This window comes from Taurulus bubalis (genome assembly GCF_910589615.1).
Source record: "Taurulus bubalis genome assembly, chromosome: 16".
NCBI lineage: Eukaryota > Metazoa > Chordata > Actinopteri > Perciformes > Cottidae > Taurulus > Taurulus bubalis.
This window is the reverse complement of record NC_136604.1, coordinates 12781426-12853514: the sequence shown is the minus strand read 5'-3', so window position 1 is coordinate 12853514 and position 72089 is coordinate 12781426. Positions and strand designations below refer to the sequence as shown.

At 42.0% G+C, this 72089-nt stretch overlaps 3 protein-coding genes across 4 annotated transcripts in view; all 3 read left to right on the top strand.

The window, feature by feature from the left end:
* Positions 1 to 17739: 17739 nt before the first annotated feature.
* On the top strand, positions 17740 to 20809 carry rmp24 (ribonuclease MRP subunit p24). Its single transcript, XM_079231661.1, has 3 exons — positions 17740 to 17818; positions 19217 to 19398; positions 19622 to 20809. The coding sequence occupies exons 1-3, from the start codon at positions 17801 to 17803 to the stop codon at positions 19782 to 19784; spliced, it is 363 nt and encodes a 120-aa protein (XP_079087787.1). The 5' UTR covers positions 17740 to 17800; the 3' UTR covers positions 19785 to 20809.
* Positions 20810 to 22179: 1370 nt separating this feature from the next.
* On the top strand, positions 22180 to 29291 carry rp9 (RP9 pre-mRNA splicing factor). Its single transcript, XM_079231545.1, has 6 exons — positions 22180 to 22414; positions 22643 to 22673; positions 22746 to 22875; positions 25486 to 25577; positions 26060 to 26121; positions 28386 to 29291. Exons 1-6 carry the CDS (start codon positions 22269 to 22271, stop codon positions 28573 to 28575), a joined length of 651 nt encoding a protein of 216 aa, XP_079087671.1. The 5' UTR covers positions 22180 to 22268; the 3' UTR covers positions 28576 to 29291.
* A 37996-nt stretch (positions 29292 to 67287) lies between these two features.
* The window catches only part of elmo1 (engulfment and cell motility 1 (ced-12 homolog, C. elegans)), a gene marked incomplete at its 5' end in the record, with an annotated part of 68162 nt that continues 63360 nt past the window's right edge, over positions 67288 to 72089 (top strand). For both annotated transcript variants that reach the window (XM_079231998.1, XM_079231997.1), the window contains one exon: positions 67288 to 67365. In XM_079231998.1, the coding sequence (XP_079088124.1) occupies positions 67288 to 67365 (78 nt within the window). The remainder of the gene's footprint in view (positions 67366 to 72089) is intronic.

Below are 72089 nucleotides of genomic sequence, written 5' to 3'. Positions count from 1 at the left end.
AAATTGATTGAAGTGGACCCTTGAGTTATTATAGCTGCACAACAGAGAGGGGTCCTCACAAAGATGTACAACACAATACACACAATTTAATGTATAATCATGCACTTAAGCGTGCACACACACACACAGCATTACAGCACAATCTGCCTTTTCTCCAGAGCTTTCTCAGCACTGTTTGAGTTGGTGTTGCGTTTCAGAAGTGGTAGCGGGGCTCGATGGCTGCTGGGAGCGGCTTTTCCCTGCAGATGCTGACAGGACACTTTGGGATGTCTCTGCTCCCCCTCTGCACCCACGGGTGAAAGATGAGTCCTGCTGGCACCAGACCCTTCTCACCACAGCACAATGGAGACATGGGTGCCTACATGAATTTGAGTGGTGCATTAAGGGCTGCAGGTTCCATCATCTGTGTGACAGTGCCGAGCACGGCAAGTGTAGGGTCCCACTGGTGAAAATGATTCTAAGAAGAATATGCACAACTGTGGACTCCAAAGCAAAAGCCTCCGTTGGTTTTCTATTGTTACTGTGTTGAAATAGATGCCCTCACATAATACTGCCGGGACAGTTAAACGATTGATCTTCACAGACTTCAGGGTTTCTGTGACCTGCAGGAAAATTAGGTTAGTCTATAACTGCACAGATCAGTGGAGAAGTATTCTACAAGTCTTTGATCGTGCAACTTCATCATCTCATCAACATCATTTGTTTGTACCAATTTACCGTGAGACCTCAGAATCAGTGAATACAGTCTGCCTACCTTTCCATCATTGTCCTGGTTCCTCTTTCTTTCAGCAGCACCAGCAGTAAAAACGGGATGAGGATCTGATCGCACAATATCAACCTCTCTGTCTGTCTGTCTGTCTGTCTGTCTGTCTGTCTGTCTGTCTGTCTGTCTGTCTGTCTGTCTGTCCCTCTCTGCCAGAATCGCGAGTCAATTTAGTCCTGGTATTGAAGGAAAATCCGTACACTTAGGAGGAGCTGCACCGCTCGGCTATTTCAATCTTGTGAGGAAGAGCCTGCCTGACAGCGCCTGATAAAGTGAAGATTTACCCGCGGACAAAGTGGGGAGCAATCCCTCACACTTTAGCTTACTCCATCAGTTTATGTGCGCTCTACACTGGCCCAGTGATTTAATATCTCTTCAGTGTCTGGTGGCATCCCCTCACCCTCCATAAACGGACACACACACACACACACACACAGACACACACACACACACACACAGACACACACACACACACACACACACACACACACACACACACACACACACACACGACCTGTAAATAACATCATTTTTAGAAGACTTCAGCCTCCACACGGGCTAAATGGTATATGTAAAAAATAGTATTTGTAATCACACAATAGACTTTATATATTAATAATTAAAAAATAAACTGACTATCAAAAGAAGATTACTGTGCTGCATGTATCGTGGTCTGATTCTAATTCTAATGTTTCGGGTCATATATCCATTAGCCCGCATGCCAAAGTTCCAAAAGGAAGAACATAGGATGAAAATGATCGCTTAGCAATGGTGTCAGAAGATACTTACTCAGGTTCACGTGGGAATATGATACATTATTAAGGAATATGATAACCCCACATTGTCTGCTTTTGGCACACAAAAACATGCTGCATTTGTGATAAATAAAACCTACCGTTAAGCAGGGTGGATATTTCGGGAAAAGATGAGCGTAAAACGCACCGGTCCGCCGATCAGTCCTTGGCACGGGCATAGCGGGAGCGGCGTGTATTGTCGCTGGTGCTGAATGAAATCCCTTCTTGTGTGGAACAAAACCTCTCTGAAACTTATGCCCTGTCGTCTCCCATCTCTGTTTCGCCGGGCGGGTGTCTGACCGGGTTGCTTCATTTGATATCCGCCCCACAGTGAATGCCCATCGATGCGCACTATCCCCCCCACTGCTACTTCAAGATATAGAATTTCACATTGTAGCTCTTTTTTCTCCCAGCAGAATTACCTTTTTGGACCCGATGCAATAATTTCACTGGATCCTGCAGGAGTTTTGTTGAGCCCCGAGTCGGCATACTATGTGTGCTTGGACTCAAGACACCTGGTTTGTTAGTGCGCAGGATACAGCAATAATGATGTCAATATAGCCCACTGTCGTCTAACATTCATACTGTCCAATAAGATCTAAGGAATGATGGCATCAAAGGATATCTGTTCAATAGAACTAGGTTGCGGTAAATTATCTCAGAAATGCAGTCATGAGTTAGTGTGTGGTAAATAGCCTATTTAAAGTTGGATGATACGCCTAACATCACTGTTTGATAAATGATCAGACTAAAAATAAATTAATCAACAATTAAATCATAATCTAATAGTAATTTAGAGACAGAGCAAAAGAGGCAATCTGAGTCTGCTTCAGACTCCGTCAAAATGCCCCATTGATTAGAACCAATATGAACAATATAAATAATTCCATCTATTAAAACTGCATAGGCGAAATTGGGTACTTTTGGGCTCACCAGGCCCCCCGTATTTTGAAGAAGCACTATATATACAAATATATAATAATAATAATAAAAACAGAAAACAGTTATATGAAGTCATTAAAACATGTTGTTTAACAAAGTCACGCAAAATAGAATAGTAGAATAAAGCACCTGTGAGAGACGACAAAAAGCTACCTCTGCAGTCTGATCCACTTGGCAGGATAAAGGTTAATTAAAGTCTATTTAAGGACTAGCCAAAAAGTTAGAGAGAATGATCTGTTCAAGTAAACACCCGTCAGATAGGGAGCGATCCCTTCGCTTCGCAGTGTGCCTCTGACTTACTCAAGCAACCACAATGCACCGCGGTGAAAGCAACGTCAGAATCTTGCGACCCAACGTGGCTTTGCGGGAACCGGCGTGCAACAGCCCAGCGATAGCTTTATTTAGACTAAAACATTTAGACCTGTTCAGCATGTCCTGGCTGCTGCAGCTCCAGTAGTGTGTCTGTGTGTTTTTAACGGTCTTTCAACCTCCATTTACACCACTCAACGGTTTTCAAAAGAGGTTTTTAAACGGTGTTTCGGTGGAGTTCCAGTTTGTGTCACGAGTCGTCTGCTTAAAAATGAAGACTATCTCTGAAAGAAAACCCGTCAGCTTTCTGCTAAACGCCTCCCTGCTGTATAAAGACACGTGTCCGGAGCTCTCACGGTTCTTCCTGTAAGAAACTTTACATTACTACCTCACTTTCTTTCTCTTTCGCCTCTTTATTGTTGTAATAGCTGCGTGTCGCCGCCAGGTGGTGGAGCTCGACCAGTGTTATACGTGACGACAGCTGTAATCTGTATTTTCTTCCATTAGTTTGTCCCAGAGTGATGAGAGTTATGATACATCCACCTAAACAAAGCATACATCATACAGAAATACTTATATAAATGAAAAATCTGCATTTCCTGTGATCAGAACCGAATTATAGGCTTGTTATAGAGATAGATAGATGATATATTCTTTATTCATCCCCAGGGGGAAATTAGTTTGAAGCAGCAGCAAGCAAGTTACAGAGTAAACATACAAATATTGTTAACGGATTATAATGCCGGTTAATGATGACTTAACGAACCTTTAGCAGTGACAGAAGACATCTGTAACAGATGATGTCTCTTGCACAGTGTTTTAAAAAGACCTGTCAGTCACTTTGTAATAGCAGAGACTTTTGGAGGTGCGACTCTGCTGTGATTGCTCTCTTAACATTTAACCACAGTTCAAAGAGTTGTTAAAACAGTTGTTTTTGAATTGGCTGTGTTTCTCATCTAAACGCATTTACGGCTTGATTGTGTGTCACGCTCATATTTTCACTCCTTTTGTGAATTTGCTCACATGAGGATGTGTTCCCTCCATCTTGTTGACGGATCATCGGTGACTGGTGTACAATCACAGCTTGGTTTCTCATTGTATTTGTACCTCCAAAAGACAACTGCATATATGAGTAAGATTTGGCTATTCCTTAATTTTGTCTTTCATTATATTTCAAAGATATTATTGTTCATTTAAACAGTGAGTTGTGCCTCTTAATGTGAAGAGTTTACTTTTGCAGGAGCAAGGTGTGTCCAGTGGCTGCTCATGTGCAGTTGTAGTGAATGAGTTTGTGCAGTTTATGTGAGCTATTGAAACTGATGACTTCAATTTAACTTTGTTGTCATTCAGTCTCACGCATTTGCAGAGTGAAATAGATTTCATTGGTGAGTCTCAGCACCCTACTAACAAGCATAAAATGAGAACAACACGATGACAAAGTGCTGCCAGCAAAAGACTATCAACTTTACGAGTGGGGGAGTCGGGCAGTATGCCTGTTTGAATGAAACAGGTATACTGTCGTTCATGCCAGTTTCTAATTTGTCATCTTTTACTGTTCATTGCCTCAGTTTTGTTGCTTTTGCCAACATAGAAATGTATTTAATTTTCCTCTGATGGTGTATCCCACACAGTGGGGATTGCCTTATTTGGTTGATAGTAGCGGCAGTTAATCCGTGGTCTTTCTGTGCGTGTCGGGGTGGGTGGACTCTTGTGGCTCTTGTTTGAGTTGGGTTCCAGTATCCTCCATCTTGGTTGCACTCTCACCTGGGCCAGGAAATCTGTGGGCAAACACAGGCGACAAAAACAGAGGTTTTAATAGTGAAACTCCAAGTCAGGGTTATTTTTTACGGCAGCATGTGAGTCCATTGCTACTTTAATACACCGATGTGTTCCAAATTCCCTGCCTATGATTAACTGTGTTTATAGAGGATGTTTTGACCACTTTTAACAAGTCTGATGTTTGGTTTCATGCCAAAGTGCCTGGCAGAGAAGACATGATCAGAAGCCACAACCAAAACTCAAGTGTGATGAGTTAATTGAATACTGAATTTGATCTTCAGCCAGAGTGGTTATATGGATGGTATGTCATGAGGGAAATTAGTGTACACATAAACATAAAAAAGACTGGATAATCCTTTCTTGATCAGTTAACTGAGAGGACATTTAAATGTTTTGGTCAGCGTCCTCTCAAATAGCTGGCAGTGTGCGTTGAGGATGTTTTTAGATAATGAACCACAACTGTCTCTCTGTTCCTCTGGGGGTTTCCAGTGTCTGGTCTTTCTCTAGTTCGGCATGGTTTTGGTCATGCGTCACTGGAGTGTTTGTCGTGGGTGCCTGTCTGTGCTCATACACACTACTACACATATTTGTTGGAGATCGTGTTACTGCCTTCTGCCACCGTCTTCTCCTTCTGTCAGGCTGATGATGACGAGTGTTTGTGGTTGTTTGTGTTCGCATCAGGCTTCCAATTGTTGTTTTTTATTGTTTTTTTTGGTTTTAGATGAAATGTATCAAAGGCCTCCACAAATGATTTCAGTCGAATGCTTTTGTGTATTTGTGTGTGTCTAGGATGGTATTTGGTGTCTGTGACAGCCTGTTTTTATGTGTTTTATGTGTGAGTTGTTGTCTTTGTATGTGAACTGAAGTTCCTTTTTTATTGTGGCTCCTGTTCCCGGACTAGTGAAGCTGCTTTCCAGTAAGTTAATAATCATAGTTGTGTGTTTGGTAACCGGAGCCTGAATTACTGCTAACCTAAATATGCAACATGTCTACTGGACAAAAGCTTGTCACAGTGACTCTGCTTTTAAACAGCCTGGACTGCTCTTGTTTAGCATTAACTATCTATACATAATATAAATATATATATATATATATATATATATATATATATAATTTTTTTTTATTTATTTATTTTTTTGGTAATTTAATTTAAAAAATGGTCCTATATGAATTAACCACATGGATTCGTATACTCTTCTGTGACAATAGAAAGGACTACGTATTTTCTCATTTAATTAATTCAATGGTGCAAAACGAATCACATTTTTTGCACCAATTAGCATTTGCTTATTATTAATTTAACAAACGTAGTTATGTGTCTATAAGACTTCATCACATTATTTAATGGAAAAACGACTGCATCATCATTATTATTATATTATCTTTTTCATTACCAAATCTTATTTTTTTTTTTTTCTCAATTGCTCTGATCGATCTGTTGTAAAATGTCAGATAAAAGTGACCCAAGCTGACATCAAGCTTGTTATATCCTAAAGCCATGCTAGTGGGTCTGCACATGCTCATAATGACGATGAGAACATCACTATGTTTAGCGGGTAAATGTTTACCACGTCTAACATCTTAGTTTAGCGTGTAAGCATTCTAATATTTAGCACATAAGTACAAAGGATAAAGTCAAATTTTGGCGCCAAATTAAATGTCAGGGGATCACTAAAGTTTTTAAAATTCAGCAGGGAAAGTCATGACCTTTTTAGATATTTGTCAATCTTTCGCTGCATTTTTCCGTCCCACTTGCAACACCTTTTGAGACATCTTTGCCTGCACCCCCTTCCACACTACTTGCTTTCAACTCCCCTCTCACTGTATCTCTCGTCTGGCCCCACTCAGCGGGAGCCAGCAGACGTCTCCAACCAGACAAGTGAGCTCTAGGCTGGGAGGCATCTGCTGGCCTCTTTCTCTGTCACATCCAGCTGATTAATGGGAACCCTGCTCGTCCAAGCTCTAGAAGGATACAATATCTATAGAGTGTTGACCACACCACGAACTGAGCCCGACTGCTGTGTCTAAATACCTATGAGGTACAAGCACCGGTGAAGGTTTTTCAGAATATGCCAGCAGTTGCACTGTTGTCCCTGATGGTAGCAATAAAATGTTCATCATGTTCTTTGCCTCAGCCAGCACTTCTGTCTTTGATTACATTATTACATCGAAGCCAACACAGCCCCAACATTACCCTCCAGACTTTTGCATCTTTTAAGGGTCTCTTGATTGCATCTCCCAGTTGTGAGCAGTTCATGTGGAGGGCCCGCATCTTCAGTTTTCATCACCACAACTAAGTGTACACTTAAAAGGAGATGCATGACAAGTATGATAATTGGATTAGTGCGGTGAAAGAGGTCTTTGCGGTGTGCAGTTTCTGAGAGTTGGCTCATCAGGGAAGCAGCGGGAAAGAGGTTTATGGGCAAACAAAATTCACAAGAATCCAGCTCGTCTACACTCGAGTCTGTTCACATCCTCGTCAGAGAATTCGCTTTTTCAGTACTGCAAAACGATGAAGAATGTATCGTTTTGTGGTGTCGAGTGCACCACAATGATCATGGATTATCAGTAATGTTATTCTAAGTAACCGTAATATATTTGAAGCCTGCTAACTTTCTAAAGAGGAATTTTACGTCAGCTGAGATTTGAAGTGTTTTAGGGGAATTGTTCACTGTCTGTAAGTCATTGTTCGTCCTCTGCAGAGACACATACCACCACGGTGGCCTCAAACGACATCTCTTCATTTCCAGTATTTTCTGACAGGACTTTATATAATCTGACAATTTAATCCAGCCACTGATTATTATATAGATGGGGGGGGGATCAAGGGACAGTGACTCAGACTGTAGGATGAGTGATGGTAGATATGTTGCAAATCTCTTTCCACACGTCATCCAGCAACACGATGCACCATCTCGCATACGAGGTGGTGCAAGTGGAGAGTGTCAACAAACTGCCAGCGGGTCAATTCCAGACTAAAGCCGACCCCACTCCTCCTTTCCATAAACAGCCAGCCCCGTTGCCGCCTCTCTCTGGACAGTACATTTCCCTTCATTGATTTAAGCCCAGGGCTAATTTTAGTGGGACTTAGCAGAGGCTTAGTGAAAGTTAGTTTGCACAAATATCTCATTGTGAGTGTGCCAAAGTTTGAGGCGTCACAAAGATAGCCCTGACATGGTGTGGAATATTGCCCTATATTGTTTGGGAGAGACCCATTTGAGTTTCTGATTGCATGTTTTTTAATAGACATAAAGGCATAGGTTGTCTGTGACAGACTTAATTGTTTCTCCAACTGGTGTTTCTATCTTGTAATTGTGTTTATTTCCATGTATTTTAACAAAGTTGTTAACTGCCGGTTTCTTTCACCAACAGTTTATTTTCAAATTTGAAGGGCATTTTGAAATAAATGAATATACTACTTAGCTTTCCTACAGTATTATATGCCAACAATGTTATCTATTCAAGGGAGACTATAATTACTAAAGTATTACTTTATAGTTATCTTATACAAATGTTTTTTAACACAAAGCTCAGCTATTGATTAATTTGACTCTTATGTGTTTTAAGTATCTTTTCAAATTGCCTGAACTGGTCTCCTCTTTTTCTCCCCTAGGCAGTGGCCTGTGAAAGCTAATGGTAAGTTAAGACACCTGCACATCCTTGACAAATCTTACTTTTTAATGACAATTTTAATTTCTTACACGTTTCATGGGTGAGGCCCCAGAGCGTAATAGCAACAGAGGGCTGAATGCAGTAGTAAGTTGGACCGTGTCACCGACTTGTCAAGGTTGATAAACCTCACCAAACGGCCAGACGCACTGAGTCAGCCAGCTGTCTGCAGCAGACTGCCTGGTTGGACCAAACACACACAACCGAACACAGGTCCATGTCAGCCAAAACCTCATCAATCGGTAGTTTTGCCATGCAGTGTTCAGGCTTTTTCTCTCCTCTTCTCAGCACCAGCAAAGCAGAAATCCTCCAGGCTGCTGCAGAGCACCTCTGTGTGTCAGTACTGTTATCAGTGGCTGCAGCCTGACAATCACCGGGTCCGGCTGCGGCCCAAGCGGCGTCCATCAGCACGGGTGCAGAGTGTCCTCCGCAGGAAGGCCAGGGGAAAACGGCTCAGTCTGGTGCAGAGAAATCTGCTGCGACGCTTCCAGAAGTCCTCCTCAGTACTGGTGAGAAGACGAAACACTACAACCCCACAGACCTGCGTGTGTATTGTACTGCACTGCAGCATATTATCATTTCAGAAAACAGCAGGGGCATATGCCTTAAATGTGTCCTCAACTTCAGTGGTGGTGAACTAAGGGAAGGGGCAGCCTGGTAGTTGCTGATATTATTGTTTAGCAAAAATAATAACCCAGGGGTGATCAAAGATGTATCACATCATTATGTATTATAGCATAACAAGCTGCTGCATTGGCCCTTAATGTATTGCCTCCAGCCTTTGTTGCCATTTAGCTTTATGAAGTAACTTGTATTAATTCCACAGAAGGTGCCTGGTTTCCTTATGGTTCAGTCTTCGCAGTGGTCCTATTAATCTGGACAGTAAGATAACTAATGTTGCCAGACAGCGCTTTGTCAACACTCACCCTGTTCCCTCCCACAGCCCCATAATCTGTTATAGTTGTCCTTTTTGACTTTCCTCCCCATTGATGGCACAAGGTGCAGACAGAATGCAAGGCTTATTTTTACCTTTCCACTCTAATGAAACCGGGGTTGAAGCTTGTGGCATTAGGGTCAGTTTTCGCTGCATCAGAGAGCAGTGACAGGAGAGAACCACTGAAGAAGCCCCTCTAGTGATCAGACATCAGCCCTAACGAAGAGCAGCTCTCGTGCGAAGACTGCTGCCTCATTAAAATCTGGTCCGGTTGATTTAATATGCTGGTGTTCACCGCAATGCACTCTGAACCCACTCTTCACTACATATCAGATGGCTGAGGGCATAGAGGGCTAAGAGGAATACAGAGATGGAGAGAGGGAGCAGCAATCGAATGTAGTCTTGAGAGAAGCTGAGGAGAGTGAAACAGAAAAAGTGAATCAAAGCAAGAGGGTGAGAGGAAGATAGATAAGACACAGGACTGGAGAAATCAAGTGATAGACTGCAAGAGAAGAAGTTGTCATCTTGTAACATGATTTAGTATGAAGAGGCGGCTGTGCTCTTTCCTGTTCTACTGTTGTGGATTGTAACACATAAGAATATAGCAACAATCTTACCAATAGGCACAATATTCCACAGAATCTATAAACTGGCTTTTGTGAATCATGATTTAATTGTGAAATCTGCTCACATCAGAAATGTTATGATCCCTGAATTGTTATTAATAATCATATATAGTTGTGCGGCGTCCTTTTATATAGACTTTCAGAAGACACCCCTCTCAGTTTATAACTAGCTAGTAGCTTCTGAGACACAAACACCTAAACATAGATATGCTGTGTGTTGTACCCTGAAGGCCTCTCTTACAGACTCTCTGCCGTGACTGTGCACCTCTTTGCTCACTTATTTGTCAGCAGTGTTTTGGCCCCAACAGAGCATGTCAATGCGTGCTCATCACGTGACTTCCTAGTAATCCAGTGAACCCCGAGCATGTCCTCCAAGGTATTTTGACCCTCTGTTTTCACAGTCACTTGCCCGCCATGTACTGGCAGTTCAAGGGGCAACAAGGAAAGCAGCAGGGGCTCGACTGAGAGATGCGAGCAAGGCGATACCCTTAAAATGCAGCGTGGTGGAGATAAGATGAGTGGGGACTGCTTTGCTATTGATGAACAGTGCACAGCAACCTTGAGAGCCTGAATATAATGAGATTAGCATCCACTCGTCTCCTCTTTAGAGATAGAAGCGGGTAGTTGGGATAACCGGAAAATCAGATGTAATAGACCAAGTATTTCGTTAACGTGCCATTTGTCTTTTTCACAAGATGCTGCTGTCGATTTTCTGCACAGACTTGAGTGAGATAATGTGCCACAGTGACCATGAAGCCTTAATTTGTCTTACATCCGTGTTTCCTAAATGTATTGTTTTATTCGTGTGTGCCAGAGTTGAGCGTTATGGCTGTGTACACAATGTTCTGCTCTTCTCGAAACCGTTGTGTGAATGTATTGTTCAGACCGAGGCAGATGTTTTGTTCAGAACAAGGTGTGAGTAATGGCAGACTTCTAGGTCTTCTTCCAGGCGTCTGAACTATGTTGAGTCTTGCTCTGGATGAGCGTTGTTGAAGTGAAGAGCTCACTTATTTGATGTCTGTTTTGTTTCTCATATGTTCTTTATAGTCCAAGTAGTTTCTCCAGGTCAAATTGTATTCATAAAATATTTCTACTATTCCTTGATAAGACATAGGTGTTGATTTAATAATGAAAACAACAATTCTAAGCATACACATTAGCAGTAGATATTCACACAGTATTGTACTCCAGGGTGTAAACCCCAGTCGTTTCTCTCCCTTCAGGATGAATCTATGCGTCGCCCTCTGGGTGGATGCCAGCGCATGATGTGCTTTCCTCAGCTCTATGAAGCTGTGTCTTCCAGCTCTTATGAATCCAGCATGTTTATTCACGCTGGGCAGGTTGCATGTAGCAATAGATAAATTGGATTGTGGCCCCACCAGAGAAGCAGAGACCTTACATGGAGCGAAAGGAGAGCACGTTCTCCTCCTCCTCCCACCAGCCGAGTCGTTTGTTACAAGACACAAAGTATTCACTTTTCGAAAAATGATTTTGTCTGGTAGTTCACCAGAAGAATAGCTGTTTTTTCCCCCGAGACAGGTGGATAGACACTTTACTGAATGCACAGTCGCCATGCTGTTGTTCTACAACACCTGTTTCACTCTGAAAACAACACTTGCTTTCAGAATAACAGATGAATCCGGCATGAAAAAAAAAGAACATAAGTGGTTGAAATGAGCTTTCCCTTTTCCCAGAAGGGCTATCTCTTTCTGACGTGGGTCCAGCCTCTTGTTGTAATTTATGTCCCCACTTCTTCTTAATCTCACTCTCATCCTTCTCATTCCATATTCTTCAGTTTTTCTTCTTCTTCCACCCCTCCCGTTCTTTTTCTCTTGTGTTTTACCTCAACTCATCAAACTGACCGCCCCTTCACGTTATCCTCATCTTTCTTTTCTCTTCCTTCCATTCTTGGCCATGTCTTCATAACATCCCTCTGTCATGTTTGTCTTTACTGGAGTAATGATGTAGGTCAGAGAATGTGCCCCTTAAGGAGATGACAGGAAACAGGAGATGTCTTGGTGCTGTTTGCTCTCAGGGAACAGGAAAAGCTCCACCGTGGATTTCGACACCTCGAGGTCGGGCAGCGAGTGACAGGATGACAAGAGGGGGACGTGTTTGGGAAGAGAAAGACCTGGAAGGAATCTGCAACCGCTACAGTAGTAGTGGCCTTGAGCTTTTTAGATACAAACACATAGACTTGCTGGGATGTGGAAACACTCTCTGGTGTCTCAGTGTAGGAATTTATGCATCAAAGTACTTTCAGCAAATTAACACACATGTCCAACAGGAGCAGCAGTCATAGCAAGTCAATGCCAGCTGGGTTGGTGACTGACATATTCAGAATGCCTGCACATCGGTTTGTTTTCCTCCACACACACAATGAAGGCTACACTAGGATCAGTTTGCTCTCCGCTGTCACCATGTTTGTAGCCCAGCATGTCACAGGATAAAACCCCATAGAGAACTTGATGCTGCTCTGTAACAACATGTCATCTGTCAATTAACTCCATTTCCACACCACTATTAAAATCCTATTCTGGAACCTGGCAATCCCTTCTGAAGGATCAATCGTGAGTTGGCACGGATGTCGTGGTTCAGTTTTTGGATCCTCACTCGCCACCATTGACCGTGTATCGCTCCTATAACCGATTCTGACAGCACGCATGCACATTAATGGCATTCGCCGCATATCTGTCATGAAGCCACACAGTTGTTACAGTTTAATGGCCAAGAGGTGCCTCAAAGTTGTGTTTTTTTTATTCTTAAACAGAACTCTGCTTCAGAAAAAATGCAGCTGGTCCATTCAGGGGCCAGGTGCATAAAACTGTGTGTAGATTCACATCTAAAACTGTGTGTATGCACAAAGACCATAATTATTTATGATGATTTATGATTATTATTATCATACTTATCTCGATCATTGTGGAACTTCTTGTCCCACAGTGCAATACTCAAAGTGTATGTCTCTCTATTTTAGGTCCACCTTATCATATCATATTATATCATATATTATTATTATATCGTATATATTATATCGTATCTCTAAAGAAAACAGACATTTATCCCTTATGTGTTGTGTACCTTGTGCTTTGTGTATCAAAGACTCTTTGGTCTTTCTTCTCGTAATGAACATGAAGATTTTTTCAACAGACACATTTCATTTAGCATTTTGAAGTGCCATACATTTAAATACACAATGGGGCACATTTCTAGATTTAAACCAAAACCATGACTGCATGCCCTGGAGAAAGCTTCCATAGATAATAAAAATGAGGATTTGTCTTCCTAGTTTATCTTGTGAAGCGATTTTTCGCAGTGTGATATTGCTGATTCATTGCCTTCCAGATGTTCACGCAACATTCTTTTATATGATGCTTAACTGGATAAATCCAACTTGACAGAACATAAATCCAATCTATCTGTGGCGCCTGCTACACTACAAGATTTAGTAAAGGCCTTAGTTATATGGTGCATGTGATGGTTAGGATTTAATTTCAGGTTATCATCATTGTTGTGGAGAAGGCAGCTTCACTTCGTTGACTCATTTTATATTGTTGAGTCTGTCTTCCAGGTGGCAAACTCCAGGTCTGAAAAATTGTATGGAAGTCTATGAGAAAAGAACTCTACTTCTCACTTGATTTATTACCTCAGGAAACATTGTGATCGTCAGTGTATGGTTTCAGTCTTACACATTTAACCCTTTAACAGTGGGGTTTCAGTTTATGTAACCCTTTTGGTTGCAACAATGTGTATCCAGTGTTCAATTGTACTTTGCTCCACTCTCTTATGTCTCTTCTGGTTTAAAAAAAAGGAAGATATCGACGGCCAAAATGACAAATTGAAGCTCCAAATGAATGTGTGTCGTCACGGTTAACACGTCTTCTTCTTATATATAGTCTATGATCTCTCTGCTGTGCTTTTACATGAACACACACACACATACACACTGATGTTGTCACATCAGTGGTACAGTGTTGGCCGGCTGATGATAGTGTGGCCACTAGATCTGACGAGAGGATAAACCATGGAATGTATAAAATAAGTGGATGTAGCCACCGTGACGTCACCCATTGGTTTGTGCACTACGGTTTTGAGGCCTCGAGTTTGGCATTTTGTCTGTCACTATCTTGTTTGTTTGTTTTGTTTTTAGCCATAAGTAACCATATTTGGACGAGAGTGTGGAGCCGAGGAGAAGCTTGCAGGCTCGGCAGGGCCAGGTTACATATAAGCTGAGCAAACACTGAGTTACTATGCGATATGAATCATAATTTAAAATGTTGATATCTTTCCTCCAGCTTTTTGCTCTGGTTTGTTTTGCGGTAAACCTGCTGCTGTTATGCAGGATGAAATGTGACCTTTATTACCAGCCGAGACGGAAACAATGAGAGAAACAGATATGACATGTTTTTTCTTCTTTATAAACGGCCGTGTGTCGCTCTGTGTGCATACTGCCTCCAGACAGTGTGAGTAAGTGGCTGCCTGCAGCCGGCCTCATATTGATCCCCCAGTTGCTCTTCTGCTTTCCACTTTATTGTGTTGTATTGATGTGTTCTCAATTGAGTGTCACACACCGTGCACGCAGATAATTGTGCTTTCGGTATTCTGAAAACTGCACACAAACAGTTTCAAACTTTTTCATGCTTTTATTCTATTCAAAGATGCTTACTGGCACCATATTCTGTCACTCCCTCAGTTACTCTGCTCATCTCTCCCTTCTTGGGTGGTGTCGTTCTGCCTAGGTCAAATGGTTCAACCCATGCTGACCTCTAGCAGCAGAGAGAAAGGCAGGAAGGGAGGTATTTATGGAGCAGGAGCTATTAATAGAAGGAAGAGTCCATCTGTTGAATTGATCAATGTGCATCGGTCTGTGTTTGTGCGTCTGTTTATGTGTGTTTCACATGCAATTTTCCCTCTTAATTCTCAGAACTAATGTTGCATATATATGAGTAATCTCAGGCTATAAGCGAGCGTGTCATATGGTGGCAGAAATACAGATATGTGAGGGTTTGGCACGAAAGACCTGGCAGGTCCAGGATAGCAGAGGCAATGATTTATGTGTTGATGAGGTTCAGGACAAGAGAATCTCAGAGGTGTTTAACTCATGACTCCCGTCTCCTTATTTGCAACAATATTAGGTTCCACCTGCTCAACGGGACATGGCTCCAGCTGCATGGCACCAAGCTGCAGAACCTCAAAGAGAGTGGTTGTGCTTGGAGTTATGGTGCACTCTTTAGCTCAAACACCATACTATTCCCTGTACACTCATGTAAACTTACAAATAATGCATAACTCAGGTCAAAGCTCATAGATTAAAGCCTTGCTTGTGATTTGTCAGCTTGCTGGCAAGCACTGTTTGTCTTTAAACCCTTCACTGCACAGACGCCATACGAATTAGCAGATTGGTTTATTTTCAATTCGCAGTACTGGCTATTTAAGTGGGCTGTTCGTGAGCTTTATGTGATTTGTCTTTTTTATGATTTGGGGGATGAACAGCATATGCGGATATGCACCGTGCATTATTTGCCAGAACTAAACAGCCGAGATATATATGCGTGTAAGTGGTAAAGGTTTAGTCTTCTTAGACTACGGCTGTCGGTTCACAAACACAAGCATGCATACGCTGTAACTCTGGAAAATATACACTGTATACGCCGGTTAGAGGCAATAGTAGATTGCTATTCACTAGTTTCCTGTGAGGTGGATTTGATTTTCATGTCACAGTCTTCTTCTGAACACACATAACCTAGATTTTTCAACTACAGAAATTCAACTATCTGCATAAAACCAGCTGTCCTTAATATTCCCCCAGCTATGTATAGGTGTTTTTTTTTTTTTTTATGTATCTTATGCTTGACTGGCCACTGTGTCTGCTCCCAGGATCAACAGACAAGAAAACCAATCTCTGTGTCGCACCGGCTCATGTGTGTCTCTCCAAGTGCATACACGTCAAAGGATTAGCGCAAATTAGATGTGTCCACGTGATGGGTGAGATTGAATTTCAGGTTAACGTGATTTATCCTCGCTATACAGCTGCCGTGACACATTGTTGACTCCTTCATATTGTTGAGTCCGATTAGTATCTCCGCTGTGCTTTGATGTGCACACACACGTCTCCTTTCTTAGAGCCTGTCTCATTAGTGATGATAGCGGGGCAACTAGTGGAAACTGGATGATAAGAAGATAAACCATCGGGATAAACAGCAGCAGGAGATTCTAGTCGGAATTATCCTTCCGCAGTCTCTGTGTTTTAATCCACTCCACTATGAGCCACACACTCCTGTTGGCTAAGGCATGTTTTTTTTCTTTGGCAATCATTGGATAGTCTGAGTTCAGACCAGTACAATCTACACGTCACCTAAATGTCCACGGCCCCCAGCTCTCACAGTATGTGTTAGAATTGAAGGTATAGTGCCATTTATAACCAGGGAACAAATGGGTCCTGTTTTAGTATGTTCCTGTTAAGTATTATGTTAAGATTTGATTAGATGAAACTTTCATGTTATACAGGAGTAAATATAATAAGCTGCTCATCATAACAACAACACTTAACACTTGTGTTCAGATGGAAAGACACATGTAAACATGAGGAGAACATTGGAAGGACGCATGTGCTCTCTGCATCATTCAATTTAAGGAACAACTGAGTCTCATCTGCTCATGTCATCAGGTTGAGACTAGATAAATGAAATGTGGTGTAAATGTGTCTGCTTTGAAATTATTAATTTTAACAAACATTTTCAGTCCAGGTGTTTACTATCGCCATGAGCTGTGCAGCTTTATGACGTCTAACTTTGAATATAGTGGTCCATATGCCATTTCTTTCACAGATGTTGCTGCAGATTGTTAGCAAGAGGCAGGTGTCAGTTTTTTCTAAAACAAAAACTACAGTGTTGATGACTTTAAAGTCTTAAAGGATAGGTTTTATAACTACAAAATGTACTTTTCACCAGTTGTTTGTGACTGTGAATTGTGTAGTATTAATGCAAAAGTGCTGTAACACCCTTGAATCATTTGATTTAATGTTGGGCTTAAGGAAACTGCAGCAGGGTAGATTTTTACTCTTATACACGTAAACCCAGACCCTCTAGAGAGAGACCTATAGAGAGTGAAGTGCCACTTGACTCTATAGGTCGGTTTCTCTGAAATACCTCCATACAACCAGAAAGTGGTGCCAGGATGACATCTTTGCAATATTAAGCCCCATTAGATATGGCGTGTCCCTGAATGATAAGTTTGAACAGCTTTACAATCTCCAGCTAAATACATCCTCTGTGGATTAAAACCAGCTGCTCCATCTTTATCGGCATCATCAACATAGCTGCTTTGAGTTGTTCTGACGATTGTAATCACAAATTGTTTGAGCTTTGCAAAGTTTAAGAGTGTGCTAGTTCTTTCAAGTTCAGGAGAGATAATGAGTTTGATGAGAAGGCTTTTACTGTTGAATGTTCTCTTCAGTGTGATACATCATCTGCTGAAATAGAGGCTTGCCTATTTGGGAGTTACAGATATTCTACCACTTAAATGGTCCCGATAAATCATGAACCATACAGGAAGCAAAAAAATCAACCTTATCCAGAGAGAAGATGCTTTGATATTTAAACGGTGAAACTTGCTCCATTCATTTGGAAATTACGGAGCAAACATTTGTTTCGTTTTTGCAGAAATGTTACGGGCACTATTTTGAAAAGGCGGGGTTGAAAATCAAATCTGTACACTGGCCTGTGTTTGTGATGAATGACATGTCCAAATGAGTCCAGCTTGGCCAGAGCAGCAGCAGAGTGCTGGCCGTCCCACGGAGTAGTCGACCCCAGTTCATTGGTCACTCCTCCTTTCAGCCACACCCCTCTGCACAGATGGGGGTGGGTCTGTTGCTGGGCTTGGTCTGTATAAAGCTGGACATGCAGGCGGATGTAGTAAACGCTTTATACGCAGAAAGAAAGAGGAACCCAACTCTCCGACACCAACACACCTGTCAGAATCTGAAATGGCTGCCTTCGTGTCGGTGAGTTTTCCATCTCCTCAGCATTCTGGACTGTCAACAGCTCGGCTCAGACTTGTTGAACTCTGCAGTGGTGGTCTGTTCTGACCAGTTTCAACCTTGTGCCACTCTAGATTTAATTCATGGGAATTAAGTTACTGATGGTTGTGAGGGCTGTTGAATTAATCTTCAAATTACACTAAACAATATTGCACTTCATGCTGCACTTTCTACAGTGAGGAGATTTGTATTTTTGTACTGTAGAGTTGGTATAATCTTCTGTTGCCATATAGCTTGTTTTTTCACTTATCTCTCAGATGATTGTGGTTGTCTCTAAATTGTTATCATCACTTGAACGTATAGTGATGTCTTAGTTGTGAAAACTGGACAGCAATTGAATAAGGCCATGGTTCAAATATTATGGATGCAAAGTGTGGAGCTGTTTCTCTTTTTTCTTTATCTGTTATGGGGCTGCACCATAATGTCTGTCATTGACCTCCTGACCTGCACATTAGTTCATTCCAGTCATATTCTACTCGCATGCACTATACCTTTTTATTGAGACACAAGACCGTCGTGTGTCAGGAGTCTGGGATACTTATTGTTATCTTGAATCATGAGGATCTCATGAAGCGGCAGCTGCGTCTGGTCACTCTCATAAGTGTATGTGTGCGTTGCATAATATTGGGTCTTGCGTAATCTGTGTCAGGAAGTTGCTTAGAATTCATCATATAAGTCACAGTAAAGTGTTAACTCAACTGACAAAAGTAATTGTTGCTATAAAAAAAAAAATAGATTAATCGAGAAACTGAAAAAGTGTGCGACGGCTCTTATAGCACCCGTTACCTGAGTGGGTGAAACTGCATGGCAACAGCCCCACCTTGCCCTCTGATAGGCTAACTCAATGTTTCCCATCCCGCTTTAACTAATCCAATTATTTTCATGTCTGTCCAAAACATTGAAGGGGATGTTTGGAAGGGCTAATGGAAAGAGCCTCAGCTGTTGAGTGACACTTCTCCTCATGATTTTTTTTTTCTCCTATGCTCCATTGTGACCTATTCCTCAGCTATAGAGGTTTCTGGTATCTGTGAGGCTTTGGGCCGGCCAGTGTCACACAGGGCATCTGAGCCCTTCTCATTACAGTTCTTGCCACACCGGCTACTAGTCCTGCCCTCTGTGTCCCTGGAGGCATTCAGTCACTGCCATCGATCCAGACAGAGTCCCAACAAACTCCTGTGTGCCCCTCAAAGTCAGACAGCTCTGGCTTTACTGACTTTAAATCACTTTTCTTTTTTTTCTGTCGCTGAATATTCCCATGGGGATACCTTGTATGCCTTCACCTCAACCCCTTGTTATGTATGAGAGGAATATAGATGCGAGGCCATGCAATGTTAATGAATATGTTCCTTTCTCTCATCCCAGATGGCCACCTGCCACACTTGCAACAAAACATCCAGACACAACGGAATGAACAGGGAGTTCATGGCTCTCCACGGCACACCAGGGAGCGCTGGCAAACACAAGACCCCACAGTCGACCCACAGAGCCAACATGACAACCCCCAAGACTCCTGGTAAAGACAAGACGTCTGCTCATACTCCTAGGTAAGTTATTTTAAGGTGTCTGGTATTAATATCCCCTGAGCTAAAATTCAATTTATAACCTCTGCAGCTTGCTGTACGTGTTGGTATCCGCGCTTGCCGGATCATATACTTGTTGACGGCACATATTTCCTGCCAGCCAACAAAATCTTAAATTTCCCCCCTTTTTTTTTTCTTCCCTCCCCCTTTTTCTGTTTCTCTCTCCTCCCTTTCCAACTCTCTCCAGGTCCTCCACCTCCACCAACACGCCAGGGTCAGGCTCATCTTCCTCCAAGACTCCTTCTAAACCTAAAAATTGGGTCGTCCAGCGTCTCAGCAAGATACTAATGCGAGAGGACCACCAGGCCAGCAAGAAGGGGGGCTTGAAAGATTTTCTGTCCTCGCTTTGAAGCTTTTAAAACAAGGGGTTATACCCACATGTGTAACCTGTTAGCACCAAGACTAAGAGGGGACTTTGGTTTCCGGGCCGGTGTAGGAGGGGTTACAGCTTGCCCACCAACACGGCTATTGCTGGGCTGTTTGGAATGGCACTCCTGGTATCCTGAATGCAACAACTGGGAGCACTGGGGTGGCTATTTCAGCTATTAATCAGGGTGACTGCACCTACTGCTGAGTCAGTTGGAGGACAATGCTTCTTTGTATAATTTAGCACATGCCTCTTGTAATCTCCTAAACTGGAGATGTTGTTTTAAGTGGAAGGATTGAGGAATTATTCAGTATTTATCAAATGGCTCATCGCAGCAAACCCAACTGGGTTCTGCAGTGGCGTTTGTGGCATGACAAGCCGGTTTACGTGCCGATATCCTTCTCCATTTTTTTCTGTAAAGTTACAAGTATACATGTATATGATACAGATGTATAAAACTGTATCGTATTAATACTACTTGATGTAAAACCCTTGTATTCAAATGTATTTACTTACTTTATTTTTTGCCTCCGATGGGGAGATGTGTCTGTGTAAATTAATTTGGTATGGGGTTGGCTAAACATGACCAGATTGACAAATGTATATATGTCGTTGCATTTTTAAACATGCATGCATATGATTTTGCATTGTCATCAGTGAATATATTTGTAATTATTGTCTAAAATGAGACTCAACAGTTGCTGTTTACATTGAATAGGCACATCTGCCTAAAACCTGTACAGAAGGTACTTATTGACGCTTGATATTGTCAAGGCTGTACATTTTCTTTTCTGATTTTTCTTTGGTCACATTTGGTCACATTTAAAGGTTAAGATCATTTCATCTTTTCTTTAAGAGCAGGAATTTTTAATATACTTAGTGCGTTTTGTACTGCCTGAATACTTACCCGTTTTCAAGAGCTGTTCAATGTTCAGCATGTTTGAATCCAGAAATACCTCACATTTGTATTCCTCCAACACTGTGATTCTCTGAAATAAACCGTTTCAGTCTGAGAAACTGTGCTGTTTATTCTCAATCTCTGAAACGAGTGCTTGAAAATGTCTTTCACTGCAACTTCTATCTTGCAGATTTTATGTCCATGTCTCTGCAAATATAGATTTCAACTGAATTTATCCAGCTGCATTCTTTTTGCTTAACATAAACTTGACACATACAGAAAATGTTTGTGCCAAAGATGTGAAATTGAAAACGTATATGTAGTCAAAGAAAATGGAAAACATTAATGTACATGTAAAATAAACAATAATAAAAAATGATAGTGCAAATATGAGACATGGAAGAAATCCTTGGATATTTTACCACTTCTTTTTTAGCTTTTTTTTTGAGGGGGGAGGGTTAGATTCATAACATTTTCCCTCATACCACAGTATTGTATACAAAGTGTTACTTGTACAGTAAAAGTACAAAAGTATTAGCAACAAAACATACTGCTGTAAAAGTTATGGAGAATGGCCTATTTCAGAGTAATGTATGACAGAATAATGATTGATGCACTTTAATGTTGCATCTGGTAAATGTGTGTCTGATTGTCGTTTGAAGCTGCCAGAAGCTTGAGACTTTCACCAATGAATCAATAAAGTCACATTGTTATCCATAAAATACACCATAATATATTTGCTAATTATATTTAGTATTAGTAGTCTGAATTTGCAAAATACCTAAAGTTATCAAATCAATGTAATGGAGTAAAAAGTACATTTGGAGTAAAAATATAGTACAGTAGAAAGTATGAAGTTTCCGAAAATGGAACTAAAGTACAAGTTCCTCAAAATTGTACATTCACTGCTTGAGTAAAGTTACCTTTCACCACAGCCTGGATGAAAGCGTGTCAAAGATAATAGCAAGGTGCAATTTAGTGCTTGACGTAATTAATATATAATATATTAATATTGTTAACAGGAAAATAGGTATGTGTTTTGTTGTGTTTAGAGACACTGAAACATGAACAGTCAGCAATCAATCCAATGAGAGATGGTGTAGTGCCAGTGAAATGTGTGTTAATACTTTCCAAACTGAAAAGTTTGAAATTGAAATCTTATGTATAAATGTATCTGTCGAGTTAATGACTCATCTTGGTTTTATCAAACACCAAGGCATTGGTAGGCCAATGTATTTGAATTGTGCTTTTGTATGTATTTTATTCTATTTAATATTTGTTGTACTATCTGGACCTTGAGTCTGAAATAAAGTTTGATTAAGTTTATGACGATTAATCCAGCAGCACCTCGCGTGTTACCGCCTGCGTCCTGCAGGTGGCGCTGGACTTTAACTAACCAATCCGGCTGCACAGGAAGTCCAGCAGCACCAGAGACATGTCTGCTAGTTAGCTGCTGGTTAGCACGTTGGCCGATGTTTTTCACCCTAAAGCCAACACATTCACCTTGAGAGGCAGCATTATTTGCAAGTTAATGGTTTTCCGACGCCACGGTTTGTCAATATCAGGGCAATGTCGGACAAAAAGCGAAGAAGAGAGAAGGACGAGCGACGAGACCAGAAGAGGCACAAGTCATCCAAACAGGATTTGGAGAAACTCAAAACACACACGAAGAAACACAACCAAGAAGTCCAACAGCTGAAACACGTTGAGACGTTGTGAGTAATGCTACCGGGGAGTTATGCCTTAATGGTGGAACTAATTCACCATGTTTGTCTCGTTACTGCAAGTATTTTACACTCTTAACGCTACTTATTGTAGACTCTCATTCATATTTGAGCAGTTCGCGTTAGGTGTATCTAAGTTACTTGTTCTGAGTTGTAAAGAGTAGCTAACTTCTGCAGTTACGTAATAATTAACGTCAGTATTGTATTTCCCTCGTGCAGCTATGAGAAACCGCCACCGGGACTCATCAAGGTAACGTTACTTCTCGTGCATGCCAAGCAGATTTAAAGAAAAAAAGAGTCGTTTTGACAGTTGCTGTTGCAGGAGCACGAGGACAAACCCGAGGACTGTATTCCTGCTGAACCAGGAAATGAAGAAGCCAGGACCTTCCTGGCAAACGCCCCCACCAGGGGCCTGTGGATGCCGCTGGGGAAGGAGGTGAAGGTGATGCAGTGTGAGTACAGCTGCTCTCATTCTGAAATGATATGGGTGCTGCTTACTGTCATGTCTGCACAGATTCAGTTAACTCTGGGGACACTTCACACAGAAGTGAGGGGTGTGTGTCACAGTTGAAGCTTATCTTTTAGATAGATAGATACTTTATTCATCCCCAGAGAGGATGAATAAAGTAAGCAAGCAAGTTACATAGGAGACACAAAATATTAAGTATATAAAAATTCGTAATATATTCAATAAAATAGCAGCGCGTATTAATTTAAGAAAAGTAAATAATAAAGAAAGTGCATATATAGAATATACAGTGTATATAAATTATATACAGTGAAAAAGAAGTATGTACAGTGACTAAATAAACAACAACAAAAGTGGTGCTAGGGTTATTGATGCTGATTCAATTGAAGGAAAATCTGGTCATTAATTCTACAATTTGAAAAGTCTTATGATACTGAACTCTGCTCTGATTTTTAGGCCTCTTTTTCTTTGGTCAGTGTTGTTACACTGGCGAAAGGAATTTTTAAGAGGAGAGATTTTAAGTTACTTTGAGTGGTTATATGGTTTTTGAATACAGTTTAATTCATCTAAAGCCCCTTTCTCACTGGTCAAAAAACCCAGTAACACTATTAACATCTGGCTTTTGCCAAGAGGTTGCAGTCAGCATTCATTCCTGGGATAAACAATCTGCAGTCGTCCTGGATGCTCTAGCTCTGTTCAGCAGTGATGGAAACATGACACCCGGGTGGGTGCGCTGATTTCCCCCCCACATTTCCTGAAGTTAATATATAATCAGTGAAATCAATAGGAATTTGGAGGTTTAATATTATTTATTTATGTACAAAACATACAATTAACATGCTCTCCTCAAAGCCACAAGACTCCAGTCAGACCACAGTAATGTTATCTCGCTGAGCGTCACAAAATGCATTTCATTCAAACCCAACAGAAACTAAATAAAACTCGTCAAAACTTCTTTGACTTTCCACGGTTCCAAAAAACACCAACTCTGGTTTGAAAGAGAGACTGAATAAGTTATAATGAAGTGACATTGAATGTTACACACCAGAAAGAAAATAGAACGGCATACTTGACCACTGGCAATGCAAAAGTAGTATATCATCTATTTAGATGGATGGATGGATGGATATTTTATTCATCCCCAGGGGGAATTTGCTTGTGGCAGCAGCAAGACATTTTTAGTGTGTTTTCCCATGTTTAGAAAACCAGCATATACATGTTAATTTTGGTGGGAGATGTTGTTCAGAGTGTCTTATCATAAGTGCACAATTGCACTCTCATATTAAAGATTAAAAATCTCTTGAAAGGTGTGCTGATGGATTTTGGAGACACCCTGTGCTCAAACAAAGTTCATATCAGCTCTAGAAGTAAGAGCAGCCCTTAAAGATTAGGAGCTGTAGATATGAATAAATATCCACAGGTGACAAATGTAACCACAAGAACTGAACAATTATCACCACGTCTGTTGTTTGTCTATTGCTAGAGAATAATAATGGTGGCGATTACCTTCTGTCTTTTTGGTCAGACAAAGACTGTCCTTATTTTCAGTGTCCATTCATTCCTTCGTCCCACTCATTTTCATGCTGCATGAACAGTCGGGGACTTGGGGAGGCGACGCACACGCACACAGGCCCTGTACACAAGTTAGCATTTGTTCGACAGAATCCGAGCATTGCTCGCTTTGCTTCATTCTTTGAGGAAATGTTTGAACATATCATCCTATTTTATGGAACGGAGAGACGTCGGAGCGAATGATATGGACATGAAAACACAATTAAAGAATTTTGGACACAAGTACCGTTAGAGGATAAACAGAGACTTTATAGTCTCACTTTATAGAGCATCTTAAGTTATTCATGGCAGCTACACTGTCACCAAATGTGTTTAAAAATGTGAGGAATTATGAAACAAATTCTTCACTTCTTTTCAGTGAAGCCACAAATGATCTTTGATTTGTTCGAGGAGGTCTGTTTTATACAACGAGGCAAACATTTTGTAACTCATCACAATATGAGCAGGCTGGTTTGATTGTGAATCAGAGTCGATTCCTTTTGGCTTTTTGAATTACACCAAAAGAACAACTTTACCCGAAACCATGCTGCTTTTTTTCTTTTCTGTGGACACTTTATGCGTCTGTGAAGGAGAGAAGTTAAGAAATAAACTACTATTAATACAATATTAACTCAAGTTTCTCTGTCTGTGTGTGTGTGTGTGTGTGTGTGTGTGTGTGTGTGAGTGAGAGAGAACTCAATTTCCCTCTCAACAACTGAGCTTACTCTATTTGCAGATGATGGCTGTGAGATGTGATTAAAAGCTCAAGAGAGCGCTTGCAAGTAATTCTTGAATTAACGAAAACAACTATTTACTGTATAAATATATATAGAGGATTAGTGTCCACCTGAGCAGAGAATGAAGTCGCTCTCCCTCTCTGTGTTGTCGGCACCATTTTAAGATTATTTAGTAAAACTATTGTTTCCATGGTCAGAGACGTACTCCCATGCCCATATTTAATCTATTTTATAGCAATGATGTACCTGTCCCATCAAGTCGTTTTTCCAAACTAAATCGATTTATATTGTTTGTTTTGCTGCAGGTTGGAGATGTAAGCGCTACGGCCACAGGACAGGAGATAAGGAGTGTCCGTTCTTCATCAAAGGCAACCAGAAACTTGAGCAGTTCAGAGTGGTGAGTTTGTCCACTGCTTGGAAAACATGAGCTCACCCATAGTTATTTTGTGAAGGTATCATAGAATGTAGGCTGGGTTGTGGCAAGGTCAAGGAGCAGTGGCAGAGACGTTTGTGTCTGAGAGCTGGACCGAGGCTCACAATAGATCAGGGGCATATTTGGTTTACACTGAGGAAAATGTGGGGAGCAGAATTTCTTCACACAGTTCCAATGTGCCTGTAATGGAGCAAAACCCACTGCGGGAATACACAGCATGTGCAATGATTACCATAAATGCAACTGTGTCATATTTCCTTTGCTCGTATTGTCAAAGGGAGGTTTTTAAAAAATGCTGACATAACACTAGAATCAGTAGAATGGTTAGAATGTGTTGAGGGGATAATTTCCTGGATCTGATGTGAATAGTAGCAACTCTTATTTAAACTCTGTGTGATGTTTACTCTTTTTAGTAGGTAATGACGGATTGCATTTTGATCTTTTAGGCTCATGAAGACCCGATGTACGACATCATAAGGGAAAACAAAAGGAATGAAAAAGAAACCAGGTACTTACACTTATTTCTTGAATTGTACATGTTGTTTGTGTCCTCTGCTAGATTTTGCCTGACAGAAGTGTCAGATTTGTGAAACATGAATGGATTAAAAGGACAGACAAAAGACAGTTAAGAGGCTGCTGTCAGACCATTTTCCTATAGTGGAGTGGGACGGTCTCAGATGACCTGGAAATACTCTCATGGTGGCTGGTTCTCTGTGCCGGTTTTGAGCAAATAGTATTTGACGCCAGGGTGTTTTGAATTGTGTGTGTGTGTGAGCGCAGAGCAGCAGTACATAGAGGCTTGTGTGTATTTTTGCATGCATTACAGAAAGGTTATTCAAAGGCCAGAGGTGCTTTGAAGTCCGAGTTGTGTTTCTTTGCCACATTAACTTTGGCATCATCTTTTGAAAGGGAAGCAATCAGTCTAATGCCTGATTTATACTGGTGCTGCTGTGAGCCTATGCGCTCTGTGCACATGTCAGGCATACAGGTGGATTGCATGTCGCATGTCATTATCTTCTTTTTCTTTTTTCTTTGGACCTGCAGTTTTCAAATCCCTTGTTGGGTGATCTTTGATTTATTTAATATGCGTGATTCAAAAGTTCCATGTAAGGACACAAAGCCATGGCTGGAAAGAAATGATGGCAGGCTTGGATGATAAGAAGGAGCTCCTGTTCCTAGAATTAACACGGTTGTTGTTGTTGAAGTTGTCAGAACAGAATTTGAATTACTTGTACTCGTCTCCCGGCTCTGATGTCCAATCAAACTAATGCGGCGCCCGAGGTAGTCACGTTTTTCAGGTGGTGCATCGCTGCAGCTCCGGAAGCCGTCTCTGTGGAAGCTTGTTGCAAAGATTTTACGCTAAAATATACATTAAGCATAACCTCTCCCAGCTTACCTTCCAATTGCATATTGTCCCTCAAGTTGTCTTTGACAACATGTCATGATGACATTGTAGAAATGAGCTAGTTACCAGAAGTACTTGCATCTATATTCTTTTGGCATCTTTTCAAGGTTATGAAGATATTCCCAGTTGGATATTTTACTTGGTTATTTTATGGTATGCATTCTCAAAATGATGTATTTTGTATACCACAAACAGTGTGTGTGTGTGTGTGTGTGTGTGTATATATATATATATATATATATATATATATATATATATATATATATATATATACACACACACACATACATACTGTTTGTGGTAATAGTCTTAAGTATTTGAGAGTTAGTTTCCTGGTTATTACAGCGCTAATATTAAGATGTGTTGTTGTACATCATGAATTTAATGCCTGACAAAGGTCAGTGGCTGAAACACTGAGTCTCTGATAAACTCAGTGCTGACAGTTTGCAGGAATTTTCTTTCTAAAGTGCATTTGTGGAAACCAAAGTATTTGAGCTGAGAGAAGAGACATTTTTATAATTTAGCTTTCGGTTCACTTAGAGCATGAGCGGTACGCTTTAGGGAGTAGCATGACATCCCAAGTGCTCTGATCACGCTGCTCTGTCAGATCAACCCCGCCGTAATGAGGCGTGATGGACACTTCACAAGAGCATGTCAACCTTTTCTCAGAGAAACACTTTCATGGCTGAATAGTTAACAGTTTCTGGATGTCATTTGTACATTTCTGATATTATCACTCTCTGTGTGCCAGCACACTTCTCTGAGCTAATTAAAGGTCATGTACTTCAGTGGCTTCCAACACTGTACATCTCTTAGTTTTTTGGGGGGGTTTCTTCTGAAAAATTATTTATATTTTACTGAGCAGTGTGGTTCTTCATCACCCATTCTGTAATCTTCCATCTTGAACCGTATTTAGTTGTGGAAATTCACCAGATATTCAAGTAACCACCTTATTGACTTTTTCTCTCTTGACCGATCAAAACTGCAGAATGGACAAGTTCAGTTCTCTGAATTATCCTAAATTATCTGCTCTATTTTAGTTGAATCGGAGCTCGAGCCTCGTATTTAAGCGACAGAATGACCCCATTATCCATCCAGGTGTGTCCTCTTGTGTTCTAAAAAGCTTCCACACACCTGCAGTTTTAATGGGCAATTGGGCACTGTTGAGAAAATTACTGGCAATATGTAACACAAGTAGGCAGTTGGCTAACAGTCCAAAGATGCCGGTACTAGGACAAAGGCAGTTTCCTGCTCAAGGACGCTTTAGATGCTTGCCAAAATCAGGCATCCGAGTGTGCATCAGTTGTGTTTTCCCTGGACTTGACGCTAATCCCACCTCCTCTTCTCCCTGCCCTTGCTGTTTCTAGGATCCAACAGCTGCAGCAGATGCTTCAAGACACCACTTCCTCCAGTTCAGACAGCTCCTCTTCCTCGTCCGAACACCATCGCAGCAAGAAAAGCAAAAAGAGGAAGGACAAAAAGAAGAAAGACAAGAAGAGCAAAGGGAAACGGAAGCACAAATCCTCCAAAACCACTGACTGCTCAGATTCAGATTGAGTGTTTGGAACATGTACTAGTGTACAACATGCTGTAAACGCAGGAAGAGACTGAATGAAGTAGCAGCAATGGTAGATTATTCGCAGTAGTGAAGTGTGTTCTGCAGAGTGCCTCAGTAAGAACTGCACTCTGAAGACCTGTCTCAGCCTTTTCTCTGCTGGTTGAAACTGTAAAACTCTTAGTCCACTGCACGTGACTTCTCCCAGCCGTTTAATTCTCTCCAGGGTGACGACTCGCATTTGCATCCTGTCTGTTGGATCGTACAACAACACGGAGCCATATGGCACCCCTGCTTAAGTAAGTTTGTGCATATGTGTGTCAAAAAGCATTAGCTGCATGTGTAATGAATCTTAAGTGATCTGAAAAGAGCCCGCTGGTGTAAGAGATAATGTTCTTTCGCGGGGTCCAATAAGATGGCATGTCTGCAAATACAGCGTGTTATTAAGAGATTGTATTTTCCACCATATTTTTGTACCCCTGCCATCTCGCTGGTATTAAATACTTTGATTGTAGAGTGTGTTAAATGCGGAGAGGTGGGGGGGAGGCAGTTATAGTTTTTCTTCCACACAAGCTTGAATGTTTGAATGCCTGTGACTGTACATAAATATTTGGAATGATTTGAGGTTGGAATATGTTTATTTGCGCTGAAAAAAAAAAAGCCACAGTGATGGGGAAAGAATGTATGTGAATGTGCTCCCCTATTCTGAGAATAAAGATGTCTCTCTCTCTCCAATGTTTACCCTGCTGAAGGCTGCAAAAACAAATATGTTAATGTTGGCTTTGACTTAATGTGTACAAGACTTCTTTTTTTTTTCTCACATTTATGACGACTTAATCTTTTGAGGACGATGCCGTGGAACTCCAGGCGTAGAAAATGATTAAAAAGTGCACAGCCACCGCAGTGACCTTCAGTGGAGGCGAAGACGCCTTTTTCTTTTGATCTTGTCCTGCTGTCAATCTGGGGATAATTCACAGACAAGAATTCACGAGACAATTCGGAGCATTCCCCTCTTTCTGTCCTGAGCGACCATCAACCAGCAGCTCGAGGTGGCTACTTCGCACGAGACTTACCCTTAAGACCACATTTTAAGGAAGCTTCTCCTTCATGAGCAGCACATTGTGAGCAGGACTCCCTGTGGAAATGAAGTTGAAATATTTCCTTTTTCTAATGACCCCGATAGAGAGACAATTACAGCAGACCTACAGGGAACAAGCAAACTAGATTTCCATTTAGATTAGTGTCTTAAGCTTTCTGAGTAGCTAAAATGCTATAGGGAGTGTATGTGTTTGTGAGGAATTAAAATTGCATCACCGAAAGACAGATGATACAGCCATGAGCGCGTTTTACTGGATGATTGAGAGCTCTCTTTTTCATCTTCTTTCAGCAGTGGCTCTGTATCCCTTTTCTGGTGCTTTGACCAGCAGCCGAAGATAAATCAGACTCATTGAAACCGTCTGTTCCACGTTGACTTCTCTCTTTCTGAGTAGAACAATGAATCTCCCAGATGAGATTCAGTCACAAGCTGCTCAGAGGGAGGTTGCGCCACGTAGAGAGAATTTAGTCAGCTGAGAGTCTTTATTGCAGCACTCCGTCTTCCTGGACAAGGGACAGGTCAGACCCGCCGTGAAGACTGCGTTAGAGGCTCCACATGTTTGCTGAAAACTAAGTCTTTTGAGACTTGAGCACTGAGCTGTACTCATGAATAATCATGTTTGCCCAACGGGAAAAGATGCAGGTAATGTGATATTATCTTCACATCAGATGTGCAGAAGTTGTGAAACAAGGAGTGCTCAAATACAAGTGAGTTACACAACAGGTAAAAGTCCAAGCGTAAGGGAAGAAGGGTGACGCTGCGTTTTATTGGATGCATCAGAGGTAGAGTGTGCTGCGTTGAGAGTCTGCGCTTTATGCAATGCAGCATGCAGTACGTCTTCTTCACATATGAACTGACCACATGGCTTAAAACCACCCCACTGCCACTTTGCAGTCTCAGATTAAAAGGTCACATCCTCTTTCAGCCTTCTGATGTATCGCTCTGAAGCTGCAGTCAGTGATGCAAAAGTCACAATAACTCAAATGATGATCTTGTTTTGTTTCCTTGCTGATGTTCCCTTATCTGAATTGTGTTGTGTTATTTTTGCACAATTTGAACTGTTTCAATGTTGAAACCCTCTAATCTAATGCAACCCTCAAGGGTTAAACAGAATAATTTGAAACTATTGTTTACTGTCAAAATATCCTTCCTAAAATTAATTGTTGTCACACTGAGTCAAATAATCAGCTTGCCTTCTGTTGTGTTTGTATCGGGCTTACCTGCCGTCACAGCCCATGTACGTAGTCAAATGAACAATTTCACTGGCACAGGCTGTTTAAATATGCCGATGTTTGTATCTCACAGAGAGAAGAACAAACCGAGAAAAATAAAGATTTCTTTGTATTAAGTCTCCTCCTGCTGAGTGGAGACATGAATGGGCTCCAGTGCTGCCTGCTATTCACTGTTCATGCTCTTTTTTACTCATATAGGTACACACTTTTTTTATATTTTATGTTTTATATCAGAAACGGTATGTAATCACTGACACAATTAAAGGGAAGTGGCCTCATGTGGCTCAGTGGAAGAGTCCTATATCCTGTCCCTATACAAGGAAATCCAATGAAACTAGAACATAATAATGTAGGCCCAATGCTAAATCACAATGGTTTCAGCCGTAATGTACCATTAGAAGGTCATAATCATACCCTCCAAGCAGTTCTCTGTGGATGTGTGTGGAGACCAGAGAGCGTTCAATAACCATGAATTATTGAAGTCATTGTTCCTGTTTGCCTTTGCCTCCTGGCTGCAAGATTGGAGGCAGTCGCATCTTTGTGTCACAGAGAAAAGATGTGGCGTCCTCATTGTTTGTTTGTTTATTCAGTTATAATTTATTGTATGTCCACTTTATTCTGCTTATTCAGTTTATTCTAGGTTGCTTTTGTTAAGACATCGTATAGGCTGATTTCCACTAGGGGAGCTCAGGCTCACTTGAACATGTATTACATTATTACTTCTTATATACAGTCTATGATATTACCTCATTCTCAAAAAGCAGTCAATAAAAAGCTAACTTTAAAAAAAAAAGTAGCCACACATGTATTCTCTATGCAAATTGCATTACAGAACATGTATTTTGATCAAAAGAAAAAAATAGTTAAAATGTTGCTATTTTACCATTTACCTGATCCAACACTTAGAAACAAGTTTATTAACTTGTTTAAGATATGCCGATTTTAATTAATAAAAAATATAAAATTGTAACTTCCCAGATTGGTGATCTCTGTCATTTTATATTTATCTTATAATTATTTTTAAAATCCTATATATGTGTACTTATATCTTGCCATATTTATTGTATATATATATATATATATATATATATATATATATATATATATATATATATATATATATATATATACGTTTTATGTAAAGCACTTTGAATGGCCCTGTTTTTAAAAGGCACTGTGCAACTATGTGACATCCTCTCCCTGCCTAAGAACTAACTAGTTGTTATAAGTTGAACAAGACTAACGATGTCAATACAAAACATACTTTTGTCTTCATTATCATCAACCATCGTGTGCTTTTTGAGCCAAATAAAGATTATAATAATAACTTTATTTAGACGGCAACTTAAAAAACAGGGTTACAACGAGCTCAGATAATTCAAAAATAACAATAAACACAAATCACACAAAAGTTTATTTTTTTTACATTGACACAAATTAGTTTTGCGTGATGTGGTGACATCACTCACATGTCACCACAGTGACTGTGATTGGAGGGAGTTTTGAATGAATGACTTAAAAAGTAACACAACTTTACACATAATCAGCCTATGGAAATCAGACAGAGCTATTAAACACACTTATCATCCTTACATCGAGGTCCATATTGTGCTTGAGCGCAAGGGGAAGTGGTCTGACTCCAGAGCTGCTAAAACAAAAACAAAAACAGTCTACTGACTTCTTTATTTATAACGGATGAAACGCCACCATTCACTCGTGAACCGGTGACTCAGTGGGAGCAGCTGGGCTTCATGCATCCTCTGTCTGGCATCGCCGAGCCAGCCAGCAGACGGCAGAAGAAGAAAAGAGGAAGTGGAAACATCAGCAGTATCTCGCTATACGGCAGAGCGGAGTGGGAGGGAGGGAGAAAACACCACTGTTAGGTGACACACACACACTCTCATACAACACACACACGCAAACTCCGGACATCAGCGCGTTACTGGAAGAAGTGTCCTCGCGCCGTCAGGTTAGTCAGCCCGCTTTCTTTCTCTTGCACACGCTGTTGTGGTGTTTTGTAGCTTCACTTCCTTCTCGTGTTGTTGCGCTAAATGTTGAGCATTCGCGGTGTTTTTGGGGGTTCGTCTCTGTGTCAGTTACGCGGCAGCGACACGATACCGGGTTTCATTTCGCCCTTTTCTCTCTCCGTGTCCCTCCGCAGCTGTCTTTTTACTTTTGTCAAGTGGCCTTAGCGGCTTTGGGCGCTGCTCTTTTTTGTGTGTGTTGTGCATTGACATGTCTGATGAAAGCGTCGCAGCAGCAGCCGCGCACTCTGCTCTCACGCGCACGGAGACGCGTTGAACTGCAGCGCAAATCAAACATGCCGGTGAATCCGCTCACCGTAGAGCTGCTTTCACTTCAGGGTTTTGTTAAACAAGTGCGCGACAAAGACGCAAGTTGAGTTGCGTTTGCGGACAGATGTGATACATATACATCCGCCGAGGCTGCCGCTGCTCCCCCGGCTTGTTTGTTAAGTGCATGCTGCAACAAAAAAAAGACCCCCCCGCCCCCCACATGCTAATTAAGGCGCTGCTTTAAGGGTGTGCGGTGTGTAACTCCAGTCCAGCTTGTACGGCCACCGTTGGCCTGTGATGAGGAGAGAACTCGTGTAACTCTCTCCTGCGTGAAATACACAGAGTATGTCAGGATGCGTTATAGTCTGGCAGCAGTTCATCCACTTATCGAGGTCTAGTACTTGACATATTGTCTCGCTTTTCAAACCTGGACGTCAGGGCTTGCCAAAAGTGTTCATGTGACCCCCCCACCTCTAATTCATGTGCGTCAGATCAGTGTTAACCAAACGTGTGTGTTTTGCAACCCCTTAAATCAAAGCGATGACTCCTTGCTACCGGTTGCATATGTCTTTGGGTTGAAGCTATTTTTTAAAAACTGTTTCTACGAACCCCTCAGCATTAGCTTGCAACCCCTGACCCTCAGAAATATTTCCATGGTACATTGGCTATTTCCAACCAGGGGTTGGTGTACCCCAGGGGTACTTCTGCTTTTTCCAGGGGGGTTCATGGCATGAATCTCCCAGATTGGGGAGTAGCTCAACTCATTTGTAAAAGAAAACAACCCACATCCTTGTGTTTTTGGAGGAAAATTAACATCTTAATGGTTTTACAAAATTATGTAATGCTTAATTTCAGTCATTTTATTTGCAACAATAACGGCTATGACACATCCAGTTTCCTGCCAACCAGTTGCGTGAGTTCATTCTGCAATTAAAACTATTTCAAATATAGTCTGCACAAAAGTCAAAATTGGAATCTAAAAGTGGTTAAATGGCTTCAAATTGAACATAACATAAACTGCTACTCCTCGTGGTAGAAGTACACATTTAAACTTGACCAGACCTACTGGAAAAAAAGAGACCACGGCATCAATAATTTCTCAATCATTATGTCATGATTCATGTGCAGCCACTGATCCACCACCGCTGCTGTTTTCTCTGTTGTTGTGAAATACTTTTGAACAATTTCATGAAGCCCTCCCATCCACCAAAACATTTCTTGGTAATCACTGTTGTACACGACAACATGTGTGATTTGTGCTCTTGGGCTGTATACTGCCTTGAAACTGCAACTATTCTTCTTCATGTCTTTGGTCCCACAGTGGTCCCTTAAAGGGCCCCTGGTTGTCCGTAGACCCCACGTTGAGAACGGTTGCTCAATATTTCCTCTGTAACCAGTCGGAGACCACAGCAGCATTGGACTGTGGCTCACATCCGTGCACGCTGACATCTTCTCGTGGTCCCTCGGCCCCTCCGGGCGGCTTCTGAAGCAGCGAGAGCCCACTTACACGCCCAGTTAGGCGTCCCTGTGGTGATGGAGCCGCACGCGTGCCCACATCACTGTGTCAACTCGACAATAAACTCATGCAAACTTTGCCTCGGAGCACAGGCACATGTGCAGCCACGTCTCTGACACGAACGTATACAGGCAGCTCTCAAGAGCTTGTCATCAAGGGTGTATGGGCTTGGTTTCAAGTACCACTATGGCACGGAAACATATTGTCTGGTTCTTCCTTGTTGTAGTCGTCCATGAGGATGAAGAGGGTTCTTTCATGTACTTTTCTATCAGGGAGACATACTTGAACTGAGAGATTCTGTTTTGTATTGCGAGGTTTTGGCCTACATTTGCACCCTGTCTATGTGACTGTGGTTGACAGTGGGATAGAGATGGATGTTGGGTTTCAGATGCAGGTCTGGCGGAGCTCAAGGAAGGCAATTTTCAACTCCTACTTTGGACCAAACCGCTTACTTAAGCGCACTCCCCCATTAAACCGGTATGTGAAGTTTAGTGTGTGCACAGCGTTGGTCGGTAGCTGTCCGGTTTAGAATTGAAGCGTGCCAGAGGCGTTATATTTCATTGTTTTACAGCCTACTAGAGGGACCTACATGTCAAAAGCAATGCCCACACATGCAAACACATGTTTTATTAGCCACGGCAAACCTCCATTTCTTGTTAGTTGGCTTTCCCAAATAAATATTTCTTCATCCCTACAGGGTCTTCAATAAATCATAGATAGTTGCAACACCGCAGTAAATGAAAAGTGAGAAGGTAAAATGCGGCAGCCTCGAGTTGCACCTATAGTCGAAAGCCAAATAAACTGATGGAATTAAACTTGAGCGCTTTCGTGTTTCGTTTGAAATAGTGAAACAAAATCCAGGAAATCAGATTAGAGAAAAGAGGCAGAGATGGCCAGGCAGTTTTAAAGTACTTTTTGGAGAGGATGGGTGCCTGCCCTCGCTTATTGAGTTGCATCATATACAAGCTCCTGATTGTATCTATTTGACACTGCCTATCGTTTGGCATCATTTCACCACCTCCCGAAGTTCAACCTTGCCAATTCTGTCTCCTCTTGCCTGTCAGCTCTTCCTCCCTCCCTCCCCTTGCAGCCTGTTATCTTTCTCATTAGCTTACTCTCTTACACTTGCTTTCTAACACATTCTATCTTCCTTTCTCTCTCACTTTAGCATCTCTCTTTGCACTTTCTTCTCAACGGCTCACCCTCACATTGCAGCACATCTCCCATCTACTGCCTCACTCTCAGTTCTTGCTCCCTGAGGGAAATGAAGGTATGTAAATTGTTTTCTCTTCAATGTATGCTCGGCTTGCTATCTGTCCATCTTAATGAACTAACTTCCCCCTTATTTTCCTCAAAGCTCGGAATTGCAACATTTTAGTAACAGCAAAAAAAAAAAAACAGGGCCCAAAAAATCCTGTCGTCTCTCTGCCACTATGTGTCTTTCTTTTTGGGCTAACAGCCGTTGCTTGGAGGAAAAAAAACGACTTGTCATTTGAAGTACTGGTATTCTTGCTTGCAGTACAAACTGGTGCGCCTGTCCTTTGGCAGCTTGAGGTTAGATTCATTTGCTGTTCCAAATGAGATGAGTGTTGCCTTGCATAATTGCTCCCTGTGGAACGGAGTTAATTAAAACAGCAGGTAGGTAGTGAAGGTGCGATGGGAAGGTGCCAGACAGCCAGACAAACATAGGTGGGTGAGAGAGATCTCATAGGTACTCCTGCCATGTTCTGCTCTTTAGTGTACTGATTGTTGCCTGGGGCTGAATTCAGAGCGAAGAAACTCTTCACTTGTTAAAAAAAAAAGAAGCCATAAATAAGAGAAACTGATGGAAAAAGTGGTTTTATGAGAAACTGGGATCTTGTAGCAGTAGCGCATGGGAATACGCTCCATGAATGTATTTCAACCTTCTACCCTGTGCTTCTATAAATGTATATGTTTTGTTGCTGGAGCGCATGAATATGAATCGGTTTAAGTGGAGAACATCCGCAGGCGTGTTTTTCAGTCCAAGTCTAGACCTTATGCGGAGTGAAGCAGCCCTAGATGACCCAGAAACTGATATGGTTCCCTCTGCGTGCTCGCTCTGCCCGCTGCATTCCAGCTGTGGTACTGCCGCAGAGCTCTGTAAATACTGAGTGAGAGGTTAGACAGCTCTCTGGCTATGTGTACGTTTGTGGTTTTTACGCATTTCTCAGCCTCCGAGCCTCCGGACCCATTCGGATAAACGGTTAGGTAGTCTCTCGGTCTAACCAGTATGTCCCCTCTCCAGCTGCGTGAGAGGCTTGAACTGAGTTAACTCTTAGAGTTGGGTACTTTGTAAGGATTGTCAAGTTGTGTGCGGGTGTTACTCGACTGTAAGCAGCTGTTGTAGTAGGATTGTCCGTATGTGTCGGTGGCATCACACAGTACACGGTTTATGGCACGTTTGCACATGTGCTGCAGAAATTGTTGTTGCTGTGTCAGTTTAAATTTGTTTCTCTCCAAGGCTTGCCTGCATAATTTTCTCGGTAGCCGTATGCTGATGTTTTAGTGTAACCCAGGTGCTAAACCCAGGTTTTTTTTTTCCATCTGCAATCTAATTATAGCGTGTGTGTGTGTGTGTGTGTGTGTGTGTGTCTCTCAGCCCTGTAGGTGGTGTGTATGGTAGGGTCATCGCAAGATCTCTCTGCTTCTGTTTATTTATTGATGGTGGCTGTCAAGCTCCCTGCATGTCCCTCGCTCCATCCATCCATCTGTACAGCGATGCATGTATTGATCCATGCATCCATGATTTCTTCCATCCACACAGCCGTTGCATTTTTTCCCTTCTTTCTTCCTGATAATGAAAATATGATCAGGTGGTCTTTCAATGCTCCATCAGATGGCTCATTGCTAAATCCCTCACCTCAGTGGCTTGAAAGAGATCAGAGGTGTGAGTCTGAGTTCATTTCGGCCCTACGATGTACGTCTCCGTTGACAGTCTTGCCCACTACTGTCTTCAGCGAGTGTGAGTCAATTTAGTTGCCCTAGTTTTCCGCACTGCTCTCCTCAAACTGTGCACTTGCCTTTTGGTATCTATGTTGAAGCATTAGTTCATGGACGTTTTTGTCTCCTGTGGTGATGAGTTTTCTGTTTGATGTTTGATTTGGGGTGGTGAGGGATTTTTATGAAGCGCGTGTGTGTGTGTGTGTGTGTGTGTGTGTGTGTGTGTGTGTGTGTGTGTGTGTGTGTGTGTGTGTGTGTGTGTGTGTGTGTGTGTGTGTAAAATGTTTATTCACTACATTGCAGCAGTGTTATTAATAATCTTTCACACTGTGCATTGCAGAGAAAGTTTATGAACTCTTAGTGTGAGCTGGACCGGAGGCTAACTTATAATGTGCATACAACTGCAGGAGGTGTCATGTCTCCTGCAGCATTTATGTTGTGCTTTATGATGCTTGCTTGCAGTGAAAAGAAATAAAATGTCACCAAATCTTTGTTTCTTTTTTAGCAGAGAAAAAACATGTCACCTTCTGCAGTATATGCACAGTGAAAAAAGCCTGGAATAACTAAAGTAGGATATTAGATTCACTGCTCTGCTTCACTTAAAGTAACAAGGTAGGTGAAGTGGAGGGCACATGAAGGTAACAGCTATCAATATATCAAAATAACGTAACATCTCTGGCAGGTTAATGTACCGTCACCTATAACTGATAAACTCATTAATGGGAACTATTATTTGGTCAAAAATATTGTGATATTAGATTTTCTCCATATTGCCGTGTGTGTGTGAGTGTGAGTGTGTGTGAGAGCTTTGAGTCATGTTGAAGCCAGAGTCCAATCAGAGATCGGCCGCGTGCTGTCTCTCTGCGTCTCACAGGTGCACACACAATGATGATCTCGTCAACGACGCCGTCTCATGATGAGAGTGGACAGCACATACGGATGACTGGAGGTTCAGTGAGGTGGACCGGAAATAAAACTGGCCTGTTGTTTTTTCCTGGGTGGGTTGAGGGGGGGCTGACACTGTTTCTAAGAAACCTACAGACATACTTGTTAGTTTCTTCTTTTACCTTTTTATTGTCAACATGCACTCTCTTATCTCCATCTCTCTATTTTCCTTGTTGTTATTCCTTGTTCTCCTTTTTTTAAGAGTGGGTCTAAGCAATTTTTATGGTGTCTCAATTTGCTTAGATTCATGTATTGGCTAGATAATAACTGTTAAGACTTTATTTATTCCTTGCTGTGACTGAAGGGAATACACAAAAGACACTGGCAAAATATGGCGCTGTGTGGGTGCAATATTGTTGATGCTGATGTTGCCTCGCAAGCTTCTCTTAAAAAAAAATAACACTTCTTTTTAGATGCAAGCTTGTTCATTTCAAGTTATTTATGTTAGGAAGACTTGAGGGTAGACCGCAGGGAGAGGTGCAATAACATATTTAAACATATTGCATAATTAATGTATAGGCTGAGATTAAGGATTTGAACCCATTCTGTCACGATGCAAACTCTCCGACGTCAACGTGCTTCAGCAGTGTTTTCCGTAAGACGAGTCAGGGCTACCTCTGGAGAGAGGAGATTGAGGAGGAGTGGAGGGCCTCTCATAACATGCCAAGGTCACCAGTTCTCTCTTTCTTTGGCTGGGCAACTGCAAGCCTTGTATTGAAGGTGTATTGCTTTATGTGGGGGCTGCCTCTGAGTCTCTGAATAAATCACAACACAGAAGGACATTCGGAAACAAGACACTTTGATATCTACCTCTCTCTCGCTCGTCCTTCTGCTCTCTCTTCATGTCTCCCTTGTACGACTTTACTAGCTGATGCCCCCTTACTTTCATTTATCACTTGTCTTGCATTCCCATCCTGCTATCACTTTTCCCGCCTCCTCTCCATCTTTCACTTATACGTTCTCATCAGCTTTCCATCAGAACAACAACTCTGTGTATGTTGCTCAGTTCCTGACCCTCGCCTCCCACACATTGACCACCATCAGCAGCGTTCAACAGGGCATCTGTAATATTTCGACCTACACAAGGTTCCAGTGGTTGTCTCTCCTGCTGCTGCTCTAAAGCTCAGTAGCAGCCTGAAGTGTTTCTGTTGGCTCCAACCAGCCAGTAGAAACAAGCCGTAGTCACTCTCACACCCTGACGCTGCCTTTCATCCCCGGTTAGCAACAAGAAGGTGTGATCTGTGGCTGCAATTCATCTGGAAAACAACCACTGCATGAGGAAGACTTCTTTTCGGCCCACTAAAGTCTTTCTCGAGGGTGATGTTGATGCCCTCAAACGGGTGAAGCTTGACCAGAGAGCTAATGAATAGCTCATCATTTCTTAACTCTGTACAGGGAGCGATGTTTCAACTTGCCCTTGTGCTTCCCCCCTGCCCCCCACAGTGTTTAAAATGGAGGGTTCTTTTAAACTTTCCAGACATGTATGAATGCACATTCACACATACAACCAATTCATAAAATCTTTATTAGTCTCTTTTCTGCTTGATGTTGGGAGCTGAGTAACGGCAACAATGTGTGAGGCCGTTGGCGCTCTTCAAACATTAACACTATGTAGTAAAGAGTGTTTGTTTGTGAAGACAGGCCTCCAGTTTGAGTTTCTCTTCCTCCTGTTGGTGCTTACCAGTGTTTTTGCTTGTCATTCCTGACAGCTATCTTGTTGTGTCTATAGACACAGGTTTTTCCCCGCCATCTGAGACCGAACATCAAGGAGGGCTTTGTTGTCTCTCGGCTTCAGTCGTGCCATTGTGTTAAGCTCAGGATTCTGTTGCTTTTTGTGGCGTGAGCAGATTCCCCATCTGTAAACCACCTGCCTTACCCCGTGTGACCCTGGCTGGTCCATGCTGGCCACACATCAGTGTTTCCCATTTCCTGTGGATGTAACACGTTGTCAGTGTGCCTAGCCCTTATCTTATTCCTGGCTAAAACCTGAAGAATAACATGGTTCAGCTCAGCTCAGCTTGGTTTAGCATGGCTCTCTATTGAGAGAAGAAGGGTATTGTAGTGGCGGACTAGCTGGGTTTAATGTTGCCTTCAGGGCTTGTTGCTGTGTCTGTTCTTTTGTTGTCTGGAGGGGAAGCTTAACACTCTGTGTTTGTATCTTTGTGTGTGCATGTATTTGTGTGTGTGTGTGTGTGTCCAAATTGTCTGGCAGCGTTTTACAGTCCAGACAGTGCTGTGGAAGAAAGGCACAGGAAATACCAGTGGCGTTTTCACAACAACGGGACAGCTACCGGATGCATAACAGTCTTACGGCATCTGCTGAAAATTTGTGATCTATATACGAAGCAGGAGATTCCAGAAGCAGATTATAGTAAATGAACACGCCTCTTCTGAACTGAAGGGAGGAGAGCCACTTCCTGCCAACATCTGCATGTGAAGCGATCCATTTCCTGTTGACAGAAAGTGTGAAGAGAGAGGTCAAGATGTGCAGGCACAACCCAATGTAATGTGGTTGGTTGTTAATATTTTTCAGTATCTATCTACAGGGCAGGCTGACAAGTGCAACGTGTCATGTCTGATTTCTGTTTCCATGTACTCGGTGAATAGCAGTATGGGGGGGCTGCTATGCACTGATTACATCATCCAATGACATCGTACCCACAGCAATGAAAGCCTGGCCGGAGGAATGCCCTCCACTTGTTTTTCTCCCCCCCCCCTTCTTTGCCCCCTCTTTCTCCATCTCTGTGTCACATAAATGTGGTTTACATGCAATTAACCCATAAAAGGCAAAAAAATGAAGTTCTTTGAATCATGTGCCCCAGTCCATAAATAGACTGACTTCAGCCACATTTCTTGTGGCAGCCTCTGTACCACAAGCAAAGCCCTCATCCACAGTTTTACTACAACGTAGCAATAATAAGCCAACCACTGGCAAAGCCTCAATGAATGGCTTCGAAGGAACCGGGCTAGGCACGCAGGAGGGATGAAAGTGTTTTAGCAGCGGCCAGCCACCACACTGTTCGGGTGGAGCCTGAGCTGGCATCGGCACTGGCTCGTGACTGACCAGACAGGCCGGGCTGGAGCCTGTCAGCGGGTAAACATAGGGAGGGAAGGGCATGGGTGTAGCATATGGTTTAAAAACAAACAAACATTGCAGGGGTTAAATAAATAAATAATAGGCAGAGGGCAGTGTTTAGGGGTTAGCAAATGATTGGGTGAGCCCAGAGATTGGGCATGGGGCATCTGTCCGAGTGAGGAGGGTGTTGTGGTGAAAGGGTGTGGCATGCATGAAGTGGAGGTTGGGCAAAGAGTCTCGGTAGACAGACAGAAATGAGCAAAATAACAAGAATCTGTGAGAAAGTGGCTCTAAAAGAACGAATAACCAGAGAATATTTAGAATAATGACGCCAGTTTATTATTCGTAGCAAGCATGAGCTCATGTGTTGTGACTGCGTGCAGTGGTGTGATACTGATGAGCCGCTGGTCGTGGTGATGAATAACATTGTTCCTCTCACAGTGCACTCAGTCTCTATGCCGAATAGGCGAAGAGCACCCAGCAGGGAGCAAGAGAGGATTTTGTTTTGGGTGAAGCCATATCCTGAAGCCACCCAACCACATTCGTGGTAATGGGTGTGTTTGCATGTGTGGAATTAAGGGTAGCTTGATGTATGGCCACAGCTGGGAAGGGAGAGGAGGAGGTCGGGTGGGGGTGGGGGGTCTTTGGGAGGGGACGGAGAGACAGCTGGCAGAGCAAAGGGTGAGTGTAACGAGGAGCGAGTGTGACAGCCACAGTGACTCCTTTGTTCCCACTCACTTGTGCCAGTCGCAGCGAGTAGATGGCTGATCTGTGAAGTGACTGAATTCTTTCACAGCACCTAGACCAGATACACAGTCTAGCATTACAATAACTCTCTCCTGTGTGTGTGTGTGTGTGTGTGTGTGTGTGTGTGTGTGTGTGTGTGTGTGTGTGTGTGTGTGTGTGTGTGTGTGTGTGTGTGTGTGCGTGCGTGTGCGCGCCACAGAGAGCTGGCGATGGCGGGAGCAGATTTCCACAAGATAGCCCTTAACCATCTTCCATAATATCAGTGCAGCGGTAGAGCACTTATTATACACTTGTGATGATAGTCATCAGTGCGACCATAATTGTAGCGCCAGCAAAATTGAACAGTAGCCTGTTCGCTATATGCTTAGGTAATGAGTGTTGTTGAGGGCCTGTGTTGTATCCTGAGTTATGGCTTAATAAGAGGAGTAATTTCTGCTCTGGCGGAGTATGTGCGCAGTGGTCCTTCTGGAGGATACCTCGCTACTATGTGCGTCTAGTCTATGAAGATGCAAGGCCACTTGAGACGGCTTACTCCACTTTTATTAAACCTGTGTGTTCACATGGGCATTTATCTTTCTCCGCACGTACATTTTCACTCCTCAATGCCAGTAGCCTGTAAATAATAGACCAATGGGCAGAAGGTGTACTCCATCGTTTCTTCCTACTATTAAAAGGTGCTTTTTTTTTCCTCTGAAAGCTCTATTAAAATAGCCACCTTTTTACCACCATTAAGTTTCCAGTTATGTTTTTCTGGAGTTTAATAAGCCTTTTCAGCTCCTGACTTCTTCCTGTGAGTATCTGGACCATTTAGTTCAAGTAGGACATGTAAAAATAGCCAAATCAATCCCAAATGTTCTCGTGCTTTTCACACATCTCGATCTAGGCTAGCACAACCCAACAGGGGATAGAGTGACACGGCATTCAAAGCTGGGCAAACTGAATGGCAGACTGGCACTTTGGAGGAGGGCATGTTCATTAAAACTGTGACTGGTAGCAGTGATTCTGGCCTCGAGACACTTTAAAAGCCATTAAAGAGGCAGCGGAGGATTATGGTTTGTTGAGTTATGATGATGATATGACCTTTTGGTTATTACATGCTTCAGCTGCGATGGTAATCCTCTGAGCTAAGTGGAGCCCATGTTTCCATTAAGAGATGTATATGACGTGTGCAACACTGCAGCGGGAGTTCACAGCAGACAAAATAATCGATTGTGCAGAAATGTCACTTACTGTAAAGTGTTGTGTGATTCCACAAGCGAGATGAAAGACCTGCAGGGCTAAGCAGCCATGTGCTTTCATCAGCAGGCATGCAAAGAGGATATTTTCAGACAATGCTTTTATGTTCGGTGCATTCATACAATCTTTTGTTCTTGCCAACTACAAACATGTTGCACAAGCTAAATGTTTGAAAACATTTGGGATTTCTTTGAATTATAAACTGTGCTATAATGTTAATGATAGAATTGAACACATGTAGGCGGCGTGATTTATTTATTTCCTATTAAAACCTTCATAGCCATCTAGTTCTCACATTAAAATGGGTCATCTTGTACTTTTGGATTCAAAGATGATAATGACATTAAAAACTTTGGAAGCAACGTTTGGCTCCATATGCAGCGACGCAGGTTCACGCTGTATGTTCAGAACCGTTTATTTCCAGGTATGTTTCACATACGAGGAATTTGTCATAGCGGGTGTTGCTTAACATTAGACACGGTGCAAGAAGTAGGAACATATTACATTTACAATAGACTATAAAATGAAAATAAAGTGCACAGACAAACGGATAAAACGCGTGTAATGTGAAAGTGACAAGTGTATTTAAATATGAGGTACGAAGAGATGTGCAGGGGATTGACCGGTAGGAAATTGTCCTTGGGATGACAGACAGTCAAAGTTACAACAAACTTTGATAATTGGATCCAATCACGACCAAACCTGACTGTTAGAATCATGAGAGATGCTGAAGCGCTGCTATAACGGCAGTTTTTAGTGTTTGTGTAGACCTAATCATTCTGAGGTGTCTCTGTCTTTGCAGGCCACTAATCAGAGGAGAAACACTTTTTTTTTTATTGGAGTTTCATGGGAATTTCAAAACCTGCACTGCAATGATGGCGGTAGCAGAATATACACCACTGGGTGTACGACTTTCCCCGATACCATATCGTCTGAAAGCAATCTTGATTGTATGTTTGTCTAAACACTGGACAAAATGAAAGCCTGGCCTTGGTGGCTCAGCAATCATTTGCAATGGAAATTCCGTGACCCGGGATGCCCAATCCTTCACATTCCATTTAACTCGATGGAGCACATGCCAGCACTGTGAGCAGAGTTAAGCTCCTATAGTGTAACAAAGCAGGTCTGACCCTTAGCTTTAAACCTCACTCAGACTGTAGTTATAACTGTAATGTGGTTTGTAGTACTTTGTAACATAAAGTACTTGGGTATCGTGTCACATTTTGTTCAGCAAGCCTGCAATCGCATTAGTATTTTTCCAAAGCTGTAGATTTGCCAAACAAAACACTCAGGAAACATTAATTATTTCCTCACTGCATGCTGGCTGTAACTTTACCATACAAAATAATTTATCCATAAAAATAAAAGCGAATATGGTGTTAACTTAATTTACTGTAAAACACCCAAGTGTCTCCCAACCCCAAAATGGGTTTTGATTATTTTTTCCTCCGATAATTTTCATAGTGAAAAATAATAATGTAGCTGCTTGACAGTTTGACACGTCTATTTTCACATTCATCTTTTAAGTTTAAGAAGTATATAGGACCTGGCAGAGGTCGCTAAGGTAGTGAAAAAGCTCCTTGGTGGCAAGGCACCAGGGGTGGATGAGATCCGCCCTAAGATGCTGAAAGCGCTAGACATTGTTGGGCTGTCTTGGTTGACACGCCTTTTCAGTGTCGCATGGGGGTCGGGAACAGTGCCCATGCACTGGCAGACCGGGGTGGTGGTTCCCATCTTCAAGAAGGGGCACCGGAGAGTGTGCTCAAACTATCGTGGCATCACACTGCTCAGCCTCCCGGGAAAAGCTTATGCCAGGGTGCTGGAAAGGAGGCTCCGACCGCTTGTCGAACCTCAGATTCAAGACGAGCAGTGCGGATTCCGTCCCAGTCGTGGAACAGTGGACCAGCTCTTTACCCTCGCAAGATTACTGGAGGGGTCCTGGGAGTTTGCCCAACCAGTCTACATGTGCTTTGTAGACTTGGAGAAGGCTTTCGACTGGGTCCCTCGGGGGGTTTTGTGGGGGGTGCTGCGGGAGTATGGGGTGCCGGACCCGTTGGCACGGGCCATCCGGTCTCTGTACGCCTGCAGTAGGAGCTGTGTTCGTATCCTCGGTAATAAGTCAGACACGTTCCCGGTGGGTGTTGGCCTCCGCCAGGGCTGCCCTTTATCACCGGTCCTGTTCGTGACCTTCATGGACAGGATATCTAGGCGCAGCCAGGGGGCGGAGAGGATCCGGTTCGGGAGGTTCGGGAGTCTCGGGATCGCCTCTCTGCTGGTCGCGGATGATGTGGTCCTGTTTGCCTCCTCGGGTCGTGACCTCCAGCATTCACTGGGGCGTTTTGCAGCCGAGTGTGAAGCGGCAGGGATGAGAGTTAGCGCCTCCAAATCTGAGGCCATGGTGCTCTGCTGGAAACCGGTGGATTGCTCCCTCCAGGTGGGGACAAACTGCCTACCCCAAGCGAAGGAGTTCAAGTATCTCGGGGTCTTGTTCACAAGTGAGGGTAAGGTGGAGCGGGAGATCGACAGACGGATCGGTGCGGCTGCAGCAATAAAACAGGCGCTGTACCGGTCCGTCTTGGTGAAGAGGGAGCTGAGCCGGAAGGCAAAGCTCTCCATTTACTGGTCGGTCTATGTTCCAACCCTCACCTATGGCCACAAACTCTGGGTTGTGACCGAAAGAACGAGATCTCGGATACAAGCGGCCGAAATGAGCTTCCTCCGCAGGGTGGCCGGGCTCAGCCTTAGAGATAGGGTAAGGAGCTCGGACATCAGAGGAGAGCTTGGAGTCGAGTCGCTGCTCCTTCGTGTCGAAAGGAGTCAGCTGAGGTGCTTCGGGCATCTAGTCAGGATGCCTCCTGGACGCCTCCCATTAGAGGTTTTCCAGGCACGTCCAACTGGTAGGAGACCGCAGGGAAGACCAAGGACACGCTGGAAGGATTACATCTCCCGGCTGGCCTTGGAACGCCTCGGGATCCCCCAGAATGAGCTGGAAAGTGTTGCCGGTGAGAGGGAAGCCTGGGTCGGCCTGCTGAACCTGCTGCCACCGCGACCCGACCCCGGATAAGCGGCTGATAATGGATGGATAGGAGCAGCATTTTGTGATATCACTAAGACGTTTTGACCCCAATTGTTGTCCAATATGTAAGTTGCAGAAATGTGATGTGGAAACTTGAAACCTGACACGTGAGAGAGAAATAATAAATATACTTTCTGACATTTTTAATTAGGAAAAATCAAGACCCCACAAGAAACAAATTCCAAGCAGAGTATTTTATACGTTTGTATGCGAGTGAAGCTTCAGCAAAGTGCCTCCTGAGACTTTATGTTTAAATACCTTGCATACTGGTAATTCTTTATTTTTTTTTTTAGGCAATCGTCAGTTAAATATTCCTATCTTGTTTGTTGGGTACATTAGATATGTGACCAGAAAGACAAGAAGATGAAAGCCTTCATAGAGTGAACACTGTTGTTCACCCTGGTTACAATTCTTCTGTGTTCAAAGGAGACATGTTTAACTGATGGGCACCATAACATATGAGGACTAACACTTACAGTAATTACCGCACTCTGCCATAGAAAAGTTATCTTTTCTTTCTAAATCGAGTGAAACTAAGCCTTTAGCTACAGTATTGTTGTTGCATAATCCTCGCTGCTCTATTCTGGGACTTCCACATAGCTCATGCCTGGTCGGCAGAGTGCTCTGCTCTTTTTGAGGGTTTGTGTGTACGAGCGTGCAAGTAACTTCCCAAAGCACCTGCCTGTTTGGTTTTCAATTAGCACACACGAGATGTGTCATTATTATCTTCCTCATGAACGGCGCTAATCCAGTTAAGGGACGGAAGATCCCTCAAGAGCTGTGTGCAGTTAGCTGGGATGTGATAACCACTCTGTTTTATGAATGAGAAGCAGAGGGGAGTTTACATCTTTTGTCCATTGCTTGTGTATACACTTGGGGTTGTGTAAGCATATCTTCCATCAGAGCATTTCGGCTGAAGGAATGGTAGGGGCCAGTTAATACGGAGAGAATGGGTTTTGAAGGATTTTTAAAGATATCTAACTTATTTAAAATCATTTTTTACTGAGGGTAAAGCAATGCTTTATATCTTCATTCCCGTAACGACATTTGTTTGAGCCAGACTAGGCATGTGCTGGAATAACACGCCTCTCATGACGCTGTGCTGGAGAAGAGTTATTGATTTCCCCCGCAGTAACGCAGTTTGATTAGTTACATAATGTCGAAACTTCCGCTGGTCATAACTTGATTTTTTTTTTTATATGAGGGCCCAGCTTCATAACATGAACCATCAGTGGGTTTTTTTTAGACAAAAGGCAGTTTATGTTTATGCTGTTGTACGCCTTCTCTGAATGCACCCACTTGGAATAAGAGGGGATGAGAGAGAAGGAGAGAGAGAGAGAGAGATATATATGCTATGATGGGCTCACTGTTCTGTTGGAGTAGTCAAGGTCACTTTTTGATGGAGGCGTTTTTTCTCCTTGTGAATGAAGAATGCAGTGCTAGTCCCTCCTGATGCTACAACGCCTCCCGCCTCCTCCAGCACACACACACACACACACACACACACACACACACACACACACACACACACACACGGAGGGAGAGAGAGACACACTTTCAGGCTTTACGGTTAGACAATGGGACTATAGACCTGTTTCTATGACTTCCCTCTCTGACCAACCAAAACGCACCATTCATCCCCGCCTCGGTCACGTGACCTAGCAGGGTTTTTGTGTGGTCCCTACCCCTTCCCTCTACACATTCTCGCACACACACACACAAATATACACAGAGGGGTCCAGTGAACTTTTTCAGGATGGCTTGTTCCTTGAAGCGTGGCCCCAGAGGCTCCAATCACTGTTGTCTGCCATGATCCGTCACGGGGAAGCTCTGGTCTCCCCCCCACTCTGCTGCTTTTGAAGAATTGTACTTGGATGTTGTGTGTTTTTCTAGTTCACAAACTGTTGTGTCTTTGGAAACAAGGCGCACTTTGGTTGTGTTTCTTTTGACACTCTTGAACTCACCTCAGTTTTTGATATTTCACGATATTGAAAAAAGAGGACTTAGACTTCGCTTTTAATGACAAAGAAGAAAAAGAGAACTCGCAGTTGGAAAATGTCTCTATTAATGCTCCTCCATCTTTATCTCACGTGTGGTAACATTTTATTTTAAGATAATATATGAATATACAATATCAATTTAAGAATATAAAATAGGGAACAGTATAAGAGTTCAAACTGTAACCACAGCCCCAAATAAATCCTAGTTCATATTTTTTAATTATAATGAGTTTTGCCAATAACTGCAACTACATTTTGTTCATTTACAAAGGTTTGAATACTTTGTTGCAGATTATTAGAAAATGTTGCACTCAATATAATGAGCTATGGCTAAATAAAAATGTGATGTGAAGGACTTCCTTGCCGAGAGTGAGAAGATCGAGACCGCTCTCATATCTGCCTTTTTAATATTAGGCTTTAGGCAGCAGCAAGTTAACTAGCTTAACGTACAAACAGAAAACAGTGTCATATTTTTTCATGTTAAGTAACCAAATTCACCTAATATCAACTATTACACTCACAAGTTAACATGTTATATCTTGTTTGTTTAATCCGTACAAAAAACGCAGTTTAAAAACAGTAAGTTATATTTTTTGGGGGGTGACAAGTCACACTATTTCTTGGCTGGTAGCAGTAACTTCCTGGAGTCTCTTCTGGTGGCCTGGAAACGTGTCACTTTTTTCAACTCCAGCTTTTGTACGGAATAAACAACTTCTTAATTAGTGAGTTTAAGAGATGCAGGTAGGTGGGGTTTTGTTACCACCGGTTTCCCCCCATTTCCAATCTTTTTGCTCAGCCAGCTGTGATCAAACGGATATGAGGGTATCCATCTATCTGCTACAGACACGACACTATCGTAAAAGTTGACCTGGAGTGTTGTCATTCTCTGAATGACGGTGAGATTTTCTGTCCGTCCATCTATAACGCAACACTTTAATAGTACCAGTGGAGTAAATTCATACGGCAATAAACATTTGGTAGACTCCCCTTCATAGTCTCTAGCATGTTTAGATTTATATACACTGCTGCTGTTTTTAGTATTGACGGTCACATTCTAGCTCTTTCCTTCAGGCATCCAGGCTCTTTCCAGCTTCCTCCTAATGGTCTCGCTATGTAAGTTGATTACACCAAAGACTGCATGGGCCTGCAGCCAGACCAGCCACTGTGGAGTCTTCTGGGGACGCGCATAGCATAGCAGGCATTTTTTATCTCCCAAATCCACATCTCTAGCTGAGGTAATTTAAGGTTTAGAAACCACTGTTATCAGCCTCAGAATTTAAACCGAGGTCCATAAAAGCCTTCTAGTGAAGATCAGAATGGACGTGTGGTTGAGTGTGCAGAATCCTTTGAGATGAAACCTATGGTGTCTTTTAATGGTAACTCTCGCCGTATTAATGGTGATGTTGCAAATTCTTTTTCGTAGGATTTCAGCCGACTTACAACTAAAATAGATACTAATGTCTCTTTGCTGATTGCACATGTAAACAATATGGTACATTGGTTGTTCTCATCACAGCTAGAATCCAACAATCCCTGCAATGTTTCCTGCTGCTGCAGAAAACTCTCTGACTTGCAATTTGAGGTTTGTATTATTGAATGGAGCAGTATTTCTTGACTCAATCTTTTTTCTATCCGCCAGTTTGGAAGAAATTTAAGATTCAATTCAAGACGGAAATCAAAATACAGTGTGAAGAGTGTTTGACCTGGATAGGCTGCTTTGAACAGGGCTGAGAAGCCCGAGAGCAGAAGGTCACACCGTCGGTGACTCTCTCAGCACGCACGCACGCACGCACGCACGCACGCACGCACGCCACTCTCTCTTACAGGCAGTGAAAAGGCTTCCAGGGTAAACACCTAATTGTGCTCCTCTTTTCTGTTTTCAAGCTGTCACCGCCGACCTTAATGCTGACTGATATCGAGTTATGTAATGGGGGAGGATGGCTTGTCAGTTTTAAATCTAAAGAGAAAGGAGATTGTGTTTTGAACAGAGCACATAGCCTATTGTGTTTCCGTTAGCGAGGCAATAGAGGAAAAACAACATGTGTAATGGTTACCTTGCATAACACTCTTGAATACACAAGCTGTAAGTGCAGAGGATAAAAATATACACACTAGGGTATTTTTAATGTTACAGGTAATGTTTCATAAGCACTTAAATATCCCAAAATATCACGAGTGATTGTTCTGGGAGCAGTGGTGAACCTTATTTGGGAACGTGTCACCATCTCAGTATTTTGTAAATCTGATGTTGCATGCTGTAAACACTCGCTCCATTAGAATAAAAATCCAAATCAATTCAGTCATCAGTCATGCTGTTGATAATGAGATAATGGCACTTGGCCACCAAACATCTTTATCAGTGATTACTATTCACTGAATTTTTAGATCAACTATGGCCACGTTGTGATGATGTAACTATTTGGTCTTATTATTGTCCCCCTATATTATTTCAAGGAATAGTTTGTCGTTTTAGGAAGTACGTTTATTCTGATTCTTGCAGAGAGAGTATGAGAAGATCAATATCTTTCACACCTGTGATGACGCAGAAGCCATCAGACGGTTAGCATAGCTTAGTTTAGCAGAAACACTGGAAACTATGTCCAAAGCTAACAAAATCAGACGAGCACATACAATGCTGTTTGTTCAGTCCAATCTCAAATTGAGGTGTATAAGTACCAAACTATGAGTGTTAAATGTGCAGAAAGGAAAACCTTTTGGACAGAGCAGGGCTAGCTGTTTCTCTGTTTCCAGTATTTATGCTAGGCTTAGCTCACTGACGAGCTAGCTTCATAACTATCGTATAGACGTATTCATTTTCTCGTGTAGCTCTCAGCAACAGAACGGTTTTAAATTAACCCCAGAAAAGTCAAAAATTGCCCTAGTAAATAAGCATACTGGCCGATAATCGCACAGGGATAATACTCGCCAGTATGAGCTCGCTGTTTGTGATGTTTGTTGCCTCCTTTACGCCATGCAGGTTGAGTTAATTTACATTAGAGTTAGTTCACTAATTCTGAGTCTACCGCGATGAGGCGAGCAGGGAGTCAGCAGCACATTAGCCTGTATGACCATACTCCAGTTATTACTGTTATAAAGTATCCTAGTGGATAATGGGAGGATAGGCTGTGCACACCATGTGGGCAGTGAGACCCAACTAGCAGTGTAACTCTACTTGACATTTCATGCAGTTACATAGACCCAGGAGTGTTTGTTCCAATTAAATAGCTGCAGTTGGTAACAAGTTGTTAACTCTGCCTCTGTGGCTGTTAACTCTGTAATAAAGGTGTGATTTGGACCGTATTTTACTGGGGAAAGTCTATTCTTAACTCATAAGTTTGTCCAATTTGTGTTCAGAAAATAATGTATTATACCACATGCATGTAACATTATGGTTGTTCTCGTTTTTGTTTTGAATTGTCATCTCTGTGTAATGCAGTCATGCATGACTGTTTGTTGATGGTTTGCAGACCAGCATACGCGCACACAAGGATGTGTGTTGATGATGATCTGGACTCCAAACTGCAATTTGATGGAGGGATCTTCTGCTGTGTATATGGCCCATGATAATTACATTACAGTTCAATTAATCCAGTTCGGACTTCCTCATTAGACTTCCAAGCAGGAAGTCTGCCTCTCTCTAGTATCCTCTTCGTTGTGGAAATACTGGTACTCTTCATTTTTAAAGGCCAATAGCATTTGTTTATTCATTATTATAGAGACAAATAGCAGCATATGTTAATTTAGCAGCCAGCCAGAGGCTGTTGTTTCTTGAACAAGGCCAAAGGAGATGGTTACTGTTGAGCTTGTGTTGTTTTGGGAAGCAGCACATTGTGTGATCATACACCTACTTGTGATGTGCCGTTTGGAAACTGAAATGTGGCCCAGCTTTCTGTCTCCAGTAACCATTTATAACGCAGACCACGCACGGTATGTTGAACCATAACCAATGGAGTTTGCCGATTTATAAGTAAAGCATGTTACTCCTCTTCAAATGGAATACATTTGAAGGTGGTTTTAAATAATGGATGATTCCCTGGGGTGTTGCGGAATTATCTTTGCCTGACAACCTCCTCTGCAAGCAGACTGTGGGAATGTGCAGATTTGTTTGTATAATGGGAAAGAAAATCTCTGAAGAAAAAGGGCTCCGGAACACATCCTTGAGCAAATGACGTCAACACCTGTCTGATATCATTATCCAGAATCTGCATTTACATTTTTACACTTTGGGTTTGCAGCTGACACTCTCATTTAGAGTTGAGTGTAACCATAAACTCAAATTTCTGACTCGCCAACATTACGAGCATCTGGTAGTAATGTGGGCAACGGTCCGATCCACAGCTGACTGATAAGTCTCTCTTGAATAGGACAATAACAACTGTTATTTTGATAATTAGTCAGACTGCTGTAACAATGATCAATACAAATCTTACAAATTGCTTGTTTCTAGCTGATAAGGGACACAGGAAATTATTATTTGTTTATCTATTAGAAGCAGTCCAGAGCCAGGCTCGCTGTTTCCACATGCTTCTGGTCTTTCTTGGCTGTCGCTTCATTGCCTGACAACAAACAGACATGAGTTGTCTTGATTTTCTCATCCAAGTGACTTCCTCCTAGATCTGCCCTCGTATATGATCCCATTCCATTTTGTCAAATAGATTGTCTGTGTAGTTATTTTATTATACCTACTGAGCGTCTCCCTGTCCAGGAAGAGGGATCCCTCCTCTGTTGCTCTTCCTGAGGTTTCTTCCATTTTACCCTGTTCAATTTTTTTTTGCCGTTTTTCTTTATCTGCAGCAAGGGGTGAAAAGGACAGAGGGTGTCGTATGATGCAGATTGTACACCCCCGGAGGCAGGGTTTTTATATTGGGCTATATAAATAAAAATGATTTGCCTTCCTTGACATTATGAATACACTTCTGCACACTGGTTTTACTGCAGAGCAGATTTGATTATTTCTTGCCTTGTAAATAAAACAATTGCTTCTAAATCGCTGCTACACCAGCATGTTAGATTCCCTGTTTTGCCAGTCAATAATATCGGATTTTCACAAACGTAAGCCTTTATGTTTGCTAGTAGTAATTATGTCTCATGTCTTATGGCTTCAACACAACCTGCCTTGCATACTAAGGCTGAATAGCTCCTGATTGGATCAACAAACAGCCTAGACAGTCAGGTTAACGGCACTCTGACCAAACTACTATCTGCTGCGCCTTGAGCAAGGAAAAAAAGATCATTCAGATCTAATAATGTAGTTGATGAAACCAGAATAAATGCATGTAAACATATAATAAGTAGCAGGTCAGATGGGGGCGGTGGCCAGCTGTGGCTCATGGGAAGAGCGGCTCGATCCCTGGTCTCCCCATAGTTTGCATGTCGAAGTGTCCTTGAGCAAGGCACTGAACCTCCAGTTTCTCCCCGGGAACCTCGTAGGAGCCCACTGCTCCTAAAATACGAAGGATGGGTTAAATGCAGAGGCCAAATTTCATGTATATATGTAATATTACAAATATAATGAAGTTTCTTTATTTTTATTTAATTTTTGGATAACAAACCACTTTCATATAAGACTTGATACACCACTCACAACTCTGGTATCAACCACTTATCACATGCAGGCTTTAAAGCTGGCTTTTAACAGTTTGATCCTTTGTCATGGAGAACAACGGCTGCAACTGTTGAATTATTTGTCATAGTAGACGCCATTAGTGAAACGCATTTACCCCAAAACATGTAGAAACTCAAGAAATACTGGTACAAAATACTGTACTTCACTTCCCTGCTTTATACCCGTACGACCTTTTTGACTAATACATCTTAAATATGGCAGGGTGGACTGTGACTTTGATAAAGTGAAGGAGATACAAATTCTTCAGTGTTTGACCCACATATAAGATTTACATTTTTACAAGAGCAGCCGTCGCAGGGAGTGTGAAGGCGGGATTTTGACTCCGACCCATCCTGGGTCGGTCAGTGGGGCTGACGGAGCACAGAGGCCAGTGCTCACCGGGGAGCTGAGAGTTCAGATAGATTATTAAAAACTTTGTCATGGAGTTGGGCAGAGTCCCCAATGAGATCTCTGACTCAGCAGACTTCACTCTGTTTAATCTTCCCTGAAAGATAGTTGTGTGTAAATCACCCAAACAATTCTTTGCTGTCCTGCAAGAAATCATTTGTGGCAAAGGTCCTCTAAACCTTTTTACTTCCTCACATCTCCATGGAACCTGGCCAAACCAAAGCACATGACAGCTCGACAGCTTAGCTGCATCTTCTTTCCTTTTTTTCTCTCTGCTTGGCACAAGACAAAACCCAATGAGGATGGGATAGGTTGTTTCTATTAGCTTGTTATTTGTTTGCTGGTGTTGCTGTGTTGAAATGTTTTGGATGCTCGTCTTTCTAAGGCTCCAAGGAGTTCGAGTCAGAACTGAAAGTACTGGATGCATGCCTTTTTTATGAGATTCATACGAACCAAGGTTGACCTCAGATTGGGTGGAGTGAACATCTGTTTTTGTGTGACACTTGCACAGATGGCCTGTTGAGCTTCCAGCCTGAAATGAAGATGTCATTGCCCTCCTCAAAGAGTGAATGTTTCATTCAAGGATTTATTCTCTTCGCTCATGACCAGTGGTCGTTTGTGACGGTGTGTAAAACGTCTGACTCATTCTGTTGCCGCTTGTTGGAGATTGTTCTGACTGACTGTTGCATCAGTGGCAATTGAGGAGAAGTGAAAGCATGTGCTGCGTTTGTGGTAATCACTTGCTCTCTGGCCGTCTTTGAACAGCGGTATTAAATGCTTCATTGAATCTAACTTGGCTATAAAAGTGACAACACTTATTCCATGTCTGAAGATTTTTTGAGCGTTTTATCATGTTTAACTGTCTGCTGTGAAGTGAGGTTCACTGATTTAGACCTTGGTGGAATTTGTTTTTCGGGTGAATCATTAAAGCAGTGTTCAACATTTTGGGAAATACAATTATTTACCCTCATATCTGAACAGCAGCTTTAAGGCTACAGTCAGCAGTCGACTAGCTTAGCTAGTGTGAAGTAGGGGTAAATTGTACTTGGCCCCGTCCAAAAGTAATGAAATCCACCTGCAAGCACCTCTAAAGCTCACTAATTAACACTGTAGCTGCCCCTCATTTTGGTACTTGCCGTTATTTGCCCTTTTCCAATTCATTTTAGCAGATTCAGTCAAAAGCTCTGGTCTTTAGGCCCCTCTGAATGAATACAGTCGCTTCCTCGAGACGAATACAGGATGGCTGTGTCCAATGCGAAGCTAACCTGTTAAAAGTTTATTATCACAGCAATGCACTGGAGGAGGGCAACACTAATTATATATTTATGAGATAGGATTCACATTAGGGCTGTGCGGTATACCGGTTTCAAATTTCCTTGCGGTATGAATTTTTCATATAGCCGTAACCACTGTTGACGCTCTTCAGGAGGCAGCACAATGTAATGTTCACAGCTCACAGCTGAGGGCGTGGCGGTCTGAGCTACTTGTCAGGGTTATAACTTTAGTCATGGTTTTAACTTTAGTCAGGGTTAAAACTTTATAACAATTAATTACCCACAATTAACGCTCTTTCACAGCGCAAAACAAAACGACACAACAGTTTGACACATAAACAATTTGTAACACTAATAATTGTACATTTCTAAAATTACACCGCCGACTGCATGCTGGGTACAGCTCGCTCACTATCGTGAAACTCCGCCTGTCTCTTCCTGTGCGAAGGAGTTTCATGATAGTGAACAGTCGTTACGGCTATGCACCACCAATATGACTGTATATGAACAATTCATACCTACATTCCCCTGGGTCCTAAGTCCCTCCATGTTTATCTTCCTAACACACTCTATGTACCAACGTACAAACAGCTGCTGGCCAGTTGCGAGCGACGAACAACGACAGCGGAGGTCCTTTTCGGCGTCTATGAATGAATGTGTTCACTCGGAAACAAATAATGTGATATACCGTGAAACCGCCAGAATCTTACAAAATAGCGTGAATTTATGGCCATACCGCCCAGACCTAATTCCCATTAATGAATCCAATCGGCTCAATTAAGTGTGTTTTTTAAATGCTAGGGGTTCATGGTTTCTTTCTGCACATTTGGATTAGACTTAGGCTTATTAGAATTAGGCTTATTTTACTCGCTGTCATTTTATCTTTAAATGTTGCCGCTTTTTCGTCTGACAGACCTGTTTCCTCTTTTCTCGACAAACGCCTACTTCCTTCTTCTGTCTGTCTCTCTCAGCACTTTCGTTTGCCGGTGGCGAAGCACTGCACAAACCGTGGTGAGGTCTTTATCTATGCCTTATGACGCTGAGGACACTTCACTTTCCGGCAGATTCTCAGACTAAAGTTGATTTAGAAAAGAGTCGTCTGCTTCGAGCCGTTGTTTGCACAAGACGTGGGTTGACAAGGAGAAGAACTAGCAAGCCTGTTGCAAGTTTTCCGGGTGAGTCCTCTCGTCTTCATGGTGGTTTTTTTACGCTTCCTTCACGCTACACACAGGATGCAGTAGGCCTCAGGGTGCGGCTCTGTGCACTCTCCTGCCTCCTCTCCTCTCCTCTCCAGTGTGTCACCCGTGGGCACGGACTCTGTGGTCAGGTGTTTGCCGCCTGGAGTGAATGTCTTTGTGCAAACTCTACTTGTCTGCTGGCTGAACCGAGATGGGACTCAATGTGGGTTTTCCACATCTAACCAGAGAAGAATGGAAATGTCCAAAAACAAATGATTTTGTAAGACAGTTGAGTGTTGTGGCCTCATGGTTTTGGGAAGGATGGAAATGTGGTGTCAGTAGTTCATGATTTTGTAAAGGATAGAGAAAGAGAATACTTACACTGCTGATAAATCTGCTGCATTGCAAAGTAGTTTCTTGGCAATATGAAGGTTCTTTCACGTTATACATCATGGATTAGATTTGTGCCTGGAGGCCTAATTTTGCGTTGTATTGTCTTGTCCTCTGGAAAGTGTCTCCTTGTCTCTAAATGTTCCAGTGTTTTGATTATCTGGGTGTGCAGGATCCCATCCAAGTACTTCCTAATTGTTTCTGACTCACAAATTGCTTACCTCAAATTGCTTGCTCTGCTCACAACACACTATTTAGGCTACACTTGTACCGTGTTCAGCAATATGCTGTATAGGTTCATGCTTCACTCGTTCTCCTGCGTGTGCAGGGTTATCTTTCTAAATGAACGTGCAGGAGATTCCTCTGTGTACCGTGTGTGTGCACCAGAGTCACTTGGTGTCCTCTTAGCCGGCCCACACCTCTGCAGGAGGTCGGTCAGCTGCTGTGGAGACGAGCTGCTGGTGGCAACGTTTGACAGGATATCCTTATTGCAACATTTTAGTGGAAACCAGTTTGTGACACAAAGAGGCACACAGAAAAAAGTCACCAGGCTTCTGTCATGCTTGTCAGTCGAATCTCCACATTTTAGAAGATGTCATTTTGAATTAGATAAAAACAAATGTCCTCATTTGATGCGTTTGGTTTGGTTACTTTATTAGTACCCGTAGGTAGACTTGGTTTGCAGTAGAAAACAGTAGAAATGTGTTGTTATTTAAGGTAAATTGTTGGTGTTTTCTTGGCATGTTAAGCCTTTTAAAGCATGCCACTTCCTCCTTTGGTTGAATCTTGAATCTGACCTCAGCCTTCCCCCCTTTTCCTTTTGTCTTCTTCCTTTATTTGTAACAGTTTTTCCAGCCCTTTGTCTTAGAGCCAGCAGCCTTCCTGTGGGCTGGGTGTTGGGTATGTGTATTTGGGATTGGTCACTCCACAATAGCATTTTTAAGATTCTTAGTTCAGTAGTAATAGTAGTAGTTAGCTAAAAGTAAGGGATAAGAAATCAACACATTTGGTACATATAGGGTGATGTTGATGTTTACTTGAGTTCATCTGACAGGTTCGAGGTTATAAACTTTCAACCAGAGATGGTAAAACACTGCATTTCTGATTAGTGTTAAGTTACTACGTGTGTATTTCTGACATGCACACACCTCTCCTCAAGGGTGTAACATGACTATCCTGTTACTAGTATTTATGTGTGTGTGGGTGTGTGAAGGCGTCACACTCGGAGCAACAATAATCAGTCCTCAGCACCATGTCACTGGCCTTTTGTATCAGCTCTCAGATAAAGGATGGTGCTCTTTTTGTTGGCCATTTCTCACACACACACACACACACACACACACACACACACACACACACACACACACACACACACACACACACACACACACACACACACACACACACACACACACACACAGGCTCCTGCGGCGAGGCCGGCCCTTTGTAGAAGCATCAGATGAAGAGCTAGAAGGGGTTCTTTTGAAATCCACCCAGCACATAGGTTAACACACACACAGAGACACACAGACGTCTGCATACTAGAGCACGATTATACATAGGCTCACGGTATTGTGAAACCTGATGGTACACACACACTCTAGGCACACGAGAGCCATAGCACAGGATGTGGTAGTTCAAGTTGATTTGTTTTTTAAGCCTAAGAAAAGGATTTGATGTCAGGGTGGCTTCATGTCGTTGTTTCATGGTAATAGTGAGTGAAAGGGGCTAAAAATGAGTTTTCTATTGCTAGCATGTTTGATTTCCCACATTTGACAATATGATGTCTCTGTTTATGTCAATAATATATTCAAATCTTCTCAAATCCATAATAATTATAGCTTAAAATTGGGTTAGAATAGTCAAGGTGAGTCAGATTTTCTGAAGTATCGGTTGTTTGAAACAAGTAGCATACCATTTTTTTGGGTATGAGATGAGTCAAAAGATAGAATCAGCGGGGGAGATATTTGAGCACCAGTAACTTTTATGAAGACGCGTCCGTTAAACTTTCATTCATATATCAACTATTTTAAGAGCTGTCAGTATTTAGATCAGATGGCTCGTGAAAAGTAAGGTGTGTCAGATTTAGTGAGTTCAACAGTTTTTAAAAGTGTAAAATGTACCTAAATGTTTATTAAACGTTTATATATAAGTATCGGATCAGACTTTGTCATGATCAAAGCAAAAAAAAAAAAAGAAGCTTTGATCGAGACATCCGTATAAGATTCATTATTATAGGTGATGGGAGATCAGAGAGAGTGTAGAAAGAGATCATGTGTCAAAATGTTTTAAAGAGAGTGATGTGGTGTTTAGCATGCATCAGAGTGCTCAGAATTAAGTGACAATTAAATGCAAGAGCCTAAGGTCATCTTAAAATTTCCTAACATTTAAATGTTGACATAGCCTTTGTTAACACATTTACTAAACCGCTATGCTCCTTGTGTGCTGGTTGGTCACATTGACATTGTGTGCAGAAAAACAACTGCTGCCTCATGTTCCCTCACACCATTAGGGTTCATAACACGGCCCCGGGGGAGTTGGCAGGAAAGGATGTGCTCCACTTGGATCACGTTCCCCTTGATGTTCAAGTCCCCCAGTCTCGCTCCGGTTGCCACTTTCTCCATCAGCAAGTCCTTAAAAAGTTTTAATTACACTTCAAAGTCAAATCATGTAATTGCCGAAAATAGGCATATTCATTTTTTTCACCACGTTTTTATTAAACTTCTTTGAAAGTTGTTGCAAGCTATTAGAAAGTAGTGTTGAATTCTTTAACAGAGCTGGAAATGTAGTGCCATAATGCCAACGTATATTGCTTGTCCGTCCAGCTTTTTGTTTCTCTATCTTGGATCATTTATTTTTAAATTCACTTGCAGGTACAGTTTAGGGAGTGTTACTTTGGGCGTTACTTTGGCGTTTTAGCTGCTCTGTCTTTCTTTCTCTAACCATTTTGATTTCACTAATCTCTTATTCCTCCCTCATCTTTTTTCTTCACTTGCTCTGTTTTTGCATTTTTCCTCTCCTTTCCATCTGCCTTGCTATTGTATCCTCTATGTATTTATTCAGTTTATCTTAAGTTTATATTGTCTTTGTCTGCCATTCTTTAATTTCTCACTTGTTTCCTCCCTCTGTGTCCTCATGTTCATTTCTCACCTTCATCGCTCCACCCCCTCTCTTTCTCTTTCCCTCTCTCTACCGGCGGTGTGACCCTCACATTACACATTATGAATTATTGAGGTGAAACCCAGCACTCTTCTGCTGCCCAACAAATCACAAGCCTTCTCTGTTTCCTCTCCTCTTACCCTCCCTCCCCCTGTATTGATGGTTTTGTTCCTTAATTTTCGACCTCGGGCACCAGATCAGATCACAAGGTAACATGAGATTTTCTTTTTTTACACTCTTTTGGAGCTAATCCTGAGGAGTCCTGACGGCACATGCCTCGTTGGTTACGGCAGGTGGGCGAGTGCTTGAAAACGGATTAACTTCACACATCCACAGATTAAACTACCTCGCTCCCTGTAGCCCAGTTCGAGTGGCGTGATGGTTTTGGCAGCTGGCTACTGCATACATTAGTGCAACTAAACGATTGAAGGAATGAAAAAAAGAGATTGTTGAGTCTGTTTAATGTTTTAAATTTTTCGATCCATGTTTCGTGGTCTTTCTGCAAAATAATATGTTCTGTGGAGAAAGAGACTTGGCAGGAAATAAAGAAACATCAGATGTAGTCGACAAAATGACTGAACAGTGGAACAAGAGGAAAGGAAGGAAGGAAGCGAGGTCGGATCCTGAAAATGTTCTTCTGTAAGTAAAAAAGATGGAGTGAGCTCTGTAGCCCGTTAGCCTATTTAAACCTCTGGCAGAGTGAAACATATACAAACACTCTCACTCAACTGAGCCAGGTTGCAGTAAATCACCTGCTCTTACATGATGCGCTCTGACAGCAGCTAGCTCGATAACAAGGTTTCATTTACACTGTAAGGAGGTTGCGATTAGATGCCAGAGCGACAGATTGGAATTTGATGCACGGCCCCCCAGGCTGTAGTAAACACTCATGATCTCACACACACCAACCCTGTCTCCTAAAAATTACGTTCCCCCAGAACTAATACGCATTCCCAATTACGTTTGATCAGAAACGTATCTCCTCCCTGATTATGTTTGTGTTTGACGTATTACAAATACTTTTATAATCGTGTGTTTGTGTTATTGTTTTCTTGCTTCATTTAAGCATATTTTAATTTTTAAATTCTGGGGAGAAAAAAGAAAAGAGGGACGGGGTTAGGCCAGTGACGGCCGGCCAGGGATGGGGTGACCGGGAGCCGAAGACCTTTTGCCCGCAGTTGTTAGGCCGGCAACGGGCCGGTCTTCAGACCGCTTGCACTGGGGCTCTGTCTTCAGACCGCTTGGCCGCCGCTGTCAGGCCGGCGATAACAGCCTCCTTCGCGCTGGCTCCGGTCTTCTCTGAGTCAGGTTGTTGAATGCAGCCCAAAGTGTGTGATAAACTCCATCTAGTGCAGTAAACCACTGCGATCAACTCAGCAGACACTCGGATCTCTGAGGTCACATCAAGTGCAGAATCTGACGTGAAAAAATATTCAAACGGGCGGAAGGAGTCACAGGACCCAACATCCGGTTTTCAAAATACTAACTGATATGAATGTGTTCAGAACATTTCTGACCACATCTTAACTGTAACAGTACGTTGTGTTTAACATATTACAACATTTATGTAAGACCAGTACAGTTAAGATGTTGCGGTGCGGCCAACTCTCGGGGGCCCGCAGCCGCCGCACGGCCGGCCGTCATGGCATATATATATATATATATATATATATATATATATATATATATATATATATATATGAATGAGACATACACACTTGAGAACATTGGTGTGAAACCTTGTTGCTCTGAAGTTGTTCCCTGGAGCAGTGTGTGTCGACAGCAGGAAAAACATGTTGATCAAATGAGAGCTGGACCATTTGCAGCCGTGTTCATGGCGTGCTGGTGGGCTGAATAGGTTAACACATTGCGAAAGACTGCAATATTGCACACTTTAGGTTAGAGAGTATCGGTAGAAAACCGCACTTCAAAATGAAGCTATCATTAGAGTTTACGTGGTACCTTTTTGTGTTCAGTTTAATGTTTAATTTGTTCTATAGATGTAGAGGAAATCATTTCTATATTTCATTTTTTTAAATTAATGAGCATACTGTGTACTTTAATATCTTTTTTTATTGCAAGTAATATCATCACTGCGATATCTAATATTATTGATCCTCATATCCTGAGGTGTTGTCTCTATTACATTGAGGCCATTTTTAAGGGAATTACTGTGGCTGTCAGCAATGAGAAAGGTGTGTGTGTGTGTCTCTCCAATCAATAAGCCTCAAGGCCGTCCATCTCTGAGTCATCTGTAGTTCTCGGAAGATGATGACAAGGTGCCACACACACACACACACACACACACACACCCCTACCTTGTTGTCTTTACTGGAAAATCAAAGTGAATCCTAAGTCAGAAGAATAGCCTCATCAATTACTGTAATGAATGTGGGAACAGAGCAACTTCGTACAGAAAACTTCTGCTGGTTGACGGTTTCTCAAAAATATTTTTGGCAGATCGGACCTGCAATTTCACATTTACTCTTCTGCCAACAGATTCTGCTTTATACAATGAGCTAATATTGACTGATGTATCATCCCAGTCAATTTATTGAACTTTAGTTTTCCATTATTTTTGTCTTCCAAAGCAGTTTGGGTAACCTTACCGAAGTGTTTGTTTAAACCTCTCTGACCAATACCTGCAGCTGGATCTTTAACACCACTTCATCAAGACTTGAAAATTGGCTTTGTGTAATTGAAATTTGGGGATAATTTTAGCATTGCTGAGGGCCAAAACTACGATAAATGACCAAAATTGTCATAAACTAAAATTACCCTTTAGGTTTGCTCTTTTTTGGAGTTGAAAAGAGACAGAGTCTACAACCATACTCGTGGATCTGTGAGGCTATACTTAGCATTTAGCTCAAAGAACTGTAAAATGAACATGCCTGGTCATCTTAATTGAGCATGTTGGTATACAAACATCACAGGGACGTCATTAGTTTAGCAGACTAAGTCATCAAGAGAGAGACGTGAAGGTCTGAACCTGAATCTAAAAAAACAGCCCATTCAATAAATGAAGAATTTCATTCAAAACCACACTTGTGAACCTCATGGTGGCAAAAGCCGGAGGATAAAAGAACCAAAGTTATTGCAGTTTATCCAGAGGGCAACTTGATTGTCTGTAGGAAGTTTCATAGTTGTTGAGATATTTCAGACAAACCAGCAGACCGACATTGTCAAAATTCCTAACCATGTTTTGTCTGGAGGGATTTCAAAAGTGGCAGTTTTATAGCCTGAACTGACTTCCTCTCCATGTTGCCAGTCAGTATTGAGAAGGAGGATGATCTGTGCATAGATGACTAACATGCTGTTTTCTGTAGACTAGAACGGTGAATCATCCATTCACACATTCTCTGCGTATGCACTGTATGGATCCTCTTTAGAGCCTTTTTCTATTCTTACATTGATTGACAGGTTGGTGCTGCTGACATCATTAAAACTATACATGTTTCTTTGAGCAAGTAGTCCATCAAGTATATATATAAATGTTAATTTCAAGTCTATATCTATTCATCATCTCCTTGTTTTCTTTATTCGGTCCTTATTCGCCAACATGCTTTTTCAAGAACGGTGACCAGAAGTGATTGTCCTCTGCATACGGTTGCAGACGGAGAGGCAGAGGTATTTGATACAAACCCACTCTGATCTTTAATGAACACACTTGGTCATATTTCAATGGTTGAAATTCAAAGCAGCGGGGTTGAGTGAGTCATATTTGGGGAGTTGTGACAAACGTGACTTGAGTATGACACGCGCTTTGGAAGAAAAGATGCATCCACATCTTGAGCTATTGATGCAGCGGCTGCCATGGTAACCAGCCCTTGAGTAAAGGCTATGCGGATCATTATGGGGTGACTCACACACAAGGACAGGCCGGTCTCATTATGTAAACAATCTTTAGATTAATACATGCTCATCAAACAAACGCACACATGCAAATATTCACACAGCACTGTATGCACTTACAGTAGCACACTGACTCCTGACATGCACACAAACACAGTTTTGGTCCATGTTTTGTGCACACACAGTTTTCATCATTCACTATTCAGCACACATGCTGTCTATATCAACACTCACACTATTCTGCTCATTAATTAAATTCTCCCAGGAATTAGCCTGAGCCAGTTTGAATGCATAATGGATTGAGATAAAATATGAAAATGGGCTTCTAAACCAGGAACTACAATTAGGTTCCAAGTTTTCTAGATGGACTTGGAAGGTAAATTATTGCTTGCTTCCTCAGTCGGTTTTGGGGATATCTATAGTACATTTTTCACTTCATAACTCTGTGATGGTGGGTTTTAGGAAACCCCCTGCAAGCTCACCCAAGTGGCTTTACCCAGCTCCCCTGTGGGGCTCAGTGAATGATTTGGCAGTTTTTCCACCATGGATTTTCTAACTGGCTTATTTTAGAAAGCCACGGGGCTTCAGGTCAAGCCGGCTGTCGGTTCCTCTGTCAGATATCACAGTTGTCCTCTGCACAGGGCCAGAAGCCAGGGAGGGGCTACCCAGGAGGTGTGTGTGTGTGTGTGTGTGTGTGTGTGTGTGTGTGTGTGTGTGTGTGTGTGTGTGTGTGTGTGTGTGTGTATTCGCATGACAGAGGAGTGAGTATTGATGTGCTTGTTTTTATGCATATGAACCAAGTACAGATTCAGAGTCTGTTTGTGTTTTCAGTTGCGTTTTGACTAGTGGAAGACATGCCAGTCTTTATTTCGTGTGTCTCTTAGTACGTGTGGCTGAGTGGATGGTGAATGTCCAACATACACTCTTAACTCGCCGTACGATCTGTCCCTCCTTGGCCACTCTCCGCCCAATTCCTTTGCCTCCTGTTTTTAATTTCCCTGGCATCTCTACTCCTTACTGATTTGATATTGCAGCATAAGGGGGGGGCGGACAGACAGACATACATGAAAGCCAGGAAAATGATGAATTAAAACGACTCTCCCGGCCTGATAAACACCCACATCTTTCGCACGCCACACTCTGTGGTGTTGTCTCCAAACTTTAGCATGACAGATACTGGCTTTATGAGACTGACACCAATGTTTATATTTGAGAATTTATAAAGATTGCAATATATCTGCCAATATTTGTAGGACATACAATTAACCTTTTTGATAAAGATCCCTTAAATTGGACTATTACTAAATGTACTGAGCTAGACATTGTATAGTTGTCCGTGCTCTCTGGTGTCAAATGATGTGACCGTTTCTAAATTACTTAAAACCCATATTTTGCATGTCTATACTGAGATTTCTTGTTGCATATCGCCTGATATCTGCAATATGCTAATATGCAAAGATATATTGGTCTGGCCACAGAATGCATTACACGCATGTTTTCACAAGCTGGTTTGTGCTGACCTTCATGTGTTGAATTGGAGGAATACTCCGATAAGCAGAAGAAGAATCTCTGTACTAAGCTGCTTTTAAAGCTGCTTCTTTCCTGCATGCTTACTGGCTATTGTGGCTAAAGTGCTGCATCATCACAGAGCTGCTTTATCTCTCAAACTGCAGGGACGCTTGCACCTTTTATTCCTGTGGAATTATCTAAACGGAGTCACATAATTTAGTCAGGAGGGTGGTGTGTGTCTTTCTGCTGTGTTTTTAAATGACTGAACAGAGGCCTCGGTGAAACAGAGTAGATCTATTAAAAAGAACAATGTAACTTTTCTATTCACTCACCTGCTGTGACCTTATTAGCAGTTAAACTTTGATTTGAATTAAGCTGTCCTGTGTGTGTGTGTGTGTGTGTGTGTGTGTGTGTGTGTGTGTGTGTGTGTGTGTGTGTGTGTGTGTGTGTCTGTGTCTGTGTGTGTGTGTGTGTGTGTGTGTGTGTGTGTGTGTGTGTCAGTGTGTCAGTCAACAACTGAAAATTAAATAGGGTACCGCTTGAAGAAAAAAAAAAAACTCAGTTTGTCTTCTTTAGTTTGTATAAATCGGTGTTGGATGATAAACTGTATTTGATTTTAGCTGGTATTTATAGGAAATTTGCATAGACAGGGGAGTGTGTTCTAGTTGTGTGCTGATGACGAGGGGATGGCAGGTAATGCATGTGTGGTTGCTATACGAGCCCTGATTAGACCCTTATACATTGCAGCTGGGGAGCCTGACCTCAGATGGCGATGGTAATATAAGGAGCCTGTGTTTTAAACTTTTTGAAAATTGGTGTAATAGGTCAATTGACTCATTTCCTCTGAACCTTTAAATGTTGCATGAAGTGGTTGCTTTGAGTTGTACATTTACCCGTTGCTGATGTGCAGCCTGAGCAATGCCCTCCTTGACCTTGCTCCATAACCTTATAGGAGAATAATGCAAGCAAACAGCTTGTATAACTAAACTAAGTTCTTGACTAATGTGCTTGTGATCTCTTTCCCCCCTCTTGTCATTGCCATCCACCTCTGTCTTCCTTCATCTCTTTTTCCACCCTCTCCTTCACTCCTGCAGGTGTGGATGAGCTGCCACCAGAAGGAGTGACAGAGGGGTGAGGCCGCAGACCCCCAACACCCAGCCATGCCGCCGCCGGCAGACCTCGTCAAGGTGGCCATTGAGTGGCCGGGGGCCTTCCCCAAGCTCATGGAGATAGACCAGGTAGGTCATGTAGAGCGAAACCACAAAACAACTTATCAGCACACGTCGCTGTCCGTTAAATCCACAGAGACCTACATTTAGAAGACCAAACCGAGCAGACGTTCTGTCTGTGTGACACTCCCCTTGAACAAGGTGCACGTTATGTCTGAACACAGTATTTGTTCTGTAATCCGCTGTTGTGGATACAATTATGATAGTTAAAATGTGTGTGTGTGTGTGTGTGTCTGGAAGGGGGAGGCAGATGTGATCAGGGCGGAATCCATCTTTGTTTGTTCCTAACAATTATGCTAATTACCAATAGGATGTGCCTTAATTAAAGAGGTCTAACAGGCAACGCAGCGGCTTTGACATAACTATGAAGACATTACATTGAATGTGATGGTTGAGGCTCTGTAATTAATGGCCTTAATATTACACCATACATTTAGGATATATATGTGTGTGAGTGTGAGAGTGATCATGAGTGTTTACTACAGCCTGGGGGCCGTGCACATACACATTTAGCTCGGAGGCTAAACAATCTCATATAGAAGGACAATGTACAAAACATCCAGATAGCAGGCTTGTCATCTTAAGCTACTCTTTTTGGCAGCTATGGCTTATTAATGTTAATTCTGTAATTGCTAAAATGAACTTTTTGGGCTGTTGGCTAGTTGCTGTCGGCACTCAGGCAGAGATCATTTGTGAGTGAAAAGGCACACTACCCTGTTACACTGCTGGACAACTGCAGGTGTGTTTTGTGCGGTTCGAACAGACACACACACAGTGGGGATTTCTTCTTTTTTATTAGTGGAATGATTTCGTTGAACCAACTTCAGGGAAATCTCTGTGTGAATCTTTTATGGATATGAAATTGATGTTAGTTTCATAAACAAAATAGTTTTGATTCATTTTCTCCAGCATTTAAAGCAAGCAGTGCAAAATATACAAGTTGTAAAAGTAAGTAGGCTATACATGTCAATAACATATGTAGTGATACAAATTGAATCACCAGTTCATGTCTTTAGGTTTTCATCTAATTTTAGCCATTAAACTGTTGAGTTTTAGTGTCTAAATTGAAGCTTTTATTTTTGTTTTCTTTATAACTTTTGTTAATTATTATTTAAAAGCTGAACCTAGATCAGAATTTGAAATACATTTGATACGGGATTTAATAAAATAAATACCCCCCCGCCCCCACAGCCCACAGATTTTCATAATGTGGTTGCTGGAAATCACGGTCAAAATGGTGGACTTTAACATTTTCAGCAATACCAGTGACATTTTTGATGAAACTAATCATGATGCTGATTGCCTGATCGGTGGCGTTGAGAGCATGAGCGCCAACAAACAGCTCAAATATGAATCCTCAGGTAAAGGCCGCACCGTGAGATCATCAGCGTCTAACAAACAGCGAAAACAAATGAAATAATTAGCCCAAACAAAACCTCATATGGGGGTACATGTTTACTGTTGCGTTGTTTGATTACACATACAGTGTGTAAAATGGCCCGTTCTCTGTGTGACTCACAGATGGGCTAATGATTGTACAAGCTGTGAGTCACCGTGGCAGCTGGAGCCACGATTTCCCGTCTCAATGGCCTAACCACTGAATGAAACGTTGAACTTCGGAGTACATGTGCTTCTGGGTTTGCCATGCGGACCGTAAGGCCCTCAAGTGTAGATTTAGGGATGTAGTTTTTAATGACCCGTTCTTAGTCTGAATTGTTGAACGTCTTCATCTCCAGTTTGGTCTTCCTTTCGTCCTTACGCGGCCACCTCTCCTCCTCTCCTTCCTTCCGCTTTTCTCTAATTCTTTTATCTCTCACTGTCATCTTTCTCTTGTTCCTCCTATCTGTTGCATCCTCCTCCTTGTCCTCCTTTGCCTTCTCTCCTTTTCGTACCCCCTCTCCCTCCTCCTCCCCATCTTTTGTTGCAACTGTAATACTTGTGCGTTGCCTCCTCCACCATCAGCCCCCACCTCCTCCACCTCCCTCTGCATCTCCTCTGTACAATAGGCCCTGCAGCAGCATATGGCCGTCTGAGTCATGCGATGGGGAGTGGGCTTCATCTGCTCGTGCTGTCTTGAGACTCTCAGAAAGTGTGTGTGTGGATAGATGCACATTTTATTTTACATGGTTACAACTGTGCGTGTGCGTGCGTGCATGCGCTTTACAATGTGATTTCAGTATCTCTCCAAATACCTTTTAATGCCCCAAAGGCACAAAAGTCCGACATTTGTGTTGAAGCGCTGGGGAATTGCTACAAGTGCAGACTATTGTAATATTGTTTTTGTTCACCAGCAATGTGGTGGAGAACAGGGAGAGTACAAGGTGTTTGTGTCTGCGGGGAGGAAATAAGTTTTGGAGAAAAGCAGGAGAATTTAAGACAAACTAAATACTCAATACACTGTGGTGTGAGGCAGTATAAACCTAAAACGGTGTTGTTGGTTAAAGAAACATCTTTTTCCTGACTGACAAAGTCCGCTGACAAAAACAATGCTTCTCTAAACCGGCATTAACTGATTTGTTTTGCCACTCGGGGAAGCGTTGACGCAATACGGACATTCAATCACCTTTTGAGCTCATATGGCAAACTTGTTGGTAAGCAGTTGCTTATTTACATATCTATCTGTTAAAGAGCAACTTTATCATGCATTCACAATTGTGTCTATGGCCATCAGATGAATATACAAGTCCAATCTTCACTGTCTTTGTAGCTCTGTTTTGTTCTCCACCAACTCCTGAGGGAAATACCAGCTGTTGAGCTGCTCCATGTTAACACTTCGTTTACCAGCTTGTCACAGACTTTTTCGATCTGCTGTTTTTTGCTGTACAGGTAGAATACGGTGGGTTTATCAAAGCTTTGTCATTGCAGCCGATATTGAGAGTATTGAGTGGATCAAAACAATAGTCACGGCTGAGAAATGAAAAGTAAATCAAAAGTAAATCAATGTATTTATGTATGTACATACTTCTCAATTGTACATTAGATTATAAAGATTACCACTTCGGAAATTCTTGTCCATGCCATGTTTTAGCATGTATTAGTGTGTGTCTTCATTAAATTTATATAAAATATATATATATATTTTTTTTATATGGCGTCATAGATTGCAAATGTATGAAGAAGTCTTCAGCTGGTGAATAAATTGTCCAATTGTTGATATAACTATAGTGCAAAGGCTAATCATCTGAAACAAATAAGTTGTGTTCTTGCTGCAGTTGGATGTGGCAGTAAATCAGACGGGGACAGAATGTGTAAGAAACCGAAAATAAGAATGAATTAATTTAGTTTTTTTATTTCCTCTGTGGGAACATTTTAGTGCGCACATAATTACTCTGGAATAGCAGCAACATTTAAATGTTTAAGAAGCAGAAAAAGATGCAACAAAATGTACCCTTGTGTGTAACAATGGTTTAAAATGTCTGTAATGAATGTGCAGAGGATGCTGCCATAATTCATAGATACTAGCAGGTGAAGTTTACTTGTGTAACTGAATGACCTTGGAAAGAAAGATATGAAGTGTATCTGCTATCTTCCCAGTTAGAAAGGAGAATATCAGATAACAGGAGCTATAGAATATCAGATGTATTATAATCTATGTTTCAATATACTGTAGGCTATAGCTTTGCTTTTCACGTTTTTCACACAAGGTGCACGATGAGCAGGCAAAAGAAATATGCGTTTACCTCCAGAGTAATACGATAAAAGGAGCAGATGGAGGTCATAAGAAGAGGAGAAAAGAGTTGTTCAAGGAATAACTAAATCAATTAAGATAATTTTTAGATTTAAATGTAATCAAACCAGTCCAAATTAATGATGTACTAAAAAGGCTGTTTATGATCATGTTAATCATTTAAATTTATGTCAAGTAATCTCAATCTTCATTGAGGCACAATTCAGAAGTAAGGGGCCATCTCAAAAGAGACAAACACATTTAAAAACGCTCTACCATTTCTAACGAAAGAAAAACACATTTGAATGCACAAATTTAGCTCAAATATCTGATGTCATTTATTGGTGGAGAATGCAAAAGATCTAAGATTTACACCGGTAATTAGAAGTTAGACATTTAAAGACTTACAAGTTCAAAAAGGTTTTCCACATGTGGTAATATATTAATACCTTTCATGTTATTTAAATAGCGACTCATTTAAATATATTAGGTTATTAATAATACAATTTTAAAAACTGGAAAATGCTTTGATCATGTATGAGAGAAGAAATTGCTCCAAGCAATGCACAAGTGGTTTAATGTCTTCAGAAATATTGCAAACCGTTACTATTTCTTTGGTGATTGAGCATATTAATGATTTGCTCATTTAAAAAGCTCCAGTAGAACTCAGAAATATCAAACATTTGCTGTATAAACCCGAGATTAATCAAGTCGTTTTCATATTCTTGCACATTTGTCAAAAACATTTTTTTCCCATCTAAAATTCAGTTCCAGCTAGCATTACAAATGTCCTGAAATTGCTTTTTGAAACCCACAGATAGTAGTATAGAGTACTTTGTTCAGCGTACTGTAGGTCCCAGAGAGCCTGAGGATGACGGCAGTGGCGAGCGGGCAGATATTAAGCTAATACTGCCTGGCATTATGCACACACACACACACACACACACACACACACACACACACACACACACACACACACACACACACACACACACACACACACACACACACACACACACACACACACACACACACACACACACACACACACACACACACACACCCC

What these genes read in the sequence shown, in the direction of transcription:
- rp9 (XM_079231545.1), top strand. Translation starts at nt 22,269, where the DNA reads ATGTCGGACAAAAAGCGAAGAAGAGAGAAGGACGAGCGACGAGACCAG. An exon ending in GGAGGTGAAGGTGATGCAGT is followed by an intron (nt 22,876 to 25,485) that starts GTGAGTACAGCT and finishes GTTTTGCTGCAG; the next exon opens with GTTGGAGATGTAAGCGCTAC. An exon ending in AACTTGAGCAGTTCAGAGTG is followed by an intron (nt 25,578 to 26,059) that starts GTGAGTTTGTCC and finishes TTGATCTTTTAG; the next exon opens with GCTCATGAAGACCCGATGTA.
- rmp24 (XM_079231661.1), top strand. An exon ending in ACGTCTGCTCATACTCCTAG is followed by an intron (nt 19,399 to 19,621) that starts GTAAGTTATTTT and finishes AACTCTCTCCAG; the next exon opens with GTCCTCCACCTCCACCAACA.